The sequence below is a fragment of the Lupinus angustifolius genome, chromosome LG03, assembly GCF_001865875.1.
Source record: "Lupinus angustifolius cultivar Tanjil chromosome LG03, LupAngTanjil_v1.0, whole genome shotgun sequence".
NCBI classification, from domain to species: domain Eukaryota; kingdom Viridiplantae; phylum Streptophyta; class Magnoliopsida; order Fabales; family Fabaceae; genus Lupinus; species Lupinus angustifolius.
The window spans coordinates 12834535-12898501 of record NC_032011.1 but is presented as its reverse complement, the minus strand read 5'-3'; the positions used below and the strand labels follow the sequence as shown (position 1 = coordinate 12898501).

General features: G+C 34.7%; 2 protein-coding genes across 5 annotated transcripts; one reads left to right on the top strand and one right to left on the bottom strand.

Moving 5' to 3' along the window:
• Nucleotides 3325-18641, top strand: LOC109343404 (E3 ubiquitin-protein ligase RGLG1). Of its 4 annotated transcripts, XM_019581666.1 has the most exons (13): nucleotides 3325-3333; nucleotides 13117-13164; nucleotides 14284-14492; nucleotides 14740-14824; nucleotides 14909-15049; nucleotides 15127-15240; nucleotides 16706-16803; nucleotides 16906-16985; nucleotides 17061-17166; nucleotides 17738-17865; nucleotides 17948-18089; nucleotides 18184-18240; nucleotides 18361-18641. In XM_019581666.1, the coding sequence occupies exons 3-13, from the start codon at nucleotides 14304-14306 to the stop codon at nucleotides 18442-18444; spliced, it is 1224 nt and encodes a 407-aa protein (XP_019437211.1). In that variant the 5' UTR covers nucleotides 3325-3333; nucleotides 13117-13164; nucleotides 14284-14303; the 3' UTR covers nucleotides 18445-18641. The 4 variants fall into 4 exon arrangements, with proteins under 4 accessions (XP_019437211.1, XP_019437213.1, XP_019437210.1 ...); XM_019581668.1 differs by lacking the exon at nucleotides 3325-3333 and having other exon boundaries at nucleotides 12907-13164; nucleotides 17951-18089; XM_019581665.1 differs by lacking the exon at nucleotides 3325-3333 and having other exon boundaries at nucleotides 12908-13164; nucleotides 14294-14492.
• LOC109343403 (DNA polymerase delta catalytic subunit) lies at nucleotides 24980-45452 on the bottom strand. Its single transcript, XM_019581664.1, has 30 exons — nucleotides 45097-45452; nucleotides 44305-44415; nucleotides 42710-42816; nucleotides 42465-42624; nucleotides 42034-42229; nucleotides 41796-41931; nucleotides 41576-41713; nucleotides 41214-41291; nucleotides 41005-41096; nucleotides 40740-40806; nucleotides 39347-39418; nucleotides 38785-38871; nucleotides 37762-37881; nucleotides 37552-37650; nucleotides 36840-36947; nucleotides 36595-36690; nucleotides 36412-36477; nucleotides 30525-30581; nucleotides 30313-30400; nucleotides 30118-30197; nucleotides 29083-29196; nucleotides 28385-28499; nucleotides 28134-28306; nucleotides 27921-27992; nucleotides 27479-27553; nucleotides 27310-27399; nucleotides 27079-27239; nucleotides 25825-25898; nucleotides 25634-25721; nucleotides 24980-25324 (listed from the first exon to the last, which is right to left on the bottom strand). Exons 1-30 carry the CDS (start codon nucleotides 45350-45352, stop codon nucleotides 25237-25239), a joined length of 3264 nt encoding a protein of 1087 aa, XP_019437209.1. The 5' UTR covers nucleotides 45353-45452; the 3' UTR covers nucleotides 24980-25236.

Genomic DNA, 63967 nt, shown 5'->3' with positions numbered 1-63967 from the left:
AGTGTGTAAGGTACATAGAGATCTCGGGGTGAGATATTGTAATTACAACTCATAATTCTTAGTGGAAAAATCTCTTGTGCGGTAAGAGTACTGGATGTAACCTTCGGTGGACAGGAAGGTGAACCAGTATAAAAACTCCTTGTGTACTCTCTTCTCCTTATCTCTTTCATTTTTATTTCCTATTATTTTTCTGCATATTATTCCGCTGCACTTTAACTTTGATTTTGCAGAAAAATCGGCCATTATTTTAAGACAACTAATTCACCTTTCCCCTCTTAGTTGCACTCTGATACTTACAACTTTTAATCTTTACTTAAAGTTACAACGTAATATATTTAGTAACCTACCTAAATTATAAATTCAGCTTAATTTTTGAGAGAGAAAGCTAAAAATGAAAATTCATCCATCATGAGTTGTTTACTTTTTCTATTTAAATCTCAATTTTCACTTTGTCGTTAATTTCAAGGTTATTCATATTACAAATTTGTGTCATGTTATATTTTGAATATTGAATTGACTTTTATTTTGTCTTTTATTTTAATTATTTTAACCTTCGTAAAAAAGTAATAAAAATGAATAAAATATATTATCTATACTACTTGAAAAAGGGAAAACACGAAATAACTATTCATTATGGTGTAATTTGTGATTCCCTGTTTTACCATTATTATCATCTTATTTCTACACAAAAATATATAACATTATCTTCTTATTTTACCCTCATTATATTCTTGTTTTGAAAGTATATTTAAAGAAATTGAACATTACACCAATCAAATAAATTTAACTACAATTTGTAAATATTTAACGCAGAATATTATATTTGTCATTTATAACGTACAAACTACACATTATAAACGATAGGAAAATGGATTGATAGGCACGACAGTAACTATCAATATGTTAATGATGATATAAAAATGTACATTTAAAATTACCTTTGTCTTTTAGTAAATATTATAAAAAATATGAAAAAATATGAAAAAAAAACTAAAATACATTATCTCATATCACTCTATATAATTTACTCATCCCCTAAAAAGTAATATTTTTTTACACAAAGAAAATAGATATTTAATTTTCACTTAGATACCTAAACATAATCAAATTATAATGTTAACATACTATAATTTCACAATTTATAAAAATAAATAATCTATATTAGCTAATCAAAATTTTCAATTAAAAAAAAGTAGAAAACATTATCTTATTTTATCTTGTATGTCTTATCTATCAATCTATCTATCAAAGTAGCCATTAATTCTAATTAAGAAAAACTTCATGAATAGTGAATACGGATAACAACTTACAATATAACCTCGATGGACGTATTGCAATATAGCTAGTGAGATTAATAGTGTCTGATTTTGCAAATTTTAATTGTTATACTACAAATATTTTAACATTAAAAATATATCAAATTAAATTCGTACTATCCATAAAAAAATCTGATATTATTAGAAGGTCATGGTTAGCGGAAGAACCAAAATTGCACAAAATTAAATATTCATTAGAATGAGTCTCGATACAATAGTAATTAATATTTATTATTATACAATTGAGTGATGCATATGGTTTCTGTAAAGATTTAAAAGATGAAATCTGTTATTCAAGATTTAATAAATTATTGAGAGTAGAATATAATATCTTTAATAAAAATAAGGATTAGAATTAATGGCTTAGTGGAGAATTAACTCAATATAAAAACGAAGAGAATAAAAGGTTGTTAATAAATTAGTTAGAGTAAAAGATAATATTGTTAATAAAAATAAGGATTAGAATTAATGCTTTAGTGGAGATTTAACTTCCTATGAAAAGAAAGAGGAAAAAAGTTTAACCCCGAGTTACAACAAATTAGCCGTGTAAAGAATAGAAAAAAAAAGAGGAAAGAAGAAGAAGCATAGAATGGGAAATATAACATAAGAGTCTCAATCTCCATTAACATAAAGGTAACACTATATTAGTCATAGAAAATATTATTTGAAATGTTATGTGGTTGATAAACATTATTTATTTGTATTTTCAATTAGTTTGGTAACGACATGAACACATTGTTAAAATGGTATGAGACATGCTTGAATCTTCTTAGTGAAACAAGAAAGATGAAAAAGAGAATATTATTTATTGAATATTGGTATAAACTTTTGAGAAGAAGATATGCACTAATTTTTTTATTATTGTGCAAGAAATGAAATGAGCATGCCTCTTTGATTAGTAAACAACACAAAGGTCCATACAAAGTCGTGGGCATGAATTTTCTTGAGAATCTTGAAATTGAAAAACGCTTGATGTAGAATGGCACAATCATCATGTGCCTCAACCAGGGACTCTGATGGACACTTTTCATTCTTGCTCCTTGTAGTAAGCTAAAATTGAAGTTTTTCATATAAGCATAAACGCGGAAGCTAATAAAAGATTAATTACGCTCTGATACCATGTTAAAATGGTATAGACATGCTTGAATCTTCTTGGTGAAACAAAAAGATGAAAAAGAAAATATTATTTATTGAATATTAAAATACATTGAAAAGCAAAATTACATTGAATCCTTTATATAAAGGATAGAAAAACTAATTATCCTAACCAAACTAATTAAGCACTCAACTATTTTAACACACATGTCCAATATCATCTTTGTTCTTAGTTTTTCTTTATCAATTATCTTATTTTATGCATGTGTATCATCTAATTGTGTTCAACTTCATAGATTTAGTGTTTAAAATATATATCTTTGTTCCTAGTTATTCATCATCAAGAAACGTACATTGTGGTCACTTTGTTTTCAAGAAAATATATATAATATAAGATTATACATTCTTCTCTATAAATCACGGGCATATGTTTTCTAAGTATTGGAATTACCAAATATTTACGAACTCTCACGTTGCATAGTGGAATGAAGTTGAGAAACCAATCTTATATACCTGATTCAAATCCTTTAGTATAATATACATCAATTAGAAACAAATCATATGCCTTATATTTTTGTTGTGAGCTGCTAATTAATCTTTATTACTAATAATATTTTGATAGTTATTCAAGGAGTTAAAAAAATTAGTTGAACCATGTTAACATATTATATTGTATTCTTCTACTCTATTAATTTCTCCATGCCCTTTGTTTGATTATTTCTAGCTAAAGGGAAATGGTTTATTGTTTCCTGTTGTTCATTACCATTGTGATGCAAATCAATTCCTAGTCTTTAACATATTTGTTTTGGTTTGCAGTGTATCCAATATGTTTCTCCAAGCTATTGCAGTTGTCTTTGATTTCCATAACCTAATAATGTACACTCTGATTTTTCGCAAACCCGTTTTGATTCTACACCATTTGGTAAGCTAATTTTATTGTGTACAAATTTATATTATCATGGTTCCGATGACATTAGTCTTCTTATATATGTCTACTTGTCTTTGCAGGTCCTCTGTTTTTGACAAAATCAAATCAACACCTTCTACATTGAATTTGCCTACAGAAATATTCCTCAGGTTAATTCTTCTTTCGTCGGCTCATTGGTCATAATTTGAGGTAACATTCTCAACTATATGGTATGTGTCAACGGACAAGGATCCTCTGTCCCAAAAAAATCATGTCCCCCTATTTCTACCTAATCATATTTCCCAATATAATATAAAATATTAATTTATGTTTTTTATAAAAACAAATTCTAATAAAATAACACATTTTGATTGGTTTGATACACCATTGAAAATACTAATAAATACAGATAATCCTCGTCCATGTGTCAACTAGCTATTTCTATTCATTAATATTCCATTGGTTGTGGAGTCAAGTGACACCTTCCAAGAATAACCAAACCCATTGTACAATGTATGGGCAATCAATCACTTCTCTTGCTCATGATGTGGGCAAGCTTCTAATAGCTTCCAACAATGACTCCTTATATCATCTGTCTCATATAGCCAATAAAATAATTAAATATGATACATATCATAATTTTAATAATTAAAAGGAGATAATTTATCTTTTTATACTAGAAAATATTTTATTATTTAATGACGCATTGTTCCCAAGTCCCAAATGTATAAATGAGAATAAACTTTTAAAAATTCACTCTAAGTTCGTTTAATAGTCATTAATGGATGATTACCATTGTTGACTCATTAATGGGAGGGTCAAGGTATTTTAAAAATATGTGTTTAATTCCCATTACAAATAACAGTGTAAAAGATATGTACTATCAGTATATTTTAGTCAATATATTATCTATTATTCATTTGTATTATTTTTTTTAAAAAGTCAATAATAATTAAAAATGAATGATAAATAATAATCTGACAATGTATAAAACTCCTACACTGTAAGATACACCATCAATATGGGAGAAAGACACTAAAAAAACTCACACCAAAAAAGGAGACAAAAAAACTAGAGGAAAAATCCACATGTTTGCAGCAATGTTCCCTTATTGTTTTTCCTCACTGGATAATCTTTCACTATCAAATTCAGCCTCATTTTTTTCTAAGATGTCCAATCTATGCTATAGATTTGTATGGCTATATATATAGTCAAGTTTCTACCATGTGCTTGGTTGTTTCTGACTGAATCACCTATTCTGAACAGTGTTTCATTCTGTATCTCAAACCAATCAAAATGTGACTCTTTGTTATTTTTTATTTTTTCATTTATTCATGTGGCAAAATGTGATAGACTTTATGATAGGGAATAAGATATAATTGGGGATAGGTGATCCTTGTCAAGTTGTTCCATGCATTATGAAACCCTTATGTCATCATCACGTGTGGCAACTAAAATCTTTTCATTTCTATGGTCCATGGTTCACGAAATTCCATTGGAGCGAGGAGTTCAATTTTTCCGTTGATGAACTTCCAATCCAGATCAATGTTACAATTTATGATTGGGATATAATTTGGAAAAGTTTCATTCTTGTTTCAGTGATTGTTCCACATGAAAATGAAGGTCAAATTGGTGCAATGTGGCATAATTTGGATAGCCCACCGGGACAAGTTTGTCATATTGTATAAGAACAACAAAATTTTCTGCTCATTCTTCCACAACAAATGGTTATGGTGGTGTTAACACTAAAACAAGATGCCAATGACCCATTGCAGTTCATCAAAATCCAAGGCTTCTTCAATAATATTCAATATTCTTCAAGATGAGGTTTTCAATCTTAGTTATTCTTGTACACTTGAAAGGTCATTTTTGTATCATGGACATATGTATGTTTCGGTGTGTCATATTACCATTAGCCAACATTTACACATCATAGCTATTTTTGTTTACCTGAGAGGTCATTCTTATATTATAAGTGTATGTATCTCCTACTGTGATATCACTACAAGCCAATATGCACACAAGCATGCGGACTTGTTAGATGGCAGTGATAGTGAGCTGAGACATATATACGCCCATGATACAAGAATGACCTCTCACGTGTACAAGAATAATCATGATGTGTAAATGTTGGTTAATGGTGATGGTACATTGAGACATACATATGTCCATGATACAAGAATGACCTCTTAAGCGTACAAGAATAACTATGATCATAAATCTCAATCTTGCAGAAGATCAGATATTATTTGAAGAGACCTAGCATTCGGTGAACTACAATGGGACAATGGCATCTTTCTCAGAGTGTTAGCTCCACCATAACCATTTGTTGTTAAAGAATCTGGAGATTATTTTTCTGTTTTTATATAAAGACAAAGTTGTCCTAATGGACTATTCCAGTTATGTCACATTGCACCAATTTGACCTTCATTTTCAACTATAACAATCACTTAACCAAGAATGACACTTTTCCAAATTATATCCCAACCATATATTTTGACATTGATTTGGATTGGATTTCATCAACGGAAAAATTGAACCCCACATTTCACATGGGATTTCTTGAACCAAGGACCATTGAAATGATAAGCTTTTGGTTTCTACAAGTGATGATGGCATGATAATGCATGAAAAACCATGCACATGGTAAAATCTTGATTATATATTATCTTGCCATACAGGTCTATCGCATAGATGGGACATGTTAGAAAACAAACCAAAAATGAGGATGAATTTGATAGTGAAAGCTTCTCTGTACGGAGGAAGAAGAAAGTAGATGTTGCTACTTGCTACAAACATATGAGTTATTTCTCTTCACAAACATATGGGTAATATTTAATTAGTTTATTTGGGTGAGTCCGTCAAAACCTGCTACCTGCTTAGGACGAGTTTGAGATGATATTTGACATACATAAATTATAAGTATTGAATATTGGCTAAAAGAAAAAAAATAATGAAAAGACTTTCTTGAGCTAAGCAAAAAGGAAGTGGCTAAAGATCATATTAAAGAAAGGAAGAATTTCTAGCCAAGTAAAAAGAAGTGGCTATAGTGAAACTAATATTAATGCTTTTTTCCTTTGGCCACATAATCTTAAAGAGCTTTGGCTATAAATATGAGTGCTCCAACCTATTGTAAGAGACACCAAATACTTAGATTAGTGCATATTCTCTCTTCTTATTCTCTTGTTCTAATATTGTGAGAAATACGTGAGTGAGAGTGAAATTGGATGTACTTGGATTTTGGGAAGTGAGTGAAACACTTGTAATTCTTTTTTTTATAGTGAAATATTCTTGTTGCTCTTCAGCTGTGGACGCGGGCAAATTGTCGAACCACATTAAATTCTCGGTGTCATTTTCTCTACTATATTTTCTTCATGGGTTTTTCGCTCCAACAAACTGGTATCAGAGCTCGTAGAGCTCTTGCATGCTAAGCCGCATGATCTAAAAGAAAATTCTTAGTATGCTCTATGTTCGCAGTATTGTCTGATCTTACACACTAGAAAAGAATTGTTCTTATTACTGGAAAAGTATAATAGTGTGAAAGTGCATATCTAGGAATTTTCTGTCTTAGGAAAGACCTGATATTTAAGCGTGTCTGTTAAGACCCACTTCTCTTTCCTGAGAACTTTCCTGGTGTATGTTCATGGACTACGATATTGTTCCAGTATGCGGTTATCATGGCGAGTGCTAAATTGATTTGGAGAAATTTAATGGAGAAAATGATTTCAACCTCTGGAAAAAAGACATAGTGCAATTTTGTTGTGTTGGGGAGATGAAGTTTTGCAAGAAATGTCAGATGAAACTACAACTGCTTCATTATGGTTGAAGTTGGAAAGTCTGCACATGATGAAGTCACTCACCATAAGGTTGTATTTGAAGAAAAGAATATATACTCTTCAAATGCATGAATGAAAGCCCATAAAAGATCATCTGGATGAGTTTAACAAAATTAGTCTTGCTCTAAAGAATATCAATGTTAAAATTGAAGATGAAGATCAAGCAATTCTTCTACTATGTTTTCTTCCAAGTTCTTACGAGCACTTCATCGACACCAAGATGTATGATTGAGAAGATCTGATCTTGGACGAAGTAAATGATGCATTGCACTCGAAAGAACTGAACAAAAGAGTATCAAATTCGTGATCTGAAGGCTCGGGTGAAAGTCTCTTTGCTAGAGAAAGAATAGTGAGGGGCGAAATCAATTTGGTGAAATAGGGAAATCTAGGTCCAAGTCTAAAGCAAAACCTAGAAAGTATAAATGCTTCCATTATCACAAGGAGGGACATATAAGAAAGAATTGCCCAGAGCGTAAAGGCAAGAAAAAGATTTATAAATATGGAGATGCAGCTGTAGAAAATGGCTATGATAGTGCTGATGCACTAATAGTCTCAAAACATGATTCAAAAGATGAATGTATACTTGATTATGGATGTTCATATCACATGTGTCCCAATAAGGATTGATTTTCCAATTACCAACCCTTAGATGGGGGAAAAGTCCTTCTGGGAATAATGCTCCATGCAAGGTCATTGGCATCGACACAATTAGAATCAAGATGTTCGATGAAATCGTAAGGACGTTGATAAATGTAAGGCACATTCCAAAATTGAAGAAAAATCTTATTTCCTTGGGAACACTAGATTTAACAGGCTATAGCTACAAAGGTGAAGTGGGGCTATAAGAATATCTAAAGGCACTATGGTTGTAATGAAAGAAAAGAAAAAGAATAGTCTCTATATGTTACAAGAAAACACAATCACGAGTATTACTGATGTCTCCTCAACATCTGATTCTTATGTCACCAAACTATGGCATCTGAGAATGAGTCATGTTAGTGAAAAAAGTATAGCTGAGTTGGCTAAACAAGGATTACTATGCAGTCAATAAGTCGAGAAGATAGACTTTTTTGAACACTGTGTTTTCGGAAAGCAATGTCAGATAAAATTCAATGTTGCAGTTCATCGAACAAGAAGCACGTTAGATTATGTACATTCTGACTTATGGGGTCCTTACCAAGTACCTTCGCATGGTGGTAGCAGATACATGGAAAACCTTGATCGAAAAGCAAACCAGGAGAAAGATCAAGAGACTGAGAACTGACAATGGTCTAGAATTTTGTAGCGGAGAATTCAGAAATTTTTGCAAGGATCATGGTCTTATCAGACATTATAATGTGAGGCACACTCCGCAACAAAATGGACTTGCAGAACGAATGAATAGAACCTTACTTGAAAGGACAAGATGTATGTTGTTAAATGTTGGATTGCCAAAATAATTTTGGGTGGAAGCTATCAATACAACTTGTTACTTGATCAACAGATGTCCATCAAAGGTCAATGGTTTCAAAACTCCAGAAGAGATGTGGTCGGGTATTTCGACAAATTATGAAAATTTGAGGATATTTGGTTATCCTACATATGCTCATAACAAAGAAGGATAACTTGATGCAAGAGCATTGAAATGCATTTTTCTTGGATATACTGATGGTGTGAAAGGATATAAGTTATGGTGGCTAGAGAAAAGAAAATGCATCATTAGCAGATATGTTACTTTTAATGAAGCTTAAATGCTAAAGCCTCATACAGAGTCATCAAGTGAAAATGAAGATCCTAATATCTTGGAGAAGGTGGAGTTTGAGGTGGAGCCAACAAAAGAAAAAACACTTGATCATGAAAAAGAAGTCCGTGATGCATGTACTGATACTAATATCTCTCAATTATAACATTATCAGTTGGCTAGGGACAGGCAAATGAGTCATATAAAACCTCCAGAAAATTATGGTTATGCTGATCTAGTTTCATACGCTCTAAATGTTGTTGATGATATCAACAATTGTGAACCACAGTCATATGAAGAGGCTATCAACAACAAAGAAACATCCAAATGAATTTCTGCCATGATAGAGAAAATTGAGTCTCTTCATAAGAATCATACTTGGGTTCTTGTGAAGCGGCGGAAGGCTTAAAAGATTGTTGGATGCAAATGGGTCTTCAAGAAGAAGGAAAGAAGGAAGGAATCCCTAGCGTTGAAGATGCAAAATTCAAGGCGCGATAAGTGGCTAAAGGTTTTACACAAAGAGAAGACATTGATTTCAATGAAGTTTTCTTCCATGTGGTAAAATATAGCTCTATTCACATCCTACTTGTCGTTGTAGCTCAATTTGATCTAGAACTTGAGCAACTAGATGTCAAAACGACATTATTATATGGTGAGTTGGAGGAACAAATCTACATGAAACCACCTGAATGATTTGAAGTTCAACGGAAAAAATGTCATGTTTACTTGCTGAAGAAATCTTTATATGGCTTAAAACAATCTTCCACACAGTGGTATCAACAATTTGACACATTCATGCTTGAAAATGACTATTTCAAAAGTGAACATGATAGTTATGTTACAATAAGAAGATTGCAAATAAGTCATTCATATATTTGCTTTTATATGTTGATGACATGTAAGAAATAAGAAACTTGAAAGCTCAATTGAGCTCAGATTTTGAAATGAATGACTTAGGAGCTGGAAAGAAAATTCTAGGAATGGAGATTCAGAGGGATAGTAAATAGGGGACACTCTTTATGTCACAAAAGAAGTATATTGAGAAAGTGTTGGAACGCTTTGACATGCAAAATGTTAAACTAGACACTACTCCACTGACGACTCATTTCAAACTTTCAATGCCCTTGTGTCCACAAACTGAGAATGAAAAAGAAGAGATGTTAAGTGTACCTTATGCTAGTGCAGTTGGTAGTCTAATGTATGCCATAGTGTGCACTAGACCAGATATTGCACATGCAGTAAGTGTGATAAGCAGATATATGGCAAATCTTTGTAAAGTTCACTAGAAGGCTGTGAAGTGGATTATGCACTACTTGAAAGATACCACAAATATATGGCTTTTTTATGGTAAAGTCAAGGATGTTGGAAACAAGATCATTAGATATGTTGACTCAGATTATGCTGGAGATCTAGATAAGCGAAGATCGCTCACCGGATATGTCTTTACACTGTGTGGTTGTACTATTAGTTGGAAAGCAACACTACAATCAATTGTTGCTTTGTCTACAACTAAAGTAGAGTACACTGTAGTAACAAAAGATGTAAATGAAGTCATTTGGGAGAAAGGTCTAATTGAAGAGTTGGGTATACAACTCAACGAAACAACCATCTACTATGATAGTCAAAGTGCTATACATCTGACAAAAAATACAATGTATCATGAAAGAACTAAGCATATTGATGTTCAAATGCACTTTATCAGAGACATAGTGGAGAGATAAGTTGTTAGAGTGGAGAAAATACCCACTACAGATAATCCAGCAGACATGATGACGAAGTCAGTTCCAACTACCAAGTTCAGACATTGTCTAGACTTGATTAACGTTCAGAATCTCTAGTGGGCATGAAGAAGAGTAGCAAGAGAATAACTATGATAGTCTTTTAGCCAAGGTGGAGATTTATTGAATATTGGCTAAAAGAAAAAGATAATGAAAATTTTTTATTCAGCCAAGCAAAAAGGAAGTGGCTAAAGATCATCTTGAAGAAATGGAGAATTTCTTACCAAGTAAAAAGAAGTGATTATGGTGAAACCAACATTAATGCTCTTTTCCTTTAGCCACATAATCTTCAAGAGTTTTGGCTATAAATAGGAGTGCTCCAAGCCATTGTAAGAGACACCAAATACTTAGCTTGGTGCATATTCTCTCTTTTTGTTCTCTTGTTCTAATATTGTGAGAAATGCTTGAGTGAGAGTGAAACTGCGTATACTTGGGTTTTGGGAAGTGAGTGAAACATTTGTAATTCATTTTTTTATATAGTGGAATATTCTTATTGCTCTTCAGTCATGGACGTAGGCAAATTACCGAACCACATTAAGTTCTCGGTGTTGTTTTCTCTATTATATTTTCTCTATTATATTTTCTCCATGAGTCTTCCGCTCCAACAATAAGCCCGTAACACGACCCAATAAGTCGATTACATTTTTTTTATAAATTATAATCTATATTTTTAAAATGTTGTATGATATAACCATCCCGTTTAAACTAATTGCTTGAGTGAGAGTGAAACTACGTGTACTTGAGTTTTGGGAAGTGAGTGAAACATTTGTAATTCTTTTTTTTATATAGTGGAATATTCTTATTGCTCTTCAGTCATGGACATAGGCAAATTACCAAACCACATTAAGTTCTCGGTGTTGTTTTCTCTATTATATTTTCTTCATGGGTTTTCCGCTCCAACAATAAGCTCGAACACGACCCAATAAGTTGATTACATTTTTTTTATAAATTATAATATATATTTTTAAAATGTTGTATGATATAACCATCCCGTTTAAACTAATTGAGCCTGTTTATTGTGTGTGATCAGCCTTTAAACATTACTTGAATGGGAAAAAAACATACCAAAAGGTCATAAATACATGGGATTGATTCAGGTACACCTTTTCATCTATTCCTATAATTTAAACCCAACAAACATGTGAAGCGATTGACGAATTTGTTTTATAACTAGTGCATTGCACGCCTGAAAAGGGTCACTTAAGTTAACAACATTAACAAACAAACACCACGCAAACAAATAAATGACAGTATAAGAATAACGTGTGAAGGAATCTTTCATACATTCTTTATTTGTGTTGCTGAATTCTTTGTTATTCTTTTGGATTGTTAATCTCAAGTCTCAACAACCTAAGCAATAAAAAGGGTAAATATAAGTTGAGATAAACAAAAAAAACATCAATGTATAAACAACTTTAACTATTTATATATATTTTCAATGTCACATTTAATTGAAATAAATTCTCATGTATCTGGTGGTTAAATTCATTGAGCATTAAAAATAGTTAAATTAGTTGTGCATTAAAGGAGAGACAAATACTACAAAAATAAAGGGAAAAATAACATGAAAAAAACATATTTATCCTTTTATATATAATAAAATATCATATTTATCATTAAAAATACGTAAAAAATAAATATTTGCCTCTCAATTCTCTCCGTTAACCTTATTCATTCTTTAGACTCATTGGTTGAGTGATACACCTATATTCCTTTTTTAAAGAATTAAAATTCAGCTCTTGCAAAGATCTGATTAGAGTTAGCATCATTATACAGTCAAAATTACCCAACAAACATCTCCTAATTTTATTTTTGTTTTTATTTCTCTAACGAATCATAAGTAATATAAAAATTTAAGTCACTATTTTGAAAAAAAGTATGTCAATTTATCATCACAAATCATTTTTAATAATATTGATTTTTCAAAATGTAATATAAATTAATGTTAGATAATATACTAATTATATATAAATTTTAAACTAAGATTGTATAGATATTAGAATTTTTTATTTTTATAACAATGTAAAGATTTATACATAATCAATATATTATTTATCATTCATTTATATTTATTATAAGAATCAATAATGATTGAAAATAAATAATGGATGATACTTTGAGATAAAAATTCTTACATTGTTACGGGCTGGACAAGACATAAAGTGAGAAACATGGTGTTTATTCAAAAGTACAAGCTACATTTTAATGAAATTCATATATAATATATCTTAGTGTATACGTAAAAGGAAGGAGGAATTACAACTGTGTTGTTTGAAACGTCAACCCATGACTCTTTGACAACAAATCTTTGGAAGCTACTGTCAAAGCAGCCACAATTACAATCAACAAGGTCAATTTTGAATCATTCTCATTCATATCTCTCCTTTTTCATCTTCTTCTAATACTAATAGTGAATGAATTGAATGTAATTACTATTCAACAACAATCCATCAACCAATCCTAGTAGACATCATTGCAGTTGTGGACACAACATCATCATTTGGTTGTTCAGGCAAGTAGTACCGTTTCTGTTATACCCATTAAACTGTTCTATTAACTACTTCTGGTTTTTCCTGTTCCCTCCTACGTTGACATGTTTATCTATTTGCGAGTTTGTTTTAGAGGGGTCGAGGCTTGAGAGCCATATTACAAATGTATTTTACTGCTGTCAAACAACTATATATATAACTCTGTGTTGTCATTTCACCTTGCATACCAATTAACTTATCTTGAGGTTATATAAGGGAATTTAGATGGTGCCCATTTTTATTTTCCAGTTATGATATTTGTGAAACAATTTTATTATCATTGTATATTTTTAATATATAGGAAAATTCTAACCAGTGTCTGAAACTAGTTAGGGAAAAAGGAACCATATAAGGTATGTTTTCATTTCCACATAATGGCTTTACATAGAGAAAGGAAAATCTAGAACCAGGGTATTATACAATTATACAATCACAGCTGATAATACATGCAGTGAAACAAATTGTGGGATAGCAAATGTGCACCCGTGTTTGAATAAAAGGGATTGATCCTAGGAATTTAATAGAAAGGAAGCATATCAAACTACTTAAAGGTAGAAGCATGGGAGTGGAGTGAGTAAAGAGTTTTGAGATCAGAGGTTGATGGAGAATTTCAAAATTTCAACTCATGATTGAAGAAATAGTTGCCTAACTTTCAAATATGTTAAATACCCTTGTCAAGTACATTCCCAGGAAATAACTTTTCTAAACACACTAAGGAAAGGAAATTAAGCTTTGTGATAGACTTAAGAATACTTCTATCAATTTGCATAACTTAACTTCCCAATGGAAACTTGTCATTTCTTAATTCCTTAATCAGTGTGCTTAACAAGAACTAATGCTTATTATGAGTTTATGACAACAACATTTATTGAATGCTAGACAATTCACTAGGAATACCATAGCCAAAATAAAGAATTATTTAAGTTCCCGGCATTTATTACGCATAGATGCATAATTGTCTTAAGATATGTGGTGCAAAATGAAACATTATGAATGAATTTTCACAAATCTAGTTGTTTTCTGCTGTGATCTTTTACTCAAATTTGTTTTGACTTGAGTCCTGTCTTTTTTACTCTACTGAATGTTTATTTATTTTGAGATAGGTGAAAGCAGGCCTCTAATTATGGGAAATGCAGAGTCAATGTATGAATCTCAAGATCATTTATACCAACATACCCCTTCTTATGCTGGGAGTTCAGTGAATACTAGCCATCATCAACCCCTTGCTCATTCTAGGAATTCTGCAAATACTCGGCATCAACCTAAGAAACAACCAGCATATATAGCTGACAGTTTCATCTCATTGGATCAGGTTTTCAATGCTAATTTTTCTCAGTGATTTAAAAAGGATACTCAGTATTAAGCTTAGAATCACAAGGATTCGCTGTCGGTGCAATGAATTGATATATTTTTTGGGTATCACTACATATCAATCCAGTTCGCCAACAGCAAATCATTGCGAATCGCTGTCAGTGAACTGGATTGATATATTGTTAGACTTAACTATTCGCATCAACTTCATGCTGATAAAGGATATGATAATGACACTTATATTTCAGGTTATTTCTGCACTAAGAGAAGCTGGTCTTGAATCATCAAATTTAATAATTGGTATTGACTTCACCAAAAGCAATGAGTGGACAGGTTATTCCTCTTACATATGAAATTAATATTGTAAATGCATATTTGTATAGTGAATGTATAGAAGTCACACCTTGATAAATGTAGGTAAGCACTCGTTTCACCGTAAAAGCCTTCATTATATCGGTAATAGTCCTAATCCATATGAGCAAGCAATCTCTATCATTGGCCATACCCTGTCTTCTTTCGATGAAGATAATCTGATACCATGTTTTGGATTTGGTGATGGTGAGTACATGTTTGTGACTTTGGAGCAATGCTATATGTTTTCTCTTGAACTGATTTCAGTGAGTTCACTTTTGTAGCATCTACGCGCGACCAGAATGTGTTCGGTTTTTATCCTGATGGTAGATATTGTCAAGGTTTTGAGGAAGTACTTGCACGGTACAGAGATATTGTTCCACGCTTAAAACTGTCAGGTTTGTTTTACAATATTCTCTTCTTTGCTGACTAGATTTTACAATTTTATTCGACTTATCTGTCACGAATATATTTATCTAAACCTATGGTCTGTTGGAACCTAATCCTTGTTAAGAATAATGATTGAAAGACTGGTTGTAGATCTGTTTGATGCTATCACAGTATAATCAGGAAGATTATGATGTATTTTTCGGGTTGGGTGCTACGGATATAACTTATGAGACATAATCACTTGATGAGTTAAGGGGTTGTTTTTTAATGAGCAAATTATGTATATAATATATGACCTCTTACTAAGACTATTTACAAATGAGACCTTTGATACTATCCTTGAGCCACCTCCTACGGAAGGTTTTTGAAGTTTCATCAAAGCCAAACCACAGAACATTCCCTCTGGATTGGCAAGTTGATCCAATCTTTTAATCTTCCTAAAACCCTACGCAAGATTGTGTCGAACAAATTTGAAGTATCTGTCAGCTTTCTTTTTAGACAGCTACCGATTGTCCATTTTAATTCCATTTGTAGTTGTTGGAATACTTGTTCAGGATTCCTCTGTTTGCTTTGAAAGGTCTAGTAATTTCGTTCGAACAATATGCTATATACTGTTGTAAAGACAGCTTCAAAAAGAACTTCTCTTTTCAAGCTATGGTGGATGGTAGTTGAGTTAAGGTGTCTTATCATCCTTAGAATGAAGGGAGTTCCGGTCTTTGGGATGTGGTGTCTATAAACATTTATTTGATGAGAAAATAGCTGTGGTGTTTTTCTTTCGAACTTCATTCCTGTTGGCATCAAGTTATCTGGAGTTTGTATAGCTTAAGCTAAATTGGACGGGATGCTATTGCAGCAACCCAAGCTTATCATTTTAGTCCATGGAATTTTATTTCACATGGTTTGACTACCTTCAAGTCTTTGCTTTCCTTGAAGGTAGGTAATATTTCTTGTATCAACTTTTGGAAGGACCATTGGGTAGCCGATGCTTCTCTAACACGAGCATTCCTGTGACTTTATCGAGTACCTACCGAATTTTCATACCCACAATTTTTTGTACTGTTAAAGACTTTCAAGACTCTAATTTTTCATCAGATCTCCATTCAATTCATAACAAATCATAGGGGATTGTGTTGTATGCAAATGATTTTGTGGGATAGGCTTTGTTTTTATGCCATCATGTAGGATTCAGCTCATGAACTGTATTGAATGAGTTTACTTGTCTGATACTCAAAAGGACTAGATTGCTGTGATAACATTTGGACAACATAGTCACATTTCAATATGTATCTCTACTCTACCTCGAAACATGTGACACCTGAATACTCAACCACACTTGCATTAAGTTGTCTACAATTTGTCCTATAAAACTTGTTCGTAAAACATTATTCATGGAAAAAAATCCCCGGAAGAGAGACCTTGTATACAGGAAATGATATGAAAATTTGATTATGATAATAACTTCCTTATTTGTAGGTCCAACATCATTTGCTTCTGTAATCGACGCAGCAATTGACATTGTGGAGCGAAGCAATGGTCAATACCATGTTCTTGTCATTATTGCTGATGGACAGGTTTTATCCTTTTACATATCCCATTGTTTTCTTTTCATGCCATGACTTAATTTTCTTTTCCGACTTCTCTTCTAATTTTTCGAGAATATTATTTTCCTTTAGGTTTCCAGAAATCCAGGGACACCACATGGAAAGCTTAGTCCACAAGAACAAGCAACTATTAGTTCTATTATTGCTGCAAGGTAAAGTAATTTCTTTTGTAGTCTTGCTGTTTTTTATGGTATCTATCTTTTATGTTGAGCAACTCGAATTTTCAGTCACTATCCTCTCTCGATTATTTTGGTTGGAGTTGGAGACGGACCATGGGACGAGATGCAGCAATTTGATGATAACATTACCGAGCGCTTATTTGACAACTTTCAGGTACTTGATATCTCTTGAATATTCATGTACTGTCTGCTTTTGCAGTAACTTTAACAATTTTTAGTTGGAAATTAAAAAAGGCTTAGAGTTTGAAATAGCAAATTAGCAATGATAGCTGTATAGTACATTAGCCGATTCCAAAACCAAGATCCGGGGTCTGTAATTACTCAGACATTAGAGAAAGATATGTTCTATGAAGCTTAATGCACAAGAACAAGCCTAGATTCTACTATCTTTATATTAATAAAATGTAAGATGAGTGGCAAACAGTTCTAACCAAAGTCTATTCTGGATTAATGGAATAACCTCGGGTTAAAGGTGGAGATAAACCTTTTTCACATATTTAACATCTTAAAATCCATTTTGGATTCTGCTAGATTCCAACATTGTATTGGTTTGTAATATGGTGGTGATCATTTTGAAAATTGAGTAAATGATTGCTTAATCACAAAAAAGAGTTGAGAGATTTCCATTCCTTATTTTTGAATGTCACTCAAATCCAGTATTATGATTTACTTATTATTAATGAGATTGTTATGTTATCTATATGCATTCCTTTTTATCTCTTTAGTTTGTGAACTTCACAAAGATCATGTCTGAGAATACAAAAGCATCAAAGAAGGAAGCAGCTTTTGCACTTGCTGCCCTTATGGAAATTCCGTTTCAGTACCGGGCAGTCCAAAATATACAACTTACCAAGTAAGCCGATAACTAAGGCATACGTAGTCATAGCTATAAATTACATTTACCAATAAATGAGTGCAAAATCATTTTGATGCAGTAGAGAACCAATAAGTCATCAACATAAAAGGCCTCTCCCCCCACCTAAGGAAGTAATAGATCATGACAATGCAGTCCTAACAGCTCCTCGTGTAACAAATTTTGAATCGGTTGAGCCAACAGCTTCAACCGTTGCTGAACCGGTACATTTCCTCGCCCCTCCCTCATGTCTTTCACTTAAGATTCATGTTATCATCACAATATGTTTATAAGATTACTGTCTTTTTCTTGTTCAAGGTTTGCCCTATTTGCTTAACCAATCCAAAGGACATGGCTTTTGCATGTGGTCATACAGTAAGTGTGTTAAATGAACTTGTTTTTGTTTAATTCTTATGTACCCAATGCATTCTATTTGCACATTGTCAAGTATAATAACTTGCATGTAAAAATGTCTGGTATTTTTTTCAAATGCAGACTTGCAAGGAGTGTGGTGTAACATTATCTTCATGCCCTTTGTGCCGACAACGAATTACAACTCGCCTGAGGTTATACTCTTGAGTCAAAGATTTCTCCATTGCTGATCCATCCTATGTTATATTGTTGTTGTGGATGATGGATACATAAGGATAACCATTGTCCAGTCTTAACATTCCAGTTTAAGATTGAGGTGTACATAAAGGTTTGGGTGTAAAGTTGTGCTTAAAACAAAAGTTCATTGAGTAAATTGTATAGAAATTCTTTTAAGGTAACTTGTTGTTTAAATTTTTTCTATAAATTTGATGAGATGAATTCTGAATTCCTTCAATTTACCCTAGTAAAGTTTATAAAACATACACTATGTTTTGTCCAATTTGAAATATTTCTTATGGTAGTTTATTTTAGGGATAGATATACTAAACTTGTCCCTATTTGAAATGTGGGTTAGATATACTAAGTGAAAGATCATTCAAGAATTCAATATCTTCATTCATGTAGCAATTATGTTAGATTTTGTTGGTTTTTTTGGGTAGATTTTTCTTGGTTAGTTCTAGTAAACATGTCATAATTTATGGCGGTAGAAAATAACTTATCTAGTATTAGAAAATACTATATTCTCTTAAAGAAAGGGAATCCAGTTATAATAAGTTCTATTGACAAAAAAATTAGAATTTAAAATAGAGAGAAAAAAGAGTGGATAATGCCTCTGAGTATTTCTCATATGTATTGAAAATGAAAGTTAAGGTTGTGTATATAACAACCAAATACAAGCTAAAAACAGAAAATACCAAAAATCAGTTTCTAACTACTCAACTAAATATTTCCATAAATGGAAACTCTTCTTAACCAGCAAACTAACTTTTAAAAACAACCTTTTAGAAAATGAATTATCTATTAAAACTCCTCTTTAATCATATTCTAATAACAAGATGAGACATCCTCCAACTCTACTACACTAAGCAAATCCCTAAGTATTTTGAATCTACTACCCTTCAAAGCTTTTGTCATTAAGTCAATAAGATGAGATTTTGTGCAACAATATTTCAACTTGATTCTCCCTTTATTAACTTATCTCTTAGAAAATGAAACTTGGTTTCAATGTGCTTGCTCCTTCCATATAATACAGGGTTCTTTGCAAGATCAATTGCAAACTTATTGTCCACTTGTAACTCCACGAATTCATCTATTTTCAAGCCCAATTCAAACATTAAGGTCATTATCCATAATTCTACATTGGATCTCACCTGAATCGCCCCATCTATCCTCCTGAGGAGAAGTTTGGTTTCAAACCCCAGTTCGAACAGGAGAAGTATGCCATGCTAATGTGTCTTGGATGATTCACATCTAAGGGTCAGGCGCCGATGAGCACATTGAATCATCCATGTGGCTGAGAGCCCTCACAGTCTAGGCACAACGACGCAATTATCAGGGGAGCGCTCTACCACTGAGCTAATAGCCCGTCGTGCGGGCATCCCATCAGGGCCCGCTATTAATGCTTGACAAGATGCACTATGAGATGTATTCAGCTTCACAAGTAGATAATGCCACCACAATTGCTTTTTGGAGTTCCATGAAATAAGAGCACCACATAGCAGAAGCACATAACCTGACATTGATCTTCACTTCACTTTGTCACCACACCAATCTGAGTGAGAGTATGTTGCAAGATGTGCTTCACATTTCTCCTTCTGATATGGGAATAGAATTCCCAAATTAGTTGATCCTTTTAGGTACCTTAAGATCCTTTTTGCAACGGACAAATGAGATTGCTTTGGGTTGCTCATAAACCTACTAACAAGGCCTACTCTATATGAAATTTTTGGTTTGTTGTGGCAGATGATTCTTAAGCAGCCTACCAATTGTCTAAACAATGTGATGTCTAGTGATTCTTCATTCTCATGAGTGTCTAGCCTTAGATTTCATTCTACTAGAGTTGATACTTCATTGCACTGGTCCATTTTGAATCTGTTTAGTACCTCTTTTATGTACTTTCTCTTATTCATCACTACTCCATCATTGGTTTCAACAAATTTAATACCAAAGAAGTAAGATAATTTGCCTACATAAGTCATCTCAAATTCATGTTTGAGACTATTCTTCATTCTTCCATTTCTTCTTCACTGCTTCATGTGATCAATCTATATGATCAAGACTACAAGACCTTTAGTTTTCTTTATGTACATTCCATGCTCCACTGTGCACTTCTTAAAGCCTTCTTGGTGAAGAAATGAATCTATTCTCTTATTCCAAGTTCCAGGAGCTTGTTTTAACCCATACAAAGCCTTCTCATTGTTCGAAGACGAACTTTCTTCAATTGATCAGCACCTTCGTTCCCTTCTCCAAGATCTTCCAAGCGTGGATTGAGGTTTCTGCTCCAACTATCTTTTCGAAGTGAACAATGTCACACATTGATGGATCAAGCATAATGCCTTGCAATCATTATTCACATCCTTCGTGTGCTTCATTCTTTGTTCATCTGTGGCATTCTCTACTGGTGGTGTGACTCCATTCCCCACGATTTTAAGAATTTCTTGGTACTCAAATATCACCTTCATTTATGCGTACCACCATGGCCAGTTCTTACCATGAAGGATTGGGAGATTCGTTGGAAAGTTGGTTTGCCCCATCCTTGTATTCTTGATTTCCCACAAAAACATGCTACTCTTGATAGCAGATGTTGCAGCAAGACAAAGAAAATAGAAGAAATTGAGATAGAGAGGAAGAAGAGTGTATAATGTCTCTGAGTATTTCTCATATTTATTGAAAATGAAAGTCAAGTATATGTATATAACAACCAAATACAAGCTAAAATTAGAAAAATACCAAAAATCAGTTTCTAACTACTCAACTAAATATTTCCATAAATAAAAACTCTTATTAACCATTAAACTAACTTTTACAAACGACCTTTTAGAAAAAGAATTATCTCTAAGACTCCCTCTTAATCCTATTCTAATAACAAGATGAGACATCCTCTAACTTTACTACACCAAGTAAATCCCTAAGCATGTTGAATCTACAACCCTTCAAAGCTTTTATCATTAAGTCAGCAAGACGAGATTATGTGCAGCAATATTTCAACTTGATTCTCCCTTTATTGACTTGATCTCTTAGGAAATGAAACTTGGTTTCAATGTGCTTGCTCCTTCCATGTAATACAGGGTTCTTTGCAAGATCAATTGTAGACTTATTGTCCACTTGTAACTCCACAAATTAATCTATTTTTAAGCCCAATTCAAACATTAAGGTCATTATCCATAATGCTTGACAAGATGCACTACAAGCTGGGATGTATTCAACTTTGCAAGTAAATAATGCCACCACAGTTGCTTTCTGGAGTTCCATGAAATAAGAGCACCACATAGCAGAAGCACATAACCTGACATTGATCTTCACTTCACTTTGTCACAACACTAATCCGAGTATGCTGCAAGATGTGCTTCACATTTCTCCTTTTGATGTGGAAATAAAATTCCCATATTAGTTGATCCTTTTAGGTACCTTAAGATCCTTTTTGAAGCCACAAATGAGACTGCTCATAAAACTACCAACAATGCCTACTCTATATGAGATTTATGGTCTACTGTGGCAGATGATTCTTAGGCAGCCTACCAATTGTGTAAACAATGTGTTGTATATTGATTCTTCATTCTCAAGAGTGTCTAGCCTTAGATTTCCTTCCACCGGAGTTGATACTTCATTGCACTGATCCATTTTGAATCTGTTTAGTACCTCTTTTATGTACTTTCTCTAATTCGTCACTACTCCATCATTGGTTTCAACAAATTTAATACCAAAGAAGTAAGACAATTTGCATAGATCAGTCATCTCTAATTCATGTTTGAGACTATTCTTCATCCTTCCATTTCTTCTGCACTGCTTGATGTGATCAATAGGTCATCCACATATAAGCAAATGATCAAGACTACAAGACCTTTAGTTGAATTTATGTATATTCCATGCTCCACTATGCACTTCTTAAAGCCTTCTTGGTGAAGAAATGAATCTATTCTCTTATTCCAAGCTCTAGGGGCTTGTTTTAACCCATACAAAGTCTTCTCATTGTTTGAAGACGTAATTTCTTCAATTGATCAGCACCTTTGTTCCCCTTCTCCAAGATCTTCCAAACTTGGGTTGAGGTTTCTGCTCCAACTATCTTTTCGAAGTGAACAATGTCCACACATTAATGAATCAAGCATAATGTCTTGCAATCATTATTCACATCCTTCATGTGCTTCATTCGTTGTTCATCTGTGGCATTCTCTGCTAGTGGTGTGACTCCATTCCCCACGATTTTAAGAATTTCTTGGTACTCAAATATCACCTTCATTTGTGTGTACCATTGTGGCTAGTTCTTACCATGAAGGATTTGGACATTCGTTGGAAAGTTGGTTTGCCCCATCCTTGTGTTCGTGATTTCTCAGAAAAATGTGCTGCTCTTGATAGCAAGACAGAGAAAATAAAAGAAGTTGAGATAGAGAGAAAAAAGAGTATGTAATGCCTATGAGTATTTCTCATGTATTGAAAATGAAAGTCAAGGTTGTGTATATAACAACAACCAAATACAATCTAAAAACAGAAAATACCAAAAATTGGTTTCTAACTACTCAATTGAATATTTCCATAAATGGAAACTCTACTTAATCAACAAACTAACTTTTATAAACTACCTTTTAGAAAATGAATTATCTTTTAACAAGTTCAAATCATATAGGGTTTAAGGATAGGTGTATTCTTTTGCCACCATTTATTTGTAGATACACATTTTTTTGAACATTTTTTCAATTAATAAAAGTGTTTAACATGTTTTTTTCTGAAGAAAAATAGTGTTTCTCCATTTACTTTTTATTATATTTTTAAATAAATAAATCAATAGTGTAAATTAAAAAAATTGAAAGGTCTGATTTCACCCTTAAATAATTAACATAAACTTAACAGAATGACATATTTTATTAATGAGAAAAGTTTAAATTGATTGAAATAAAAATAAAGTTGATAGTATCATTTGCAAAAAAGTATAAAGTTTAAGGGGTTATATATATTTTCCCTTATTTTAAGATAGGGTGTAAAACTTCATTGCTGTAAGGTACAATTTTGAAAATATTCAATAAATATTTTCTTTCATTTAAAATCATCTTTTAAAATAATTTTAATTTAATAATTTGAATTTTTTTAATCTTTCAACATTAAGGTTTTTGGTTCCGCTCCAATTGCACTTTACGAAATTATATTTTATATGAGTCGTTGCAACTTATTTATTGTTAGTTCAGATTTCATGTTATAAAAGTTTCTGGTCAAAACCAACATAGAAATATGAATTCCAATGTCGTAAATTGGGAAGGGTCAGCTACATTTTCGTTTGTTTATTCACCTTTGATTCTTTCTACATACAACTTACTCATACTGCATACAAAGTATGTTATTTTTGAGAAAAAACTTATATAATGAATAGAAACATAAGAATGTGAAAATAGTAACCGTTATTGAAAGTGAACCGAGTAAGGAGAGAAAAGAGAAATGTAACAGTAAAATGAATCCATTTTCATCTGATTTAAAATAATTTGCATATTAAAAATAATCTGTCTATTAAAATAATTTAAACTACTGCTGCAAGTATTATAACGTAGTTATCATTTCAAAGGCAGATTGATATAATATCATTAACTAAATTACACTGACACCCATAAGTTTTAGCGAAATTATATAAATCACCCATCACTTTTCCACATCTATGCAAATCTCCTCATTTTTTATATTTTCATTACACTGACCACCTCCGCGTGAGAAATAAGTGTAATTTTTTTGAATAAAAAATGTGATAAATGCAATTAAGTTAAACAAAACATGGTATATTATGGATACAAATCCAAATAATATATAAGTCGGTACCTCATTATTATTTTTAATTCGTTACGATATAGTATAAGAATGATTTAAACAATATCTCTTTAGAATTGTTGATGCATTTTGTAACAAAAAATAATAAAAATACATTGATTTGTATATTATTTGGATTTTTCCTCATAATATATCATATTTTATTTAATTTAATTGCATTTATCACATTTTTTATTTAAAAAATTACACTTATTCCTCATACAGGGTAGTCAGTGTAACAAAAGTATTAAAACTAAGGGAGATTTGTATATATGTAGAAAAGTGAAGGATGATTTGTGTAATTTCACAAAAACTCAAGTGGTGCCATCATTAATCTATCTAGGGCTTAAATAATGTCCAACAAATTATTTAATAAGTATTATTAGGGAAAGTTATCATGTCAATATTGAAACTTTTCTATTGGGCTCTTCAAATGTCTCGTATACTTGGATTTAGGTATTACCAATGATATCTCCTCACCTTTTTGCGTGAGGAATTAATCACTTTCAAAGTTTATAATTGTCCCTCTCAACAAGTATCACTCTCAAGAATCAACATTTGACATTTGGATCTTTCCATGATCTAGCGAAAACCTCATAAATCATATCACTAGTTTTTGGTACTCAGACCTTACTTCAAATATACAAAACTTGCCTTTTTCATTTACCAAAACTTGTTTAGTTTTTAACTACTGCTATAATAATACTTCGAATATTTTAATAAATTTGGTAACCACATATCTAAAAGTGAATTTAACTAAAATTACCATTAATAATATTCATACTACCAAAATAACCTTAAACAATAAACTACCAACATATATATAGTTGCTACAGACCCATTTCAAATCAAAATCAACTTTTCAAAACTCAACTTTGCAAACTGGCTCCCAAACACACCAAAGTCATACTACTCATGCCTAAATTGTGCCAACATGTTTCGCTTATATTGGCTTCTAACATAGACTCTACACTAGATCAAACACTAAGAAATAACTTAGAAGCTCCATCTATCCAATTGCGTCTTCGCTTCAGCCATGTCTTTCTGTGCCTTTTTTCGTCGATAGAAAATTGGACAATCCCGACTGTAAAACAGTAGTTCAATACATATCAGGAATGATAATGAGTAGCTACAATTACATCCACAAGAGCCAGATGAAATGACACGAGTGAAGAAAAATTTCACAGAAAACGGACCAGTGGATCGGACTTAGTGGGTCTGAAGAGGGTAGATGTACATATCCCTACCCTTACAGGCAAAGAACTTGTTCCCAAAATTTGAGCCCATGACCTCCAGGTCATAAGGCAAACAACCTTGTTATTGCTTTGAGGCTTACCCTCTAATTATAAAATTTCAAAAATAGAAACAATTTGAATTTTAATGATGAAAATACCTTGTGCAGAGAACATCCTGATGAAGAGAACCTTGACACTCCTGACACTGTGTCCACAACCTCCCAAAAAGCATCTCTAGCTCGGACACTGCAGCCACACCATCGATTATATTTCGAATAAAAATCAGCTTAAATCATCGAATACAACAGAACCATTCAAAATAGAACATAGGGTACTCAAGAGATACTACCTTGAGCCACTGTTTTGCAGTACAATTCTGCTTCCCTCCCTTTGCAATGTGAACAGAGAGTGTGAACTCCCTCCCTGAGACAAACCCAACAAAAGATAGTATTATCAGACCTTTGTAAAACAGTTGAATGTATATAAGAATAGACACAAGTAAACCTCCAATGTTACATCTCTTAAAAATAAAGACCCAAGTATCATCATGTATAGTATTGTTGCAAATACAATATCTTTTTTGGACATGCAAGTCTTTCATCTAAATTGCACAACAGCTACTACTATGATTTCCTATAACAACTGAAGACTCTTGTTTTCATGTTAAGAGAAAATCTTGATAAATTCTACAAGAATTTGACATCAAGAGAAAGATATTCAAGATCTTATTATAGCTCAAAATGTTTTGGATGGTGGGAACTATACATATTATTGAAAACCAGGAGACAGATTTACTGAGGACATAACTCTTATAGGGGTGCACATCTGTTATTCCACAAGTTGTATCCCATCGGCTATGATTTGTTAGGAAAATAATTATTATTTTTTAAGTTAAATATATTTTTCAACCAATCACACGTTGATGGTACATGCAGTGACATAACTTATGAAACAGCAGATGTGCTCCCCTCTTATAGTCTTATTCACCCCTTAGATGCACAATTTCTAAAATGTTCATTAGCAAAATGTCATAAGTTCTCTTTTACATAGGTGTTGATTTGTTGTGGGTGGGAGGCTTTATGCTCATTTCCATGACTGAGGCACAGTTCTTGTATTGATAAAATACAGGTCTAGAATATAGTTTTGAACTGAGGCAGTGTGGCAATCAAAACGTTACAGAAAAAGACAATTAAAAGGATGAGTGTAAAAAATGTCGGACTATGAGAAGAAAAATAAATAAAAAATGAGTTGTATCTCAAAATCAGTTTACATGAACCAGTTTTAAAAAACTTAGGTAGTTATTGAACAGCAAAAACCTTATATTTAAAAGTTAGCTCCACTGCATTTAGATATCTACTTTTCAGAACCAACTCGCTTCTGATACATTTCAATTTAGTAGCAAATATGCAGCCTAGCTCATACAATTTTTATAGTACATGCATAAATGGTAATTATTTGAGGTTCTTGTCCCTATGTGTCTTTTCATTTTGGTGACTAGAATAAAATAGAAAAGCAACCACCAAAAAAGAAATACATAAATACAAATGAAAAGGAAATGTAAGAGCCTCAAGACAACAAGATATGAAATGAAAAAAATGGATACCTAAGCAAAGCTTTGCAACCGATACAAGTGAGCTGCTTCTTAGCAAATTTCATTATGCCACTGTTTGATGGAGTAGAAATAGAAATAGATCGTGTGTGGCTTCCATGGAGAAGATCCTTACTAGCATTCTTCAATATTGGCTCAAAAATCCTTAGAATTGGCTGTAGCATGAAAAAAGTTAATAAATAACAATAAGCATTAAAGAAAATCTAAAACATGTATTAAACAAACCTTGCTAATTTGATTCTCAAGATAGTAATGAGGGTCTATTGGTATGTTGTTCTCTAGTACATATATTGGATCCTCTGATCTCTCATAAGCCTGATATTCTTAACATAGGTTAGTCTAGAGCATATCTTTAAAATACTAAAGCCCCTCTTTAAAAAAAATGTAACATTACCTTGGCACCTTTTGCAGCTTTAATAATCACATAAGGTACTCTATCCCCAACATTTGGAGCTGTGGCAGCATCTCGCTGTAAATTATAAAGTAAAATAGAATACACTTATAACACAGAAAACAGACACATCACAAGCTCAATACGCACAAGTAAAAATAAATTTATGGTTGTAATGAACAATGCATGGTTACACTTACACATATAGCTTACCAACCATTAGGAACATAAACTTCGGAATATGATTTATATGAGCAATAACAATAAAAATGCTAACATCTAAATTAAAGTGACTTCTGGCTCTTTAAGTCTTTTTAATATAGTTTTTCCTGTTTCATGTATTGAACTCGTGCAATGGGCATATATACTTTAACTGATTTTTTCCTTTCCCAAATGAATCTCATTAAAATATCGTGAAAAAGTGCATTTAATTATCACACCAAACCTTGCGCATCCTTTCAGCAAGTTCAACGTGAGCTGCCTTCACTTCGTAATCATCTCCTGTCTTCGTCAAACCCTAATAAAGCAATCATATCAATTCAAGTTCACAGCAATTAGACTAGTAATGCATCGACATAAAATGTCTGAATGCTCCATGCGAAGCTATTAGCAATTCAAAAGATCATTAGAGGCTTTGTAGACCCAAAAGATTTCATACCTTTGTAATAACCAAAAGTGATAAATCCATACGATTCATGAGAAGATCTGAAATTGCATTTTTAACATACTGGACTGCCCCAGGGATGTCCCGGTCTATCAGTATTTTGTGAAGGCAATCAGTCACCAGGTTTTTGACCAATAAACAATTGTCCCTTCGAACTGTTTCAATACCTGTTAAATACAAATTTACGTTAAGAGGTACTTCCACAAAGCATCAGGAGCAACTAGTGGATAAGTATTAATGTATACCTTTAGTGTCCATTTTGTCAAAATTGTCTGGTTTTGTCCAATACAAACCAGCATATCTCTTTTTGCTGATCAGGAGATATGGATAGTAAATCTTCTCAAACTCTAGTTTAATGGGCTTCACAATAAAAAGGATAACAATACATAAGGGGAAAATATAAGTAACAAAAAAAAGGAAGCAATTAATTTCAAACACATTTATGCAAGAATGAAGTCTCAACCAAATTTAGAAATTTTGAAGGTGCTACCTAAGACTGCAGCAGAACAAGACCACTTCCACCACAACATCTAAAGTTACAAAGCATTTGATGCATGCAAATGATTTACGTTGTTGTTACCCATCTCTATATACTAAACCACTAGCAGGACTATCTGCAAATTTTATCCAGTGATAGGCAAACATAGCTTTTGCCATGTATATGAATGTCAATGTCATAAATAACATCACGGCTGCTGAACCTAAAATATTTGAAGATTTATGTAAATGTCATAAATGTCATGATTTGACTTTCATAGAACTAGTAGTGGTTAGAAGAATCAAATTTCAGAACTAATAATTACATTATTTTTGGGAAATTATAAAATTAAAAATTAAGTTTGCCCATTTATGAGTATAAGTAATTTAACGAAATCAATTAGCATTTTCAAGAAAATCACATATACAAGGAACAAATGGAAAAGATGAAAAGTAGTTTGAAAACCTTGATAAAAGTTCCACTAATATATTCGGCAGCTTCTCTCCCCAAGTTCATAGCCTCTTCTACAGCAGAAATACCAAATTGTACCATGACTGAATCTGTATCTCCATATATTACCTAGTTGCAAGAATTGCATCGATTTGTAAGACATCTAACATTAAAATCTGGAGAACTGTTTATGGTAGTAAAGCATGAGAGCAAGCTCAAATATATTTTCCGATAGGCAAAAATTTTAACGGGGAGAGAGGAGGGAAAACATTTGCAGCTACCAGTGACTGAACCCAGGTGCTCACACTTTATGCATAACCAGAAATGTAAAATTACTGGTGAGGATGGAAATTTTTACATTGCTGCGTCAAAATTAAAACTTTGCAAAACAGTATAGAACTGAAAAGGAATAAATTTGCTCGAATCTAGACAAATCCAATGACCAGATTGAAGGAAATGAAGACCACTGTATGATAAACACTGGTATCTAAGAAAGATAGAAAGAATAGGAAAATTGAATGGAAAAGCCCCTAAACCAGAATCAATTTGATTCTGCTGGGGTTCTAAAGAATTTTATTGAAAGTAGAGAATTACAAGATTTAAGAAAGAGTACAGCTCTAGAATTCCACAATCATAGTTCCCTCTGATTTTCCCTCAAAATCAGAATAGATTTCCCTAACTAACTAACTACCAAGCCATCACTTTCTATTTATAGACTTCCTAACCGAATTAACTACCTAAGGGTAAAGAGGGAAATTTGCTATTTACTTAGCCAAACTTTGCTCTTCCCTCTTCTATACACATTCTTAATCATAGGCCTATTCTTCTTATTCCTATCACTGTACCATTCAGAAACCGAGATTAGTTTTCTGTTGGTTGGCAATTGCAGGATTGCAGCCCATGAATGATAAGAAACTGTGAACTCAACATCTTATTTATGAAGGTTGAAATAAGGCTCCATAAAGACACCTACAGAGCTTCACCAACTAACCCACCCACCCATATATTTTATGACAGGCAGCAAAACAAGAAAATTCCTAAATATTATACCTCAGCATTGTGTTCGTAGCCATTAAGCGTTGTAAATTTATCTTCCACCAGTTTCTTTGTGTGCTCGATCATTTGTCGCCCTTTACAAGGCATTCACAATTCATGCAATAATAAGAACTCAGTTGAAATATTATTACATTTCAACAAAGGATGACATTCCAAGAATAATGCCAGGCTAAAAGGTTAGACCAATACCATAGCTTGTAACACTTGATGATATCTCCAAGCATGGTAGCTGACCAACAGTAGCCCCTGTAAACCCATATACAGAATTTGCACTAATCTGGCAAAAAAAAAGGATTTTAAGATGCTAAAATAACTAGTACAGTTATTCGTGTGCACTAGAGATAACTGAACATCAAAAGTGAAAAGGACACACAAAAAGGACATAAAATTAACATATGCACCTTCAGGGCCAACTGTCGACCATCAAGCACAGCTTTTTCAAGGGGATCCTTTGCCTCCTAAAGTATAAATAAAGAAGAGAAAAATCAGGTACAAGCAGAGATAACATATAGAATTAAATATAGTAAATTTTTGTTGTTCAAATTGCTCATATTCTTGTGGAATATGATAAGGCCTTTTATGGGCCCATAGTTGTGGAATGAACCTTTTGTACAGAAAGGGGTAATACAAGTTACGCGTTTGAGCTTATGTAAAAGGGTTACGGTAGAGGGCTATATATATGTGTTATGTAAATCTAATGATTATAGAAAACAACAATACAAGTTATGAGCTTAGGCCTTAGGTTGATGTAAAGAGGTTAGAGTAGAGGACTTTATATATGTGTTATGTAAACCAAATGATGTACAACTACAAACACAAGTCCTTTGATAGACACTGGTATCTATACTAGTTAAGAAAAGAGAATGAAAGGAAATGTCCCTAAGCCAGAATCAATGGAATTCTTGGCAGGGCTTTAGGTTTTATTGAATTGAGAGAGAAAGAAAATGAATTACAAGATTAGAGCATACACAAATCCCTGGATCCCTTTTCCCCACCAATGATTCCTGAATCAGATTGGTTAATCCAAAAACTCCCTTTCCCTCTTAACTGTTATGTTATTAATAGCAGTTAGTTTCCTAACTGATTCTAACTACCCAAGGGTAGAAAGGGAAAGTTGGTTATTCTATCCAAACTTTCCTCTTTTCCCATTTATACACGTTTTTAATCATTGGTCTGGTATTAGCCTTATCAATACCCCTCCCCTCCCCCCCTAAACATTCTAACTTGTCCTCAAGTTGGAGACTAGGAAATCTGTCTTGTAGTGTGGCTGCCATTTCCCAAGAGCATTCATGATCAGGTAAATTCTACCACTTGATCAATACCTCTTCATTACCCCACTCATATTCTCTTTTGTCTATGACCTTCATTACCCCACTCATAGGTGGGAGTGGTTGAGGGTGTTGATCAGGTTGAGGGTGTTGATCAGGTTTAAGAGTCTTCTTCAACAAGAATACATAAAAGACTGGATGGATTTTTGAGTGCAGAGGTAGCTCCAAATGATAAGCCACAGATCCTACTCTCTTAACTATTTTATGAGGTCCATAATATCTCGGGGCCAACTTAGCATAAGGTCTAGCAGCTAAAGACTTCATCTTGTATGGCTACAGCTTGAGGAAAACCCAATCACCAACCTCAAATACTACCAATCTTCTATGCTTATCAGCATACTGCTTCATCAAATTCTGAGCCTTAGCCAAATTACTCTTTAATTCTTCCAAAATGTCATCCCTCTGAGTATATAGCTTGTTGACTTCTTCCACCTTAGAAGGGATAGTTCCAGCCTTCAACAATATAGGAGGTTCTCTCCCATACAAGGCCCTAAAAGAGGTCATATCAGCTGAACTATTGTAGCTTGAATTGAACCAAAATTCAGCCCAATGCAACCAATCTACCCAGTGCCTGGGTTTAGGCCCTACAAAACACCTCAAGTAGGTCTCCAAACACATGTTAGTCACTTCAGTTTGGCCATCAGTCTGAGGATGGTAGGATGTGCTTAATTTTAATTGAGTTCCTGTCATTCTAAAAAGCTCCTTCCAAAATTGGCTTAAGAACAAGGAGTCCCTATCAGAGACAATAGTGCTATGGAACCCATGCAACTTCACCACCTCTCTTACAAACAGAGCAGCCACTTCCTTTGCTGAATAAGGATGTCTCAGAGCAAAAAATGAGCATATTTGGTTAACCTATCTACCACAACATATACAGTATCTTTACCCTTCACCCTAGGGAGTCCTCCTATGAAGTCCATAGAGATGTCCATCCACACCTGTTGAGGAATAGGTAAAGGCTGAAGCAATCCAGCAAGGGCTAAGGTGGAGTACTTATTCCTCTGGCAAGTATCACAACCTTCCACAAACTCCTTGACATCCTTCCTCATACCCTCCCAAAACAAGAAGCTAGAGATCTTCTTGTATGTTCTAAAATACCTTGAGTGTCCACCAGTAGGAGTTTCATGACATTCAGATATAATCAAAGGGATCATGTTTGAAGCTTGAGATATCACCAACCTATCTTTGTAGTACAACACCCCCTTCTTGATCTCAAATCCTAGATGAGCACTAGAAGAAATGAGTAGATCCTGCATTATTTTCCTCCACTTAGGATCTCCCTGAACCTCTTGCACCCAATTGTCCACATCTTCATGACTCACTATAGAGATGGCTGAATACATAAGTCTTCTAGATAGAGCATCTGCTGCAGAATTCTCACTACCTGGCTTATATTGAATTTCAAAATCCAAGCCTACCAATTTTATAGCCCATTTGAACTGCTCATCAGTGAACAATTTCTGATTAGTCAAGAATTTTAAACTCCTCTGGTCAGTTCTAATAATGAAATGCCTCCCTAGCAGATAGTGCCTCCACTTCTGAATAGCTTGAACTAAAGTCATGAGTTCCCTTTCGTATACTGATTTCTGTTGAGCCTTCACTGCTAGCCCCTTGCTCCAAAAAGCTAGAGGCATACCCTCTTGCATTAAGACAGCCCCTAGGCCAATACTAGAAGCATCAATCTCTACTACAAATTGCTTATTGAAATTGGGGACAACCAACATGGGAATCTCCATCAAGGCAGCCTTCAACCTCTCAAAAGCAGTGGTGGTATCTTTAGTCCAAATGAAGGAGTCATTCCTCAGAAGATCAGTGAGAGGCTTGGCTAACTTGCCATAGTTCTGAACAAATCTTCTATAGTATCCAGTGAGCCCTAAGAATCCCCTCAAACCCTTGATATTGACAGGTGCAAGCCAAGTTTTCACAGCCTCTATCTTAGAAGTATCAGCAACCACCCCTCCTTTAGAAATAATATGGCCTAGATACTCAATGCTACCCTGACCAAAACTACATTTCTTCATATTGGCTTTGAGGCTATTAGTTCCCAACACAGCCAAAATTTCCCCTAGATGTTGGACATGGGCTTCTAGGTCAGGGCTATATACAAGTATATGATCAAAGAAAACTAGGGTAAATTTTCTGAGGTAGGGTTTTAGGACCTTATTCATAAGAGATTGGAAGGTTGAGGGTGCATTGGTCAGCCCAAAAGGTATGACCAAGAACTCATTATGGCCTTCATGGGTTCTAAAAGCAGTTTTGCCTATATCCTCTGGTTTCATCCTTATCTGGTGGTACCCTGACTTCAAGTCAAGCTTAGAAAACACATTTGCTTCTCCTAATTCATCCAACAACTCTTCACTGAGGGGAATAGGGAATTTATTTGGGATGGTAATTCTGTTGAGAGCTCTGTAATCCACACAAAATCTCCACCCCATCCTTTTTTTTACCAATATGATTGGGCTAGAATAAGGGCTTATGCTCAGCCTAACTACTCCAGCTTCCAACATCTCTGCCACAAGCCTTTCAATCTCAGATTTCTGATAATATGGACACCTCTAAGGTCTGAGATTAGGTATTTCAGCTCCTTCTTTCAAATGTATAGCATGGTCATACTGTCTAGTAGGAGGAAGTCCCTACAAATCCTGAAAAATTCCCTCATATTGCTGCAACACCCCTTCTAATTCTATAGGAACCCTCCTCTGAGTCTCAACCTCCCCAGAAATACCATACTGAAGAAGTAAACCCTCCCCTTCCCTCAACAGCACTTGCATAAAGGCCCCTAAAGACAATTTTGTCTTGGTCAAAGCAGGATCTCCCAAAATGCTTACTAAGGAATCACCTTTCCTCAAAGTCAACCTCATTCTACCAAAATATGCTCTAACCTCACCCAAACTGGCCAGCCATTCTAACCCCAATACCACATCCACCCCTCTTAAAGCAAATAGATAGAAATCTTGAATTACCTCAATTTGTGGTAGGCATAACAGGAGTTGAGAGCATGCAAGCTATTTGGTGACCATCACCTACCTCCACCATATAAGATTTATTATCCTCCACCTTCAACTGGTCCACCAATTCCTTTGAAATGAAATTGTGTGATGCCCCACAATCTATCATAATAACCACTGGAATCCCACAGAGATTACCCTCAATCTTCCCAGACTTAGTAGTTGTGAGTCCCTTCATGGAATACAGAGAAAGTTGTTGGGAATCAGAGTGCTCCACCACTTCTGCCTCCACTTCCTCTTCTCCTTCAACCTCTTCTTCATCAGCCATCAACAACATGCTCAACTATTTGAATTTGCATCTATGCTCCCTAGAGAAGGGTTCATCAAACCTAAAACAGAGGCCCTTCTCTCTCTTTTCCGTCATCCCAGCATTAGTCAATCTCTTGAACTCCCCTAAAGCCTTAGAATTATTAGCTTCTTGATAGGTCCTGGAAGGTGCAGTCACACTTCCTATGGAGGATACATCTCTTCTACTACTTTGGGTCGAAGAAGGTTCCATAGTAACCACCCTGTTGAAAGAATTGGACCTACTTGAACCAGAAGATCTTGAAAATCCCCAGGGAGGCCTTCTACTCACCACCAAGTTCTTTTGTTCTATCAGTATGGCTTTCTGCATTACCTCTGGTAAGGTTTTAAGTTCACATAGCCTTACTTCTGCCCTAAGCTCCTCCTTGAGTCCATTCAAAAACACCCCTTTCACAAAATCTTGGTTGAGTCTCCTCAAGGCTCCTGCATACTTCTCAAAATCCTTCACATAAGCCTTTATTCCTCCCTCCTGCTTCAAGGATAGAAGTAACTAAAAAGGGTTTTGAGCCATAGAAGGTTGAAATCTCCTTACCAATGTCAATTTGAACCCTTCCCAGGTAGGTTTTGGGTTGCAACCCTCCCACCACTGATACCAACTCAAAGCTTTTCCCTCTAGAGCAACCAGAGTGGCCCTCATCTTTTCCTCTTCAGAAATGGATCTAAGAGAAAAATATCTCTCTAACTTCTACACCCAACCATATGTATCCTCTCCTAAGAAAATGGGAATCTCCAATTTCCTCCATCTATCTTGGCTTTGGCCCAACTTGTGACAATTCACCTCATCATTTTCACTGCCTTCTTTCACCGCATTCTCAATGGGATTCACTCCTAGCTTGGTGGCTATAGCAGCCAATAGTTCTTCAGTCTTCACGATACGAGCTTCACTCAGCTCCATTCTCATTCGCATTTTCTTCCTGTCTTGGCAGAATTCCTCCCTTTCTTGCATCCCACTATCGTTTTCTCTAGCCATGCTTCTTGTAGAGACCATGCGACAAAACCCTAATCAACAGCGGCGTGATGTCTTCCCACAGGCACCAGAATGGTGCTCTGTTACCAGTGATAGACACTGGTATCTATACTAGTTAAGAAAGGAGAATGAAAGGAAATGTCCCTAAGCCAGAATCAATGGAATTCTTGGCAGGGCTCTAGGTTTTATTGAATTGAGAGAGAGAGAAAATGAATTACAAGATTAGAGCATACACGGATCCCTGGATCCCTTTTCCCCACCATTGATTCCTGAATCAGATTGGTTAATCCAAAAAATCCCTTTCCCTCCTAACTGTTATGCTATTAATAGCAGTTAGTTTCCTAACTGATTCTAACTACCCAAGGTTAGAAAGGGAAAGTTGGTTATTCTATCCAAACTTTCCTATTTCCCCTTTTATACACGTTTTTAATCATTGGTCTGGTATTAGCCTTAGCATCCTTATTCTCTAATACTTAGTGATAGCCGCTCAAAGCTCCCAGAAAAGTAGGCACAAATTGGTCGAACTTCGTTAACAAAATCCTTCATGTTTTTCCTCTTTATTCTCTTTACTATTCAATCGCTCGTTTGTTCCCAGTAATTTTAATTAATCAAACACCACAGCTGACAGCAAAATAAATAAATCCAGAGTCAGTATTCACAGTATGTACAGAAAGCATACCTTTAGATCTGCTTTTGCCCTTTTACGAGCAGCTAATAGCTCTTCAAGAATTTCAGGAAGTATCCCCTAAATATACTCTCATTATTTTAGTGCCTCAACTTTACATAAACTTCTAAAATGAAATTAATGTTGAACCTTGGAAGAAAAGGCAAAATAATCAACTACACTTTACAACCAACAAACCTTTTGCAAATCTGATTTAACAAATGTTTCACCAGATGGAGTTTTGTTCACTGACTCCGGAGGGAGGTTGAGCTTCCGAGCATCTTCAGGGGTCACCTTCAAGAACAGTAAACATATAACATATAATCTCTTCCAATTGTTGCCTCAGAAGAATTGAATTAAGCTAATGAATAAACATTTATAAAATAAGAACAGCAGAACTCAGAAGTTTAAGGCAGTATCCAGAGACAGTGGTGAATATTTACCAGAGTGCAATAACATAAATTATAGGCCATCATAATAGACGGATACAAGGATGCAAAATCCAATGTAGCAATTGGCTTTTCATAAAATCCAGCCTTTGCCTCCAATACCTGCATTTGTAAATTTTACATATCTTGCTCTTGTAATCAGCAGGCAAAAGGTGGACAAGTAAAACATCCAAAAGGAAATGGGCAAGTGAATAATAAGACATACTTGAGTTTTTGTATAAAAAGAACAATAAAGGATATTAGATATTTGAGTAACAGAAATAACATGAAGAATAAGACATAACGGTTAGTAATTAATTGCTGTGCTTAGGTAGTACTAGTAGCTAGTTAGTTGACAGGGATAGGTTATAAGTGAGTCATCAGAAGAGTGAGGGATTTATCAATTGTATAGGAAAGGAGAGGGAAGTATTTCCAAGCCTCTCGAAAACCAGGAGTGGAGAGGAAGTGAGCTCTGTTATTCTCTGGTGCTGAATACCTTGGTTACAATCCAGAATTCATATCAGTAAACTACATTTTCCATTCAATATGGTTCACTTCTATCAAAGACTCATATACATGCATGTGTAATTGTATATACATTGATGAGGAAGGGACCTTTGAATATCACAACTCGACCATTTCGAAGAACAGTAAACATATACTCGTTCCCAATTGTTTCCCCATGTGTATAGAAAAATGGAGCTGAAAAAGCAAAGAATTAACTTACAGTGGCGCCTTCAAATGTTCCTTGCTCTGACCCTGCCTGTTTAGCATTAGGAAGAACAAGGTTCTTCTGTTTTGCCTTCCTAAGAAGTTGTGAAAGCACCTGCAAGAGAAGAAAAAAGACCCAATTACTTCCACAAATTCAATGTATCAATTTTTTTTTAAATTCAATATTTCCAACCATTGATAAGAATGGAGGAATTTTAATGCCTACCTTAATGCTTTGTCCCCTGGAAAGCAGGAACGAAATTGGGACACCTGTAACTCGAGCCATCTCCACGTAATTGTAAATAAACATTAATTTATCCAAAAGCCGCTGAGGGAGATATGCATCCTGCATAAAGAACAAAATAAAGTGACTCATAATTTTTTTAAATTCCTTTCCTCGTGGCATCCATAACCTAAAGAATATGAAATCATGTATAATGTAGTCATAACGGATTCCCTGCATTTGGTTCACATGGCTTTCACTGGTAAAAGATTCATAAGCATTACAACTTTTAGAGTAGTAGCCTAAATACATTGTTAAGATTTTATAGATAACACGACTTCAATTTACTCCTTTGCATATATTTTGAAGAAAAACAAACATGCAAGCTTAAAGTCTTCAAACAACTAAGATATCTATAGTTCTATTCAGAGTTGTGATGTTGAACCCTATTTTATACACTGAAAAATAAGAATTCACAATCAAAAGATTTCAAGACCAAAATGAACTTTAAATTCACAAAAAATGACAAATCTATTAGCGTTGAGAAAAATATTAGAAATTTTTTTCAAATTGTTTGGTGATGTTAAAGAATCCAGGTCTCGATAAAAAAATTCCAATAATGCGCAATAAATGAAGTGGTTACAAATTCTAATTTTTAGTACATATATATCCTTTTTTAATAGAAAATTGATAGGAGACAATGGCCAACAAATTAACATAGAAAATCCTTTCCTAACAGAAGTATCTATAAAACTAAAAATGCAAACCAAAAAAGTCATGCCTATCAGTCAGATCATAAGATGAAGTGGCAAACTACTTATCTCTATGGGTAACTCTCGTCAATATTTTAAAAACTAAAATGCCATAACCATGGGCAAACTATTATTAACACTGAGTTTTATCCACATATGAAGTTTACCTGCCAATGAGAACTTGTTGGGGGGAAAATGAAAGGACTGGACAAACACATAATCAAAAGGTAGCAACAGAGAATAGCCCAAGAGAGAAAAGAATAAAAATATGAACCTTCAAACAATACACAGCAAGACGCCTCCTAGTTTCTGGATTTCCATTCTGAAGATCAGATATGATTGAATGATGGACATCTTCTTTCTGCAGTATATGAACATGCAGTGACTAAGCGTCTAAGTCAATAAACAACATACACAATAACTTTCAAGAAAAACAAGATTCCAGCAAAAGTAGCCTGCTTGGAAGAATAAGAGGACTCACATATTCTAATGGGATGTATAAGAATAGGCCAAAATGCAGAAAATGTACATAAATACACCAAAAGATAAACCGTACATAAGATAACCAATGAAAATTTATTTCCACTACATTACAACTCCGATGTAATCCAGGCCATTATAGACAATAGCAAGAGACCAGGGCAAAAAACTTTGCCAGCTACAACATTAAGTAAGCGTTTACATCAAGAGCTCATGCATTGAAATCTGAAACTTACTTAATCTAGGATTATCAGAAAAAAGGATAAGTAAATTGTAGCCTCTATCAATAATTTAATTCCTATATATATAAGAATAAAAAATCAAGGGCAAAATATGATATCAAAGGATGGCCTTGCCTGCTCAGAAAGGAAGTGTGCTGACACAGAATTCAATGAATAAGAACTCAGTTTGTAGTCTCTTTGCATAACCTACAAATCAAATATCGAATATCAATTATTATATATAAAAGGAAAACCTTGGGTCACTTTTGCCATGAAATTTGTTTGACATGTGGGAAAAAAAGTTTGGCATTTGGCAAATTATTTATCACTGATAACTGTTTTTATGACAAGCGCCTGACAACAGTATTTCTAACAAATATTCTTAATTAATTTACTCACTGTTCATATTTCAATATATTTGCAGTTCATTGTTCCTTATATTTATTTATTTTTCTTCTTTTCATTTCCAACCCACTGGTAGCTTGAATTTGTTTTGAAGTTAAAACAATATCATTTGCTTTTTTTTTGCTTTTATTTCCAATACATATATTAGCATGTATCAATATTCATAATGTTTTTTGAACTTTTTTAAAAAATTATAACTTATTTATTTAAGATGATTTTCATGTGTAGAGATAATGGCTATGTGTAATAAAAAGGATGGCACAATGTACGAGGCTCTCACCTGGTGGGATTTGGGGAGGGTAGATGTATATAGTCTTACCCTCGTAAGCGAAGAGGTTCGTTTCCAGGATTTGAACCCATGACCTCCAAGCTTCAAGTCACAAGGCAAGCAACCTTACCGTTACCAAGGCTCATCCTCTTCAATGAGGGTGTCTAATATTAAGAAAATTTAAATATTTTAAGGCTTTTGTTAACCTTAATTGTAAGGATTAAGAATATGTAATAGAAATGGCAAGTGTATATTGGTTATTTATAGAAATTTAGGTCCACTATTTTTTATATATTAGATATACGATTTTTCAATCCAAGTTACTTTTTTATTTGTTTATCCTTGGCTCCTAAGATTGAGATTAAAATTATTTCAGTTTACTTTTGTTCCTAATATTATTATTAGAATTAATTTTCTAAGTAATTGAATACGTTTGCATCTATATTTTTAAAAAAAATATTATTAACGATATATTATATAATGCATTGTACATTACTCATTATTTATTGTTAAAAGCATTCAAGGGTATGGTTTGTAAGACTTTTAAAATAAGTATTTGTAAAAAAGTATGATTTTTTCCTAAGTTTCAAGGGTATACCGAGTTAATGCTTTACAAAATGGAAAATTAAATAGGAACAGATTAATATAATAATGGAATGGATTATTAAACTAAATAGAAATAGATATTATATTAAAGAGGGTTGAATGCCTACCTTTTTATTATAGGATTATATGAATACCTAACAAAATTTTATATATTAAATTTTCATTTTAATTTTAATTTCATATCTTAAGTTATTATCAGGTTATTTTTTAATTTCTATATTTAAAATATAAAAAACAGATTAATGGAACCTGGAGCAAATCAAACTGGACTCTCCCTTCTATCATAACTTCTTTACTTTCCCTAGTCCCATACTGTCTGTAAGCAAACATAACGATGTGAGCAAAGGTTAAGGGCATAATTGAAAATATAAAAGAATAAAAAAAGTGATTTCAAAATTCATATGAAAGGTTAAGGACATAAAATGTTGTTCTCACTCCTTTTTCATAGAAGTTGGCCAAATCAAAAGGCACCATCCAACTATATCAAGAATGCAACATGAGTCTGTTTGTTTACCTGGATGAAAAGGTTGTGTCTTTTACTCTGACTCTACTGTTCCTGATACGGCCTAAGATTGGAAATTCTACTATTTTCAAGGTTGCAGCTCTCTAAAAACAAAAGAGCAGCAAATTAAATTATGTTTAAAGAGTAACTATAACCAAATGCACCGACCTTCCAATGATTAATCACAAGTGTATTCTTTAATCTCAAGGTTAAGTTATCACCTCAATCAAATATGGTAAGTCAAATTTGCATATGTTATATCCAATTATAACATCAGGGTCCACCTCACGGATAAAATCCTGCAAGCAAATCATTTTTTGTCAAATTATAAGAACCTTGTAGACAAAGGATTATGGTTCCGTTAGAAGTTGCATATGATACTTAATAATAACATTAAACAAAGTTAAAAGCACTACAAAACCTCATGCTGTGTGACATACTAAACGGGATTTCAAATATTGAATTAGTGTGTTTATAAATTAAAAAAAACCACTTTACTTAGTGGAGAGGGGAATTATACTAGATCAAATTTGGTGTTTTACTTTATATTGAGATATAAAATATGTAGATATGATAAGAATACCCTCCAAGCTAGAAGCACTTCTCTTTCTGTATCAAATGACATGACATCAACCCCAACTATTGGGGAACATGATTTAAGCGTCATAACATTACGAATTAACGGCTGATCTTCTCCTTGCAGAGTAACTAGATTAGCAATCTGTAAGAAAATGAGACTTTTCAGTCTAGAAGAAGTAACATGTGCATAGTTATTTAAGTGATAAAAAGATAAGGCAATGGACCTGGATAACAGGATCGTGGCTGGGCTCAGGAAAATGACCTTTACGACCAGCACACTCAATGTCAAAACTCAATATGCGAAATGGAGCCATCTTCGAATATTCCCCTTCTGGGGTGTGACTAATCAATTCTGAATACCTATAACATCGTTAAGGGGAGAAAAGAAAAATATAAAAGTGTAGTGTGCGGATAGACCTCTTATGAGGATAATGTTAGAGGGTATCATATGAAAGAGGATACAGGCAATCAAACTCTAACTGACAGTAAGACAATGTTTTTGATGTCTTCTTGTATTTTCCAGCGGGAAGCTCTATCCAATTTCCACCAACAATGTTGCAATCAATCATGAAACGAAGGGTGAAAAGTACATTGCTTTCATAAGTCATGAAGGTCTTCATGCCAAGACCATCAAGCTGAATACCTCTATCAAGAATACCTGCCAAGTTTCGAAATTTTGGCAAGAAACAAATTAACTCAAGAAAACACCATCACATGTCAACATGCAAGAACCAAAAAATTACTGATCAACTACCTTAACATAATATTGCATATAAATACAGCCTACGAGAACAGTGTAATTTAAACATAAAAAATTAATTGGATAATACTGGATTACTAAAAACAGAAAAAAATTATTATACTGGAAGTAGAATTCTACTGATAATATTTACCACGGCAGCTGGCAACCATTGTTGGGAGTGCAACTACAATTTTGAGAAATGGATGAGAATCAGACTGCTGATAGTACATAATGCTCTTTTTTTGCACCAGTTCAATACGGCGAACCAATTTTCCCACATTACTGTTTCTATTTGCCTCCCTCATCCTTGCCTAAAGCATATCAAGATGCGAACAGTAAATTAATGCAATCCTTAAGTAGAAAATAACTTTTATATTCAAGCACCAAGACAAATACCTCGAGAATCTGATGAAAATGGGAGATATCATCTGGACGCATTCCAGGAGGGCAGCTGATGTAGAAATATGGTTCGAACCCGTGAACATTGCAGCAAACACTGTGTCCTAACAAACAGCCCAAATTTATTATATAACTCCAAGCTTGAGAGCCACAATCAAAATTATTATGATAGAATATAATTTTACATCAACTTTTTCAATTAAACACTAGAGTCTACCCTGGTTCTATTGCCAAGGATAATTTTAGGACACTTATGGTGTGAAATATGTAACTAGAAAATTATAGTGTGAAATATCTAAGAAATAAATTTAGTATGCAAGAAAGTAAAATCCTTTCATGGTTATCTCTTAGATAAAACAAGTATGCCAGCAGTTATGCAAAATAAACCTTTACATCTTCAAAAATTACAATTAGGAATTCACAATTCTCATCATTTTCTCACATTGCTAGAGTCAAATTACGATATTAGTTGTGAATCAAGAAGTTGAGTTCAATTCTAGGTGTTAAAAATATTCAGTATAAGTTTGTCAGACCATCAGTGTGTCCTTTTCTGTGCATTGATCACTGCATATGTAGACTTGGAAATTATTGATAATCAAGATTAAGGCTAGAAACTAACTGCATGTGTAGGTTCATAGATATTGATTTGGAACTCGGTAAAATCATATTTTTATATATATAATCAAGTCCGTCAAATTATAAGTGCACCTTCTTCTGAAGTATCTACACTGTGCTATATATCTAGACTTCTAAAATTATAGATAATGAAAACTAAATTTGGAAAGTCAAAAAATTGTTGGACTTCTAAATTTGAATTTGGCACATAAAATCTGAATTCAATCTCATGTCAAAGTTTTCATAAGGGAAATGTCGGTTATTTTTCTATGTTAAAGACTGACTATCCCAGAAAAAAATATGCTCGTGCAAGCACCACAATCATTGTATTTATAAATATAGGGGCACAATGATCAAACTCTTGATCATTTGATTAAACAGACTCTAATATCATGTCAACGGCTAAGTATTCCAAAAACTTGAAAATATTGCATGAAAACGCAATAAGGATTTTATTTTTCTAATATTCTAATCAAATAATTTATTAGGAGACTTACATATGAGAAAACCACAGGCCGACAATGTGAATTAGTAAAAACTGTATTGTTCTTAAAAAACCATAAAGGTAGAAACATATGTACTCTCTGAAGCCGTATAAGATGGGTAATGGCAGAGAGACTGACATTACAGCTTGTGCTAAAGAGTAAGTTAAGAGTGTAAATAATGAGTAAGGAAGGGGGTATATTAATAGAACTTCTATATTATTCATTCATTTCAACAAATTGATGCTTGATAACTGACAGCAGAAATGCTTCAATGCACCTTCAACTGTTATTATTCTCTTTAAAACTTATAATTTCTAAACCTATCTATTATCCATTCCCTCTTAAAGTTACAAATCCAAGTTTTATTCACTACAAGCTTTTTCACAAAAGTGCAAAACTATGAATAATAAAGCTCAAATTGCCGATGTCCTTTTCTTCTTGAAGAAACCAAATACTTAGCAGCATGTAAAGAAAACACAAACACTAGCTAACCTTCCTTTGTAACTCCAAATATTCTAATAATGGCAGCGGGTCCAGATGAATTCGGTAGCAACTCCTTATGACTTTCTCCAATCACATAATCCATCTCCAACTGCTGAAAAACTAAAAATCCAAAATAAAGATATTAAATAAATAAATAATCAATCAAATGAGTAAACTGACATTTTAGCCCTTGAAAAAATAAACATAGCTCATATCAGTCCCTAACTTTAGAAAACTAACATTAGTCCCTCAAACTGTTATGTATCAATCAAATTGGTACGAATTAACATATGCATTTTATAATATGACCCATGCTTGCAGTTTCAAATTAGTGACAATGTTAACTGCCAGCCAGGTTTTAAATCGGTTTCAGATACTCCAAAACCTTGACATTACGAACTATTTTAGACAAATGTGGCTGATGAGACCACGATCGCGGGCATGATGTGGTTTCGGAAGCTCCAAAAACCTTAACATTTCCGCGTGCTTACTAGTCATTCAAAACCTTGACAGTAAGTAGCAGCCTGCTATTTGACAAATGTGGCTAATGCAACCACCATTGTGGGCATGATGTGGTTTCGGAAACTCCAAAAAACCTTAACATTTCCGTGTGATTACTAGTCATTCAAAACCTTGACAGTAAGTAACAGTCTGCTAACAAATGCATGATATATGGAGATAATTTACTAAAGTCAGGGACTAATGCAAACCAAGGATTATAATTTCAAGAGGACCAAAAGAAATTGAACTTAAAATTTTATATAAAAAAACGAAACCCAAAACCCTAGTGAAATTACTCACGGACGCTGCGAGACTGAGCGATGTAATCTGGGGAGAGAGGAGGGCGGGTCCACTTGGCGAGGCGATCAGCGAGGGCCTGGCGCTGTTCGATGTCACGGAGGATGAGCGATTCTTCGTCTTCGGAGATGAGGGTTTCGTTGAGGAAGACGTCCTCGTCGACGAACTCATCTTCTTGGTTCAAGGCTTGACTCTTCGGAGGGTTGGAGGGTGAGGGCTGAGACGGCGGTGGAGGGCGTTTCCGGCCACCTTTGTTCATGGCTGAGATGGAAGGGTTGGAATTGGAAAGAGAGAAAGAGAAGTTGGGAGAGTGAAACTGGAGTGAGGTAATGAAATTCCCGCCAGTTTTAACGCGAATGAGGCGTGGCCTTTTTATTAAGATTCTAATTTGTTTATTTCCTTGTTTATGGGTTATGTTACTAATATCTTCTGTTCTAAAATAGTGTAATATTTTAGTTACTATTTAATATTGGTAAGAAAAATAATTAAATTAATAAAAAATTTAATTTAAATATATATTATCAACCAATTATATTTTTAATTTAATATTAGTAAGAAAAAATAATATATATTTTTTAATTCTATATATTTTCAATCGTACACAAAGTAACACAATATATAAAATAACATATGTGTTCCCCATTTTAGCAAGAGTCTTTTTAAAAAGTTAGAGTAAATACATATTTTAATTTATCATATTTTTTCAATTTTACTAAATACTTTTTGAAAATATTGGTCAATTAGTCTTTATTATGTATTATAAAATAGAGTAAATTACACTGATACCCCTTGAGTTTTAGTGAAATTACATAAACCATCCTCACTTTCTTACATCTACACAAACCTCCCATAATTTTTATATTTTCATTACACTGACCACCCCTGCATAAGAAATAAGTGTAATATTTTAAACAAAAAATATTATTTTTGTTAAACAAAACAAAAATAAAACATGATATATTGTGTAGCAAATCTAAATAATATACCGATCAATGTATCTGTATTATTTTCTTCACACTGACCACCCCTACACTGACCACCCCTAAAAAAATCAATACAGGCATTATAGTCAATCTCTTTTTCAGCTCTTGAAAATTTTCTTCACACTTCACCGTCCAGACAAAGGCTTTGTCTTTCCTTTTTAGCATTGTTAGTGGCAAAGCCAACTTCAAAAATCCTTCTATGAACTTCCAATAGTATCCTGCTAAACCGAGGAAACTTCTGATCTCCGTCACTAATTTTAGGGAATTCCATTCCATTAGTGTTTCCAGTTTAGCAGGGTCCACAACAATTCTTTTGCTTCATATTACATGCCCAAGAAAATTCACTGATTCCAACCAAAATTCGCACTTCGAAAGTTTAGCATAGAGTTGGTTGTCCTTCAAAATCTGCAACACTATTCTCATATGCTTCGCATGTTCATCTTGATTCTTCGAGTAAATCAGGATATCATCAATAAACACGACTACAAATGTGTCGAGGTATGGGTGAAAAATCCTATTCATGTAATCCATGAACACTACAAAAGCATTGGTTACACCAAATGGCATCACAAGGTATTCGTAATGGCCATAATGCGTCTGAAAAGCTGTTTACGAAATATCTTCCGACTTCACGCGTATTTGGTGGTACCCCGATCGAAGATCAATTTTTGAAAACACGGTAGCTCCTCTCAGTTGATCCATAAAGTCGTCAATTCTTAGAAAGGAGTACTTTTTCTTGATGGTGACTTTGTTCAACTGCTGATAGTCAGTACACAACTGTATATTGCTATCCTTCTTCTTCACAAATAACACTAGAGCACCCCATGGAGAAATACTAGGTCTGACGAACTACTTCTGTAGTAAGTCTTCTAATTGCTTCATCAACTACATTAACTCCAACAGTACCATCCTATAGGGAGCTATAGAGATTGGTCAAGTTCCAAGAACTAGATCGATAACAAACTCTATCTCCCATACTATGAGCAAACCATGAATATCGTCTGGAAATACTTCGGAGAAATCCCTAACTATGGGTAGGTTCTGAATCTCCTCTCCACCTTTCTTCTCCAATGATGCTAGCAACATAAATACTTGAGCTCCATCTTTCAAGAGTTTCTTAATTTGATTGGTAGTGGTGCTTTTGGTTTCATGATTGGATCTGATGGGGCTTTTAGGATCGCTAAAGATTCCTATTTTGTTAAAGCAGTTCAAGAGAACATGTTTGTTGGATAACTAGTCCAATCCTAAGATGATATCTAATTGGGATAAGGGTAGACATATTAGGTCTACTATAAAGGTTTGGTTATCTAGTATTATGGGACATTGGGAGCAAATAGTTGACACTATGACGAGTTCGTTGGTGGGTGTTGATATAATTAGGTCATAGGGTAAGGATACTATAGGCAATTCTAATCGGTTTACAACATCATTAGATATGAAAGAATGGGTCGCTTCTGAATCAAACAACTGTGATAAGGAAATCTCATTAACACAGTATGTACCTTGTATGAGGTCTTCATCTTCCTCAATCTCAGCTCCGCTCATGGTGAACACCCTTCCTTTGGGCTTAGGTCTGGCCGCTTGAACAATATTCACTTCTTCTCTTTTCAGCTTAGGACACATAGGCTTGATGTGTCAAGGCTGGTTACAATGATAACATACGAGGCAGTTGACGTTGAAATGCTCCCTCTTGCACTTCGAGCACCAAGGTGGTGTATTGTTATTAGTGTTCCCAACTAGTGAACTCATTTTGTTGTTGGTGTTGTTGTTGTTGACGTGGTTTTTGTTGTTTCTCGGTCGGAAGCCTCTATTGTTGAAAGGCTTGAAGTTCCTCTGTTGGTTCCCAAATGGCAATGCATAAGGCTTCTGGTTGTGGTTGAAAGGCTTTCCCCTTCTATGCCCTGGATCGAAATTCCTTTGGGGTCCATAGGAATTTGCGAGTGGAATGACACTCTTCAATGCTGCATTCCTTGCCTTTACACTCTCTTCATAGAGTCGACACTTGTTGACTAGAGTTGGGAAATCTAGTATTTGTTGATGTACGAACATCACTTTCTAGTCTTGTCTGAGTCAGTCTTCAAACTTGGCACACTTGGACCTTTCGTTCCCCACTTGATTATAGTGTGGGGCATATCTCGCCAAATCTTCAAATTTGGCAGCATATTCCCCAACAGTCGTGCTCCTCTGCTGCACACGCAGGAACTCCATCTCTTTCTTTGTCCTCATGTATACAGGAAAGTATTTATGTAGAAAACTTTCCTTAAAAGTTGTCCAGTTGACAACTTGTTGTTCATGCGTCATCTAGCATCTAGTAAACTCCCACCAGTTTTCAGCCTCCTTTGTCACCATATAGGTTGCATATGTGACCTTTTGTTCCTCAGTGCATATTAGTGCCTAGGATATTCTTGCCAACTCTTGGATCCAGTCGTTTGCATCATTAGGTTCAAAACCTCCTTCAAACTTTGGCGGTTGGTGACAACAGAACTCACCCAAACCTCTATATTTTGTCGGTCCTTGAGTTGGTTGTTGTTGTTGCTGATTCAGTTGATACAAGCTAGTATTCACATTTTGAATTGATGTTGTCATTGCAGCCATGAAGTCGAGGTTAGCAGCTCCACGTCTGCGGACTAACTCCACACAATCGTCATCTTCAGATTCCATCTCCTCCATGGTATCATAGGCAGAACACTGCGACATAATCTCTATCCTAGCATACGCATGCGATTCTGGCATTGTACGCCGAGCTGCTCTCCTTGGCAGTGTAGAAAAGGTCACATCATTCCAACTCATTTGTCTCATTGACGGTATGCAACAGCTGGTCCACGAGGAGTCAAATACTAGATGGATGACACTTTAGGTACCGGTCTCAGGCCTGGTTCAATGAAAAAATTCTTTATGACTGTATGGTGAGATGGAAAGCGCATAGTGGTGTCATCGCACACCATGTTCATCTTCAGGCCACAAGGGATAGTCGATCATTCCTAGTTATACTTATTCGAGTAATGTTCATCCATGGATCACCATAACATTATTCCACACGTAGACATAACTTAAACAATATGACTTAAGAGATCATTCGTACTTAATCCTAACAGACAAACAATTGATTAAGTACGAGATGTCTTAATACTCAAGACAATTCCAAACTTTTGACGTACTTTAGGAGGTCTAGATGTCATATTCTGACACCACTGTGTCATGATGTATTCCCTTTCACCTTAGGGTGTCGTGTTAGTGGTTCCGTTGGTGATAAGTGCAAAATGAGTATGCTGCCTAACTTCGGAAGCTTCTAAAATAAACACAAGAACAAATCAGTAGGTTTGTGAGTTAAAATTCTTACATGATAACCCTTAGGTAAAGACATCTTTTAACCTATCATGGACTCAATCACTTTCATCCATCTAGTTCAAGATTACATATTCTTGAACCATCCTTTATCATCGAAAGTCTTGTTTAAGAAAACAATCCTTTTTAAAATAAGACTTTAACAAAGCTTGTACTTTTAACTTTAACACAAATTAATACTTTCCTGGAGACGTTTTACATCATATTCACCACTTTAAGGTAAGTTACTTAACCAAACACATCTTTTAACCTATCATGGACTCAATCACTTTCATCCATCTAGTTCAAGATTACATATTCTTGAACCATCCTTTATCATCGAAAGTCTTGTTTAAGAAAACAATCTTTTTTAAAATAAGACTTTAATAAAGCTTGTACTTTTAACTTTATCACATATTAATAATTTCATGAAGACTGTTTAAGTCATTTTCACCACTTTAAGGTAAGTTACTTAACCTAAGTCAATACTTTAAATCAAGATCTCTTAAGTTAAACTTACCACTTTAAAGTAAGCTAACTCAAGTGGATTAAATACTTTTGAACAATAAAACTCCATGGTCATTTCAACACATTTCATTCTAACGCAACCACAAGGGTTAATAGTGTTGATCTCATTCATAAAAACAATATTTTAAAATCAAGATATTTTATGTTAAACTTACCACTTTAAACTAGGCTAACTAAAGTAGATTCAAGAAACTCTATGGTCATCACAACACATTTCATTCTAAAGTAACCACAAGGGTTGATAGTGTTGATCATATAATCAAGAACAACATATCAAAAGTTAACATTTTAAATCAAGATCTCTTAAGTTAAACTTACCACTTTAAAGTAAGATAACTTAAGTTGGTTCGATAAAACTCTATGGTCATCTCAATACATTTCATTCTAAAGCAACCACAAGGATTGATAGTATTGATCACATAATAAAAAACAACATACTAAAAGATGATAACTATCTAATGGTGTATGTATGAATGATTGAGAAAACAAGAAGATAAATACCTGGAAATCTCTTAGAAGTGTTTAGAATGTAAAGTGAGAAAGTAAGGAAAACAGTGTTCTCCCTCAATGCTAAGGGGTTGCTTTTATAGAGGGGGAAATCAGACTTGGGGGGAGATCAAAGTGGTTCCCCAAAATACTGGTGGTGTAAGGAGTTGATGAGTGATTTAGGGGATTACGTAAGTGATTGTACTTTTGCTTATTTAACAAGCAAACTTGACTCATGAATGAGTTATGTAACTAATGCGATGAAACATCATGATGAAAATCATGCCCGAGTATTTTCGGTAAAAACGAGCGAAGATTAAAAATCTCCTAATTTAGGGTTACATTTAGAACGTCGAAACTTGGATTTCAGTGTGAAAAATATCTAGAGATGAGTTGCGGACAAACTTGATGTCTATTTTGTCTCGAAATATTATTTCGAAGCCAATGAAACAATCATAATTTGATTCCAAGTTATGGAAAACAAAATTCCCATTTGGGCCGAATTTAGGGTGAATTTTGGCCCGAAAGAGGCTCGAAGACTTTCTGTCTCAGCAAATTATGAACATTTACCATTAATTAGGATATCACAATACAAGACTAATACTCAACTGAGGTTTAGCCTAAATCAATATCAATTAATTTATAAAATGAATCGTTTGTCAATTAAATAATTAATAAAACATGCACAAAAAATCACGGTGTTACAACATCTAATCCCAGAAATAAGAGGTTTATCTCCTCTGTCCCATGGGAACCAAAGTATTCAATGTGATTGACATTCTTTTATCTTCTAAGCAATGCTTAGAAGGTTGTTAATCATTTTCAATCCTAGGTTTCATACTGATTTTATCCCCTCATCTCATATTTATCCTAATTTCATTGTGCTTATCTCCAAAGATGTTTATTAGATTAATCTAAAATTGGATTAATCCGATTGGCTTGAGCTTTCCGATGAGCGATTTTCTCGCTCAACTTGGTTTTTGTGCTGGGCAAATTGGTCTTCTTGTGTTGGGCACATAAACGAGAATTAGCCGGTCGGATGATCTCCTGATCCATTGAACATTCACAATTTGATATCCGATATGAGCTTTTACAACCATCAAAAGTTGGGTCCTCTCATATTTTGTTGCCGAGCTGACCACCCAACCGGATAATTCAAGGCAGAAATGGATGATCTACATGGATGGGTCATCCAACCCTAAAGGTAGTAGGGCTAGGGTTTTTCTAGATAATGGCCACGACATGACTATTAGAGAATTGTAATGCAAATTGTAAAGTGTTTCATCCATGAGGGAGAAACCTCATTTATCCTAATTGCAAAACATTGGGCTAAGCCCAATAAAACAAATCTAAAAATAGGAATAGACTATGTCATCCACGGCCATGGGTGTATGTGGCGCCTTCACTTCAAGTTGATTCCATTCGATCCAAGCTCCAAGGGGATTCTTTTGGTCTTTCAATTGGTCTTCGCATAGCCTCAATATCGAATTCCATCTTCTTGCATCCAATCTCTACTCTTTTTAGCTTCAATCCATTCAAACTGCACAATATAGCCAAAATCACCCGCTCAACCCTAACAAAGAGAAATACAAGCTAAAAACAATCCTAGAGTCCTAATTATGTCCTAAAATTCAAGTTAAATGCAATGCAAATGTAGCATAACTTCACACCCATCAAATCCCCGCAAGCTTATTTCTTGCTTGTCCTCAAGCTAGTATTATGTCTAACTTTTACAATCATGTGTGGATGACAATATAGAAATCATGACCCAAAATAACCAGCAATCTCATGATAGTTTTAAAACAATCCAGACATTAGACAAGGCAATCATATGCAAATTTAATTCAAGCTAATTCTATGAGTCATAACAACTGCATGAATCGAGGTCACTCTTCTCCCATCACTCTCATGTGTTTAAAGGTCATTGTGTTTCACTCAAATTTTTATGAAAGTAAATTACCATGAGCTTGATTATAGACCGACTCGACACTGACTCTATTTGAATGTATGCAAAAATCAATAGGTCTTTAAATGGTTGTAATGAGGCCAAGGTGAATGATTTAAGGTGAGATAGTTAAAGAAAGGGTAATTCAAAAGGCTTACAAATATTTCCCAAAATACTAAAACCTTTTAGATATCTGATTGAAGCATTGAGATTATCTTAATATGTCTTACTTTATCATATGATCTTTATTCAATCAATCTTTACCCTTACAACATACTTTGTTTTTCAGTTTCTTCTTTTTTAGTATACTTTGTATTTTTTTGTTGTTGAGATTTTCTAAAAGAGAATGGATGAAATTTATTTATTTATTTTCTTCACCTTTTTATGGATTATTTTATCACACGTGACCTCTTTACCTTTCTCATTTATTCAACCAAACATCCTAAATACCCCAAACAGTCATTTGAGAAGCTATGAAAAATCATTAAAGTTCAGGCTCAAAAGTGGGCAACTAATGAGTTTTTAATGTTTATAGCAAGCGGTTGAAGGTCAAAAGAAAAAGTCATAATTGCCTCTATCATTTTAATACATACAAACAGACTTCAATCTTGAAACGGTCACAAATCAAGTTCTAGAATGTATAATCATAGAAATTTATGCACTTATGAAAGAAAAACGGTGTTATGCAATTATCAATTCAAATCAAAACCATTATTGTGTTTGACCCAAGTTTCTGACATTCGGTTCATTCAGCAAAAATTGTGAAACAAAAACCTTTATTTAACCAAATTTAATTCACAATTATCAAATCTAATGTCTTTAATGTTATTATTTTATCAAAAAAATTCTTCAACGGGGTCAGAGATAAAAAATCATCATTCATGCATACTTTTTCATTTAAAGAAGATAGACAATACATAGAACAAAGCAGGGGATAGATGATATATGAAACATATGATAATGCATGATAATATGAATATTCAACCTAAAACAAATTGAAATCTACATGGTATAGATGACATGAATGAACTATCTAAATGCAAAGTCCCCTCAACCTTAGAAATTTACATTGTCCCCAATATAAAAATCTAAACAATAAGAAAAAGAAAAAGAAAACTCACGGGTTAGGTAGAAAGTATCCTTAACTCATGTATCAATTATAACTGGTTGACTTTATTGGGTATAGTGGAAGTACCTGCAAAAGAAGAGAAAACTTTCACAAATGGCCCACATATCCTATTTGAATGAAACATCTAATAGGCATTGTTGTGTTAGCACTTTTCTATGTAATTATTTTATTTTATTTTTATTTTTAGAGTTTATGATACTTTTGGGCCGACACTATATACATCCCCTTACAAAGGCTCCAAACTCAGGGATGCACTAAAGCCGACACTAAAATACTAAAATTAATGATTTAAAAAAGTGTACCTCCAGTGTGGGTTGCCTCTCACGAAGCACTCGTTTAACGTCATTAGCATGACGGTTGATGCCAGCGTATCACGCAGGGTCCGATGAACTCATACCCGAGGGTGGAGGGGGTGTTTTTACTTTGGTTTTAGGCGCTTTCCATTTCTCCCAATTATCAGATTTAGGTGTAATCCTCAAGCTATCCTCATCCAGGTTGCAAGGGACTGTTGAGCTTGCATTTATAGAATCACTACCTTCAGCCACTTCCTCATCAAAATTTGAAGATTCACCTTCTATCATGCTTCTCTCCAAGAAATTCTCATATTTCACTTTAGGCACTTCCTCTTTCACTACTTGGTTCAACATATCAACCCTGCAACATGAACCCTTAAGAGAAGGTTGTTTAATAGATTTAGCAATATCAAATTCAACCTTTTCCTCACTTATGCTTAGGGAAAGTTTTTCATTTTTAACATCAATTATAGCACCAGAGGTAGCAAAAAATGGTCTACCTAGTATGATTGGAATTTGTGCATCTTCTTCCATCTCTAGTATTACAAAATCTGTTGGAATGAAAATTTTCCCAACTTTGATAGGAACATCTTCCAAGATGCCAATAAGGAATTTGACTAACTTATCCTCTAATTGAAGTGATATAGTAGTGGATATAGTTCATCCACGACCAGTTTTTTACATATAGATAAGGGCATGATGCTCATACTTGCCCCTAAGGCACATAAAGCACGATCAAAATTAGTAGTACCAATTAAGCAAAGGATAGAGAAACTACCAAGATCTTTTAGTTTTGGAGGAAATTTATTTTGAATTAAAGTACTACACTCCTTAGTTAATGCAATCGTCTCATAATTCTCTAGTATTCTCTTTTTAGATAGAATATCCTTAAAAAATTTCATTTACGCAAACATCTCTTGCATTACCTAAGCGAAGGGAAAATTGATATATAACTTCTTAATGATATCTAAGAATTTCCCATATTTCTTTTCTAATTTTTCCTTCGCAAATCTCTGAGGAAAAGGAATTGGGGGTACATATGCTGGTGGGACTTCATACTTAGACACATTTTCAAAATTTTGTTCTTCTTTAGGGAGTTGTGTCTCACTATGTTTCTCTTCCACTTGTGTATCGTTCTCAATTCAAGTAACATCCTTCAGTTCTTTCCTACTCCTTAATCGGATAGTCTTACAATGTTCGTTATTTGGCGTTTTCTTTGGCTGTCATGGAAACACCCTTGTTTGCCTATTGAAGTTGCTAACTTGTTGGGAAGTTTCCAACATTTTTCCAAGGATGGTTAGATTTTATATCTTAGAATTCAAATCATTTAACATATCTGTATCATTTTTATTAATTTTAATTTGATCCTCTTGAATTTTATTAAGGTTAGCAAGTAATTTTTCCCAACCTTCCATTATTGTTATAAGAGTGAGATCATTAGGAGAAGATTGTACCTGCGGAAACCGTGTTGTAGGTTTCCTATTACCTTGCTCATCTTGATGTTGATGATTTATAGTATTGTTACTCTTCTAGGAATGGTTGGGATTGTTCTTCCTGTATAGTGGGTTAAATTGTTGCCCGCTCCTTTCCTTGTAGTCATAATAATTGCATGGTTCAGGTTCTTCATTGGCCAAGCTCCATATATAGGTTCAGTGAATTGTTTGCATTCAGACCACTCAGGCCGTTTTGCTCCACACCTATCACATGTTGTAGTAGACCCAATAACATTAGCATGATATTTTTCCAGCTTTCCAAACCTTTGAGAAAGGTTCTCCAGCGTGGAAATTATTTTTTCCATTTGATTTCTTGAATATTGTGTACCAGAGTCTCTCATTGGATAATATTTCCTCTCTTTCTCCCATTGGTGATGATTGGAAACTACATTACTATGATCTTTGAAGTAACAACAATTCCTCTATACATAAGGCACCACCTGCTGAAGAGTCCAACAATTGTTATTATGGAAAGTCTAACCCACTGTAGAATTTCTGAACCAGCATCCAAGGTTGAATACCATGATGAGGGAAAGCTTCAGTCAGCTCATTTAATCTTTCCCAGGCCTCAGCAATTGACTCCCCATCCTTTTGACTGGAGTTTTGGATAAGGTGCCTACAATGCACATTTTTTGAAGGAGGAAATTATTTGTTTAGAAAGGCCTCCACCTCCAGAGTTCGCCATGTTGCTTGAATTTCAGGATTTTGATTCCTTAGCCACGTCTTAGCTTTGTCTCTAAGGGAATATAGAAACATTCAGAGACGAATGACATCTTTAGAAGCCTCATGGATCCTTACAGTCTCACAGAATTCCAAGAACTGATCAATATGGGCATTTAGATCTTCTTAAGCTCCTCCTCCAAATTGGTTTTGCATCACCATTTGGATCAGAGTAGATGGGAAAGAAAAGTTCTCTGCCTCAATAGCTAGGTAGATAATTCTGTAACGTGAACTACTAGCATTAGGGGTTGCATAGTCGTAAAGTGGTTTTTCATCTCGTTCAGGCGTTGTTTGTACACGCGTACATCTTTCTCTTGCTATTTCTCTTTGTATCCTTCTTCTTCTACGAAAAGTCCTTTCTAGCTTTGAGTAGTAATTCGAACTTTGCATAAACCAAATAGGCAACCTACAGAGGTAGCAAGAAAAAAGAAAACGCGTAATACACTAGAGTAAAGTAATGAATTAATTGAGAATTAAAGAAATTTTGACATAATCCTTGGCAACGGCACAAAAAAACTTGATAGGGCAAATCGCAAGTGCACGATTTTGTTGCCAAGTAATAAAATATCAATCCCACAAGCATTGGAAAATTCCTTTAATTGTAACAATAAATTTATACTTAGCTCAAATAAATAATAAAATTGAATTTAGGACAATTCAACAATTGACAAGAATATTATGAAAATATTAAAATGATTAATTTCTAATTTAGGAATAGTTCCCAGGATAAGGGTTATCGCCTTTATACTCACAAATCCTTGTTTTTCTCATTTTCATGAACTTTAAGTTGTGAGAGTGAATTGCTCTTTGATATGTGTCATCCTCTCTCGCGTTCCGACACGTGTACTCAGTTGAAGTCACACCTATGACTACTCTTGTAAATTATGATTCTAGTTTGAATAATTGAATGATCGGATGTTGAGTTCACCTCTCGGTCCTTTCCAATGTATCTAAGAGGTGTAATTTGTTGGTCAAACAACTCACACGAATAAAACTCAATTTTATGATTCAAATCACAACATTCAATAAAATAGAAGTAAGAATAAGTGTTTATTGAATATAAAAGGGCATAGCCCCAATCCTAGAAATAAAGGGAATTACTCACTCATGATGAAGAAAAGAATACCAAACTCTAAATTAGAGAATTGTAATGTAAAGTGTAAAGTGTTTCATCGTTGAGGGGGCCCCCTCATTTATCCAAATTACAAAACATTGGGCTAAGCCCAACAAAACAAATCTAAAAATAGGAATAGAGTATGTCACCCACTATTATGGGTGTATGTGACGCCTTCACTTCAAGTTGATTCTATTCAATCCAAGCACTAAGACGACTTGTTTTTGCCTTTCAATTGGTGTTCGCATAGCCTAATATCAAATTTCATCTTCTTGCTTCCAATCTCTACTCTTTTTGGCTTCAATCCATTCAAACTGCACAACATAGCCAAAAACATCCGCTCCATTCGAACAAAGAGAAATAAAAGCTAAAAACAATCCTAATGTCCTAATTATGTCCTAAAATACAAGTTAAATGTAATGAAAATGTAGCATAATTTCACACTCATCACTGACATCAGTAAGACCAAAGGAAAGTTAGCACCAAACTGGGAGAGACCTTGCCTGGTGGTTGATAAAATCGGTAAAGGTGCATACAAGCTCGAAGACATATTAGGAAAAGAGATCCATAGACATGGAATGCAACAAACCTCCACAAATTCGTTGTTTAAAATATGTGAAGCACATGTAATGTCGGCCCCCGTGCATGGGTTATAGTTCAAAAAGAAAAAAGAACAACATATATGATAACGAGGTATTGTTCCTTTCTTTCTTGACAAGCTTGGAGAAACACAACTCAATAAACCACCTCGAAGGCATGGATTTATCCCATTTTGGCGGTGGTCTATCTCTAAAACCCAGGGCGCTGACCATGTCCCCTTGGTCCCAAACCAATCAACCACCTCGAAGGCATGGGTCTGTCCCCCTTTGACCGCGGTCTATCTCTAAAACCTAGAGCGCGAACCATGTATCCTTAGTCTCCAACCAATCAACCACCTCGAAGGCATGGGTTCGTCCTCCTTTGACAACGGTCTATCTCTAAGACCCAGGGTGCAGACCATGTCCCCTTGGTCTCCAACCAATCAAACCCATCGAGGGCATGAAGTTCCCCCCCTCTTATAGCGGATAGAAGTCCGCCTCGATCCCCAAATTGCTCATCACAGTCAAGGCAATCACGAATCTCACCCGACTACATTACATTAATCTGGGTGATGATTACTTGATCATTATTAATAATGATCCTACCTCACTCGGAACTCATTATTTTGGATGATGATTACTCCAGAATAATTACAAGTTGTTCTACATCACTTAGAACTCATTAACCTGGGTGATGGTTACTTTAGAATTGTTACAAGTTATTATACTTCACTAAATCGGCTATATTGTTTTAATTCAGGTGATGATTACTTCAGAATTATTACAAGTTGTTGTACATCACTTAGAACTCATTAATCCGAGTAGTGGTTACTTCAGAATTGTTACAAGTTATTCTACTTCACTAACCCGATTATGTTGCTTTAATTTGTGTAATAATTACTTCAGAATTATTAAAGGTTGTTCTACTTCACTAACCCGACTACATTACATCAATCTGGGTGATGATTACTTCAGCGTTATTAAAAATTTATTCACTTAGAGCTGACCCGATTACATGGCATTAATCCTGGTATTTTAATTCGGTAATCAGAACCTACAGATTACCAGTCGACAATTTTTTGATCAAACAACAATTATGAAATAAAACACGAATACTAAAAAGAGGCAAGCAAACGGAGAAACCAAAGTTTCATTTAAATGCATAAAGGAAATACAAAGTCTATCGATTACATTGAAGAAAAACAAAAAGTAAAGCAGGCTTCCCACCACCTCTGTCTGGAATAGGAAGCTTGATCAGGCCATCATCCTCATCAGCAACCAACTCACCCTCAAGAGTGACTCTGTCATCTATCTGCGTCTAGGACCAATATAGATCCGGGAAGATTAAGCGGACATGGGCAAAGGCATTATCCCAACCTGTATTAGTCGTTGCGTTGGCTTCACTCTCCACCCTTAGAAAGGTCGCCTTCAGTTGTGTAAGCTCTTTGGTTAACTACACGACTTCAGCATAGGCCAACTCCTCTCAACCTTCTAATAGCTTCAACTTGTCCCCAAGATGAAGTTTCTCCTCTTTTGTCCTCCTGAGGCAGTCAATAAGGGAGGTTGGTTCCCTTTGGGCAGCGCCTAGGTTCTCTTGAGCTGACAAGGCAGACTCCCAAACATCCTTGAGTTAGAGTGAAATGGTGGAGAGTTGCTCGCTCGCAACTACATTCTTTCCCTCCAAGATCTTCAAGGCTTCAGCATGCTTGCCTTTAAGTTCATGAAGCTTGCCTGAACGATGCTCTTGAAGGTTACCCAAAGCCTCTTTATCGACCCGGGTGGCAAGCACTCCTTCACCCTCGATATACTTTACCACTGAAGGAGCCAAGACTTTGGCCTCTCGAGTCCTCCTCAACGGTTCAGCCAAAGGCATTCTTTCAATCATCTCCCGAATCATCGAGTTGATCAAGGACTGCTTAACTACCTTCAGGATATTGTAGTTGTATATCACCTTAGCAGGGGCGGACTTTCCCATACCCGCTCCAACAGCCTTGTTCTTTCTAGGCCTTTCTTGACAAGTAGCAGCCACTTTAGCAATAGTAGCAGTGGTAGGTTCCTCAATGGTCAGGTCGACCGATTTACTTCGGGTCGACCTAGAGGGAACAAATGGGATGGATTCATGATGGGATAGGGGAGTCTCCCCCGAGTTAGCGGGATGCCCGCCTTCCCTCTGAGGGGTGGTGACCCACCCTAGATGGGCCTTCAGATCGGGATGACGAGTTCTACCTTGCCCTCTTGTTGGCCTCCACTTCCTTCATTTTCTGAACAGCCCGCTTCAAGAGTCTGCTCTAATCAACCTAATCGTCGATAGTCGTTGCTGAAAAACATAAAGGAAAATCAGTTAGATATCGAATACTATGATCATTAAAAATATGAGAACACATGTGGTCGGATACCTACTAACGTGTTCCTCAAACGCCTAATCGCCTTGGACGAGCCCATAACACTTGATAACCTTCCCCTCCTTAATCCAGGCCAACATTTCATCTGCCACCTCTTTTTCCCGATGATCAAGCTATTTATAGGAGAAGTTGAAAGACTTGGCGGGCCTCTGGTGGATGACCTCATCGCATGAGAATGGGAAGAGAGGTTGTCTGTTAGGACCAAATGCCCATGTATGGTGTGACCCTCGAACTTCCACCCAGAAAATATCGGGCTTCTAATTCTTCATGGACCCTTCGAAGGGATGGTAGAGGGCACACCTATTCTTCAATTGGAGGCACGTCCATCCTCGATGGCCTTCTTTATTTTCGTCTTTGTTGGTGTTGAGTGCCATACAAAACATCTAGAAGAATAACCAGGTGGTGTAGGATCGCACCTTGACAAATCACCCTTCAAAGGGAATCTTCACCCCAATCCACCGACATACATACTCGTACATGTAAAAGTTCCATCGGTTTTGGTTCTCTATGAGTATATTTTGATAGACCCGCTCGTGGTCTTTCAGAGCATACTAGAAGACATCATTTGCCGAGCGAGTGAGCGCATCCACAACAGGATGCTCGGGCGTAAGGAATAAGCTAGAAGGGCCCAAGACTTCGCGGTCAACCGACCAGTATTTGGAGTTCGGACCTACCATTTTCTCCAGGATGACAAACTGATCGGCACGATTAGCAAAATTCCTCCATATGGTCAACATGTCACTAGAAGAAGTGTTAGAATCTGAATTGGACATGTTATCCAAGTTCGGATGCCACTTCGCATAGAAAGTTGCCCAGTCCATCTCCATGACATCACTCCCGACTTGTTCCCTTCTCAGATCAGTCAATAATGTTGGAAGTGAGAGTTGGATCAATCGCCTCAAAACAGACCGACCAATATACCGGGCAGCAACATATTTGGATCGCCGATGGTGATAGGAGGTTGACGCAGTAAAAATAAGTGGAGGCCCAGGCAGGATCACCATCTCATAAGAGCTAGACTCTGACTCGACAAACATAATAAGACCAGAAATTAAAACAAGAAATAAAATGAAGAAGGAATTACCGAGTAATTGGAAGTTGGAAGACTTTGGAAGGCAAAATATAGTGGCTGGTTGGAAACAAAGATCACACGAGCTCGGCAAGAGAGATTTTCGTTAAGTAGTAAATTGAAGCAGAATGAGGAGGTTACACCCCTATTTATAGGGGAAGAGTTGGACTCGGGTCTCTTTTGAGGCCCAATCTGAGAACCCATCTTGCCCATTCAAAAACATTCAAGGACAAGTATTTGAATCGAATTGACGGGTCGTTTGAGCACCCCGAGGCCCTCCTTTGAAGCGTTTCCGACCCTCCAAGTGTCGGCTAAATAGAGACCATCATTATGGCATACCCCTACACCTAGGAGCTACCCACACAGTCGGCCCCAGACTACAAGCTTTGCTCAACAAGCCCGGACAAATCCAACCTAGACATGTCGCTAGTTAATCCCTTCAGGTCTTCTCGAACATTCTGAGTCTACCAACGTGTCCGACTTTTGGCCATCCTACTAGAGTTAGGGCAATTATTCCATCCTGATTAAACTAGATGGATACTCACCTAGAATATCCCCTTATACGGCAAATCCAGATCTGGGCCGAAACTACTTAGGAAAGAAAAAACCCTACTGCAGACGCCATTAATACACCTTTGACTCTTTATTAATGCACCTCTGGCTCACCATTAATGCACTCCTGCCAAATCCTACCAACAACCTGCAAATTCTACCTGCCCTTCCGATAGATCGACATGAGCAGGCCTACGGGGTGGCTAGAACTAGCCTATTATAGGCCTAGTGTATGCCCAGTATACGTCTACCATAGCCCTACTACACCACAATCAGACAATAGTTAGACACCACATCGCCATCCAAAACATTATAAATAGGAGCCTCCCATATAGGAAGTATAATTAATATCTCATTCTCTCATTTACTACTTGCATTCATTATTCTCTACTCTCATCTATCTCATATTTACTCCCAATCATTCTCATTAAGTCTCATACTGACTTGATTGTTGGAGAACTATTTCAAGTACCTCCCACTACGGGTTCAAGCTCCATTCTGACCAGTTTCCAGAAACAAGCTACTCAACCGGTTTCCTAATTCCGACCATATCCTATCAACTCTAATGAACATGTTATGGTGAGTGCCCTATTTAATTATTTGTGATCTATGTTTAGGACGAGTTTCTTACTAGTTCAAGTTATGTGGAAACTGATGGGCGGGCTGACAGTCTATTTTTCAATCCCGCTTCGTGTGAGTTTGGAATTTTGAGTTTGGGGATGGGTAAACAGAAACTCAATTCTGATTACCATCTATATATAACATTGCGAACACCTAATTTTATACTATTCATTTTTTACACCTTTAGAAATAAAAATAAATATCAAAAGTTGAAAAGATGTTGTGGTTATTTTTGTCACCTTGTTCAAACTCTTTCTCCAATTTTAAAGAACTCAAGCTTCAATTGCATTCATGCATCATGCTTGTATACTGTTAGGATGTTTGACGTGTTGTTATATGTTGTGTGTTTGTATAGTTATTGGACTTCATGCCAATTTAATGGTATGATAAAAATGCTTAGTGTGACCCATCATTGCATATGTTCCTTTTCTTTTTATATTTATCAGCCGTAGATTTTTTATGGAGATAAGATAGGGAAGGAAGTGATAATCTCAAGTTGTTGGTGAACATGGTGGAGATGAGGAGTGAATATAAGCATGTGGACTTGAGGAATATGACTAAGAATTAAGGGTGGAAACAGGTGAGGCCAGATTTTGCCTTAAACAGACCGAATCTATATAGCATATAGGAGCATGAGCCTAACCTCTTTAAAAAAATCAAAGCCTAGGTGTGACATGTTTAAAAGCATGGCATGACCTGTTAGCATGTTTAAAGGCCTATTATACTATATGGTCATGAAATAGGCTACTATGTCTACATTTAAATAGGCTTATAGACTTACTTTTAGTTAGGTCCATCTAATTCTAATAATTAAATTATATTTTTGTATACATTTTTATATTAACATTATATATATAATAATATTACTTATATTAAAATAATATTATTTTAACATTCTTATATAATATAACTAAATAGGTTGGTCTGTTAGGTTTTATAGAACTTTTAAGTGACCTAAAGTCTGACCTATTAAGCTAAATAGACTTTTTAGAAAGTCTGAGTCTGACATGTTCATGAAAAAAGTCTGGTCTGACCTAACATGTTATAGGCTAGGTAAAAGGTACCTGATAGACAGTCTTACCTGTTTCTACCATTACTAAGAATGGGGATCAATTATCTCACTTTTTATGTCTCTTTGTATCCTAATCCAATGGAAAGTTCTCACCAACTTGAAAATAAAAATAAAAAATAGCATTAAATAATATTTTTATATTAATTGGTGGGATATGATTAGCTTAGAACATTGAGATGGAAAATCTTAAGGACGGAGGATCCTGATTAATATGACTATTGACAAGTTGGACATAGCAAGCTACACATTGTTAGTGTACAAATGGTTCTTCCATTCCACTATGAGGATATTATCTTTGTTTATTATAATGAGTTGCTTTCACATGCTTAACAAATATATTTGTGTCTACGTTTCTATGATCATATGATTTTGAAAACGCAAAGAGTTAAGATTTGTATATTTGATGTTAACCTAAGTTTTTGATGAAGTCAACGGACATGCAAGAAAGCTTGAAGATTGTACAACAAACAATGATCCAAAGACTCAAGGGTTGCATCTATAGACTTAGGATGTTGTAAGCTTTACTTTTTATTAGAAGTCTTAAGATGATAGCCTTAGATCGAGT

Excerpts from the sequence above, each read along its gene's own strand:
- LOC109343403 (XM_019581664.1), bottom strand. The coding sequence starts at position 45,352 with ATGAACAAAGGTGGCCGGAAACGCCCTCCACCGCCGTCTCAGCCCTCA. Across the intron at positions 42,817-44,304 it reads ATTTGGAGTTACAAAGGAAG|GACACAGTGTTTGCTGCAAT; the intron begins GTTAGCTAGTGT and ends GCTGTTTGTTAG. Across the intron at positions 28,307-28,384 it reads TGACAAAATGGACACTAAAG|GTATTGAAACAGTTCGAAGG; the intron begins GTATACATTAAT and ends TGTATTTAACAG.
- LOC109343404 (XM_019581666.1), top strand. The coding sequence starts at position 14,304 with ATGGGAAATGCAGAGTCAATGTATGAATCTCAAGATCATTTATACCAA. Across the intron at positions 15,241-16,705 it reads TCCACGCTTAAAACTGTCAG|GTCCAACATCATTTGCTTCT; the intron begins GTTTGTTTTACA and ends CCTTATTTGTAG. Across the intron at positions 16,986-17,060 it reads AGTTCTATTATTGCTGCAAG|TCACTATCCTCTCTCGATTA; the intron begins GTAAAGTAATTT and ends TCGAATTTTCAG.